This window comes from Mercenaria mercenaria, chromosome 5, assembly GCF_021730395.1.
Source record: "Mercenaria mercenaria strain notata chromosome 5, MADL_Memer_1, whole genome shotgun sequence".
Taxonomy (NCBI): Eukaryota; Metazoa; Mollusca; class Bivalvia; order Venerida; family Veneridae; genus Mercenaria; species Mercenaria mercenaria.
The window spans coordinates 37,535,156-37,587,656 of NC_069365.1; the positions used below are offsets into that span (position 1 = coordinate 37,535,156).

General features: G+C 34.4%; 2 protein-coding genes across 2 annotated transcripts; one reads left to right on the forward strand and one right to left on the reverse strand.

Moving 5' to 3' along the window:
• Window positions 1-1,301: 1,301 nt before the first annotated feature.
• LOC123556920 (uncharacterized) lies at window positions 1,302-30,754 on the forward strand. The gene is made up of 16 exons (XM_045348015.2): window positions 1,302-1,724; window positions 2,566-2,662; window positions 5,979-6,097; window positions 9,246-9,404; window positions 9,739-9,826; window positions 11,014-11,120; window positions 11,753-11,917; window positions 12,916-13,066; window positions 13,208-13,335; window positions 14,202-14,360; window positions 15,567-15,699; window positions 22,147-22,274; window positions 23,500-23,643; window positions 24,616-24,806; window positions 25,106-25,408; window positions 26,186-30,754. The coding sequence occupies exons 1-16, from the start codon at window positions 1,628-1,630 to the stop codon at window positions 28,547-28,549; spliced, it is 4,533 nt and encodes a 1,510-aa protein (XP_045203950.2). The 5' UTR covers window positions 1,302-1,627; the 3' UTR covers window positions 28,550-30,754.
• Window positions 30,755-33,915: 3,161 nt separating this feature from the next.
• LOC123558907 (uncharacterized) lies at window positions 33,916-41,377 on the reverse strand. The gene is made up of 4 exons (XM_045350749.2): window positions 41,263-41,377; window positions 40,534-40,716; window positions 37,348-37,504; window positions 33,916-33,985 (listed from the first exon to the last, which is right to left on the reverse strand). Exons 2-4 carry the CDS (start codon window positions 40,688-40,690, stop codon window positions 33,967-33,969), a joined length of 333 nt encoding a protein of 110 aa, XP_045206684.2. The 5' UTR covers window positions 40,691-40,716; window positions 41,263-41,377; the 3' UTR covers window positions 33,916-33,966.
• Window positions 41,378-52,501: the final 11,124 nt, after the last annotated feature.

Below are 52,501 nucleotides of genomic sequence, written 5' to 3' on the forward strand. Positions count from 1 at the left end.
GGAAACAATAATTCAGTGATGACATAAAGGAGCATCTGCGATTTTTTACAACTACTTTGATGATAAATTAATTCTTTTCAACCAATACGTTTATTAAAAAGTATAAGGAGACGAACTCGAACCAGTGATTTGTCAAATAGTCATCAAATGAACATCATGGCTTTATTTCATTTTGTCCCTTTGTATTTGTCCGTTCAAACATTTACCTTTTCATTTCAACAACCTGTCTGTGGAGATTCTTTGGAAGTTGTCTTAACTGATCTTTGATCCGTGAGACCGACTTGTTTATTCTAGTGCAGTTTTAATGATTGAAAGCAAGGGTCATAGAATGATATAAACAGTGTCCTGGAATATGTGATACGTGTGCAAAAGGTTCAAAAATAATCCTGGAATTCATTTTTCTACAAACAATAAGAAATGAAACCAAAGTAAAACAATATACACTAATAAGTCATATTAAGTCTTTAAACTTTTGCCCCCAGCTAGTGTGACAAGACCAGAAAGGAAAGTATCATTAATTGTCACATCCTACCCTAAAAGTATGGTCATAAAATGGGACAATGCAATGCCATTTTTCAGTGTATACGTTAAATTTGAAGATGAAGCTTTGCACATCCAAACATACACAAGACTTTTTTTCTCAAACGTACTTGTCGCAGACAAATTCTTTCGTATACGTTATTTTTCGGTACAAAGTACACTTCAAAACATTAAAACGAGACATTAGTGATTAAAATGGGCTTATATTCCAACCCCATTCACCACCCGCCCCCATTCCCTATCCCCCTCCCCACCCCACCTCCCCCGCATGTCTGAAACAATCGTCGTTAAGATCGTTTTACAATGTATTTTATTAAGCAACATACACTATTTTGTTGAGGATAAAGCTACACGTCAGTAATTCAATACACTTATTGAATCAGTATACAGTCCCACCTATGCTAAAACCTACCTCCGAATAATGCTCACTATTGCAAACCTGTTCTTAAGGCCACTTTTTTATAATAAATGGTGTAAATTTACCTATGCTGAACGACCATCTGTCAACAAATACCACGGTTTTATTCATTTCAAGCAAGTGATCTTTGCAGACAGATTTAACTAAAAACTAAAGAAAAAAACTACACTTGTTCTAAATATTGAAAGTTTAATGTAGCATGAAATTATGTTTTAGATCATGTGTCGGCTCAGTTTACTGACTAGGTCAACAAATGTTTTGTTTTCTATTTTTCAATTGATTATCTGAAACCATTTAATAGAAAACAATACTTGCGTTATCATTGCACTTCTTTTTAATTTATCTGTGATCTTAAGTTTTAACGAACAGAATAGCCGTATCGTTTGTAAAATTAATGTTTTAAATACCCGGCGGTGTTCTTTCTCTCCTTATCAGTTTGAGAAAAAAATACCCCAAAAGTTCAGTTCGTTTGCGTTTAATAAATATTAAAGTTGGGATAATTTCTATCGCCTAGTGTGATTTGTGATTTAAACTGTTTGTCAACAAATGGATATTCAAAATGCTTTTTTTCTAATTTAAACACTTTCTTCGAACGATAAACATTGCAGCTGTATGCGTTGTTACAAAGTGACACGAATGTCGGCATTCGTTGCATAGTCATCTTCGAAAATGTTATGTCGAAATAAATCCTTATTAACGGACATGACCACTCCGGGAAATTTATATACCATTTGTCTTTTATTAGGTTTCTTCTGGTTGCAAGAAGGTAGGTATTTTAATTCATTACCATCTATGTTATTTAAAAGACCTAAGTTTTTGATTCCATATATTTCTTTTATCTATAGGCATTGATGTCAACGTTTTGTTTGTAGAAGACAAAATAATAATTTTCTGAAGCATTGTACAGGCTACTTGTCATTGATGTGAGTTTTAAAAGAAAACAAAACAGGTTTCCTGATATATTATAGTTATATATTGCATTCATAAACGCTATTTTGTTGGATAAGTATTGTCATTTTGATTCGTTGTGATGTTTTGCCTCCCCCATCATAACTACAAAAGAAAATACATAACACACAAACAAAAGAATGAAACTTACCTATGATATTTTTATATTCATCATTCTTTTGTTCCGTCATTCTTTCACCGCCACCACAAAGACAGTATGATATAACCTTAATTTACATTTTTAAATATCATTTTTGTTATCTTCTTCTGTCGTCCACGGCACATCGACGGCATGTAAGCAAGTTTTACCCGTCTGTTCTGTCCCGATGCATTTCTCTTTCTGCTATTGGTAAGGACGACAGAACGAAACAACAGAACAAATTAAAACACAGCAAATTGCAGTTCATTCTTTTGAGCAGGAATGGGAATGGGACAACAAATAAAAATAATAAAAAACCGATATTTCCTTGATGCGCGAAGGTGACGGAACGACAAGACAAAATTATCAGAAAGCAGACAACATACATGTCAGTAACTAATAGCTGACGACTTATGTTGAATGTCTGAATTCTTGTGTGCTGCAAAGTTACCGAATTAGTATATCATACTTTTTTGCTAACATTATGTTGATATTTTTGTCTTCTTATCTAATTACATAGTGCAAAGTCAATGTAATGGCACAGGACCGCTATTATTATATGCTACAAGTTCGCCGCAGTATTTAACATCACCAAACTATCCCTCAAACTACCCTAGGTAAGTTATTTAATGCTATCAGATATGCTCTAACGTATGACACTGCAAAAAACTTGTGTTTTGTAAAAAAAAAAATGCAGAATTATCGGCCATTGAAGAAGTGCTAACAAAACAGGTTTTATACTTTGTTTGGATTTTAAAAATAATTCAAAGAAGCGGTCAAAACTAGTGACGTACCAAATTAAAGTTATCACAATATTTACAAATTTACAAATTTATACTGTCTAGCAAAATTTTTGTTTTTTCTTAAGGAGGTAGGTTACCTTGATATTTGTAAGTGCGCATGTCCAACCGGAAGCTAACGTGACGATTTACGACGACGTTTACGACAAACTAAATGTGTTTGTATATCCATTCTCCTGGAAAAAAAATCTTGAACCTGCCTCCGATCTTATGTTTAATGGTTTAATAATGCAGAAATAATGAATGAATTGCCGCAGAAACGCTTCAAAACATTGTCGCCTTAAAATGACGTCATTGACGTCATGACGTTACGTGTCAGTTACCGCGCAAAATTAATAGCTTTTATTTTGAAAGTACGTTATTTTGTACTTTTTCTTTATTTGAACTATTTTTAAACAGCCATTATTTGCTAAAATACTTTTTATTAGTCTTTCGCTCTGAAAAATGATCAATATTTTGCTTCTTTTATGTAATTATATTGAAATGTTATGCGGAATGTAAGAAAATGGATGATGGTAACTGATGTGATTGGGAATAAAGCTGGGTGAAAGGTAACTTATTACGGTCATTTACAAATAAAAATTGGACAGTTTGATTTGTTATACCTATTCCCCAGTTTCCGTTGATAATTTGTTACTTAAATACTAAAACTAAGCTCCAAAATTGTTCAAATTTCAGTATAAAATCGTGGTGTCTTGAATTAAATTGATGTTACCATGGAAACGAAGCCCGTGAGCTATATGTCTAATTGTAAAATTCAAAAGCGTTGACACTGGTCTATTTAAGGAACACAGCTTCGGCTTTTTTATTTTCATTTCAACAATATCCATGAGAATAATAGCAGCATGCAGAACGATTTTTCAATAAAAATGTTAGACGACGGGCACTGCTGTAAGTATTTGAAGCTGTGAAATTTGTTAAATTAACTGCGATTCATATGAAAATATTACTAACGTTAGAAATAAGATGTTTTAAAGCTACATTAACAAGAAAGATAATTTTATATAATATTTTTTTAGAAGAAATTACGGTAAAAAGCAACATATAAGCTATTTTAAACATCTCTGTTGCCATGGTTACTCTAAACTTTAAGAAAAACATAGTACCATGTAAAGTTCTTGGTATTTTGCTAATCATATTACCCAAATATTCCATGTTGGTCAATAACAGAATGGCACTGAAGCCATCGAAAAACCCGTTTTCATACATAATTGTTGAAAAATGAGAGAAAATGCGTTACCATGGAAACACGAGCCCCGCGACATATACATTTTAAGCTTATATTAGAAAGCTAACGTGCATACTAGTAAAATTATCAATTATGCAGACTTCTACGGATATCAATGAAACTAAAATACACTGAATAGTGTTAAATATCCGTATTTTCCTTCTTCTTTCAATATAAAATACCTTTGGAGGGTCATGTTCTTCAAACCTGGATAAAAACTGAACTTGAAGGGACAGAGACAAACGAAATTGAGATTGTAGCAGTTAAAACTTCATATTAGACGAAATACAAAAAAATGCTGCGGTTCAACTAATTTGAATTTACCCTGGTAACAAGGTAACCTACCTCCTTAAGATATTATAATTTTGTACATGTTCTTCGAATAAAAACACCTAACACTGGCATACACAGGCGCAATGAATAGCTTTAGGTGTAAAATATATATCGATTTAAATTTTCAAATCGAAAGTTCTTATTAAGTTGTTGTTGATTCAAACATATAAATTTAAAAATAAATATCGTTTTATATATTTATATTTTTATGTGATCATTTAAATCAGCTCACAGTATGCAAGTCGCATTTTATCAACAACTCGCGTAAATAATTAGTTTTTCACACTGCTAGTTATATATGATATTTAACATTTACTATCAATTTGGTAAGTTTTGTACAGATATTATTTTCTAAGTTGTTGAACAAAACATGATCGGTCACTTTTCATTTCTTGATGTGGAAGACCAAGAGTCCATTTTGCTTTATCATGAGTCCGACGCTCTACACATACACCACAAATGCACTGATATCAGTCAGCGAAGTGTTAATAAACAAAGGAATATCAATTAAACAATCGATTTGAAAAGATCTTTGTCGTAATAACAATAGCCTTTAATACAATACATTCAAGTAACGCTTCATAACAATATCGGTAGAGCGCTTTGTAACATATAAGTTATCAAGGAATTTACGTTAATTGAATACTGCACTGGTTTCAAATTCAAGACGATTGGCTGTGCGTGCGTGCGTGCGTGCGTGCGTGTGTGAGTTCGGGTTAAGCGTCTTTTTAACAATATTTCAGTCATATAAACGACAGTGCCTATTTGTGGCAGTGACCGCAATGTCCATATTGAAAGTGTTACCTGGCTGGCATATCAAACCGTAGACACGTGGTATGATATCTCACCAAGCCAAATTATACCGGCAATGTGCTGACAAATTTTGTACTATTCTCTTAATGCTGAATATCAAGCGAGGAGCTTACAAGTACCATTTTTCATGTCTTTGGTAAGACGTGGTTAAGGAGCGGACCTACGAACTCCCGCACTCGAAGCGGGCTCTATCACTAGGCTGTCGTGCTGGTTATAATCGTGAGAAGTTAATTTAAGTTGTGTAAAATTTATATACTGACATAGTGGGTGGACGGATAGCTCAGTGGTTTGCACACTGGCCTTCCAATCCTGAGGTCGGGGGTTCGATCCCCGGCAGTTACTCGGGAATTTTCAGAAACGCTTTTCAGTGTTTCCCACCCAACTAGAGGTGTACTGGTCAAGAACCCAGACAATCCTTGCGTGTATCAGTGCTATACACTGGGCACGTTAAAGAACCAGGCTGTCGCAACGAGCTAGGCTAAGTTAGCCGGACAAGCCTGTATCTGATTTCTGATCTCTCTGTCGTGGGGGCTTTGTCTCACTCTGTCCCTCTGGTCAGATCGCTCTGTGTCTGTACTAGCAGAGGATGAATTATGCGCCCTGTATGAAATTTGAACGTGAAATTGATCATGAAAATGGCGCTTTATAAATCTGGTGTAATAATAATAATAATAATAATAATAATAAATAATATATTTCAAGTTTTACCTTTCCATCAGCATAAAAAATGTAAACCGAACTATGTTTTTATCATTGTAGCAATTCAGACTGCTCTTGGCGCATCGAGGCCCCTAGTGTGGATGACAAAATTATAATCAACATTGAAGATTATGACTCTGAAAGCACGACTTCAGACTACATGGATTTGTATGATGGCTGTAAGACACTATTCTTTATGGGGGCAAGGGACAGTAAATTTGAAAACTCCACAACTCTGCGCTGATACAAGTGCGAAAAAAATCATTAAAAAATCCAATTTCGACAAATTCAAGGCAATTTTTGAGTTAATGTCTTGCATAGACATAGCACTTCATTATGTGACATTTTCAGTCTGCCGATTCTGTTGCTTCTGTGATAAAAACGAGTAAAACGCAGGTTTCAGGACACTAAATTTTGAGACAAAAATGGCCCAAAATGCACACCTTACGCGATCTGCACCGTATTATCTGCAAATGACTGACCTAAAACACGTGCATATTTTTAAAGCATGTGGCCAGACGAAAATAATGGTGGGAAGAAAAGTATCGCATAACCGTTTACTTTTTCCGCAAATTTGAGCCGAAGCTGGATGGATGGACGACCGTTTCCAATTCGTCTGACTTCCGTTACGTCCGGTAAAGTTTTAGACCCGGCCGTCTACATGGAGCTAGGAAAATCGATACATGCACATATTTATTTTACACAATAACCACTCGTACGCAGGAATCCTTAGTTCTATAAACATCATAAATAACCAGTTGAATATATATGCCTGTAAAGTACATATGTCTATTTTATTTAAAAAAACGTACCCGGACCAAATGCGAAACTGGCCCCTGCCACTTTAATAGGATAGTATATAGGAGAGATCGCCGTGACGTCGCGCATTAACATCTGGTGGTTGGCAAAATAAATGTTTTTACATCGTTTGTGTATGGAATCGGAATTTTTGATAACTTTTCGCTCATTTATGGATTTTCAAAATTCAAAAAGTTTTGAAATACTTACAAATTTCATATTTTCGTATTCAAATGTCTTTTTTAAATAAGTAACCATTTTAAATGACATATAATTTTAAAAGCGGGTAGTGATGTTCAAAACTTTTAGAAAAACACTGTAAGTTAACCGTTCATAATTAATCCATTTTATTTCAGAATACAAATTAAAAGTAATTAATAAATTGCTTGTTTTATAACCTTTTCATTGAGCAAAAAATTATTGATATAATTTGAGTTTTAAGAAAGTTTAGGCCGTTAGAAAAACATCACTGTCAGAAGGTCTTATAAGTTCTAAAAATAGAAAATACACCAGATTTTGTATACAAACACGATCTCTCCTATAAAGGAAGATATCCCCATTTAATTTATTGAATATGATAGAAAAAGAAGGTAACATCCATAAATCGACTGAACGTGATGTGCGTGTATAATTATGGGAAGTATTACTCTTCAGTTAATGAATTTTTAGTGCCAGTAAGGTAGGGGGAAGTTACTACTCTTTGATTAGTTAATTGAATATAATGTGCTGGACTCTGTTATTTAATTGATTGAATATTATGAGCCAATATGATAATCCTTTCAATTATTGAATATAATGTGCTGGTATATTAAGGAAAAGTTCTTTCCTTTATTTAATTGAATGTTTTGTGCCAGTATAGTAAGGGAATATACTACTCTTTAATCAGTTAATTGTATACAGTGTGTTAGTGCTCTGTCATTTCATTGATTAAATATAATGAGCCAGTTTAGTAAGGAATGATACTACCCTTTATTAACTGACTATAATGTGCTGGTATAGAACGCGAAGGTTCTACTCTTCAATTTACTGAAAATAATGTCCACTCAGCAACGGAGGCCCCCTTACTGAATACGAGGTGCTAGCATAGCGAAGGAAGGTATACCCTTTAATTAAATGAATATAATAAGCGGATGATAGGCAATGTTCGTTCCTGTCAAGCTACGGTTAAACAGATATTGTTGACATATCTTTAGTTAAAGAAAATGCCATCAAATATGTATATTTTAAAATATGATTAATACATAATACTGAAGTAACAATTTGTGAAATGTTAAATTACTGGATGTAATGAAAGGGCATGGCCAATTTCTTTAAAGTTTGGCACATTCAATGTTTGTAGTATAAAATTAATTCATTTGATAAAGACTTGAACAAATGAGTATCTAATTGGCGGTTTTATGTAACAGTTCATAAATCAGATTTTCTCGCTAGAATGTGTAACTCTAAAAAGTAAGATTAATTAATGACCAGCTTATTGAGTCGACTTCCTCAAGTACGCAGCAACGTCTATAATACAGGTTGCAAAATTGAACCTTTAAATCTGTAACATAAAGAGACAAAACGGTACCAGGTAAGACGTTTGTATAACCGCCAAAAGTATCACTTTTATTTCACGCTTCACTACTATCATTGTTTTCTGACGAAGAACCAGTAGTGTGTTTCATAACTGTACACATTTCGATCGTGAAGTTTGCCAATGTCATTTGAATGCTTATTCTGAATTCATGTAACACCGCCACTTAATACTGCATATGTATATGTTCGTGTTACATTAATTTGAAGTTTCTTCACATGTAATACATTTAGCCATTAAAACTTCCTATATCCTATAGAGATTTTAATGATTCCTTAAGACCATATTTACATTTTTGTTACTAAATCTTAGGTTCTGGATGGTTTATTATCTTTCTAATGATATATTCTTTTTTAAGTTTTAGATATTTCTTTACATAAACGTCTGTGCAGGCTGATTATGGTCTGCACTGTTCGCAACATTTTCCCTCTCATCGAAATTCCATCATAGTCTGATGACCAATCAGATCTAATTTTAACAAAGTAGACATTATTTTATAAAACACGAATAGCTTCAGTGGGTATTTCCTACATATGAACAAATCAAAACATAGGGTTAGGGTCTGATTACAAGCTAGGCGGTTAACTAATATCATTTTATTACATTCTCGTGAAGGCCACCCGGTTAGATAAAATTTATATTCAGAGGAAAGGATTTTAATTCAGGATGCCGCAGGTTTGAGTTATATTTGATAAGACGTTTCAGGAGGAATGTCCAGTGCTGCGCAATGTCACTATATGGGTGTGTGAATTAATTATAGCCGCCACCGGTAACACATATGGGTGACTTTTCCAGGAAACGGTAAGTAATGTTATTTTTAGCATAATGCAAGAAAAGAAAACGCTTCAGTCCCAAGAGCCCCCTGGTCCTTTAGAGTCCCTACACACATGTACATTCAAAAATGACTTGCTGTATTAAAATATTTATTAAGAATGTTTTTTTAATTGTTGATTTAGATAATTCATCGGCGACATTAGTTGTTCGCATGGCTATAACAAATCGGAAGACCGTGAATGCCTTCGTCAGCAGCGAAAATGTGTTATATATAACTTTCGTATCAGATCATGCTGTTCAATACTCGGGCTTCCAGATTCTTTACTTCTCGAACGATACAGGTACGTATCCACCTTCTTGCGCGGTCAGATAACTTTGGTCAAATACCATAAATTGAACTAACATGAATGTTTATAATGCATGGATGATGCGCATAGAATAATGAATAATATACGGTTGTATGATAAGTTATTTCGACAGCGTTGATGGGCAGTTGATTCGATGTCAGTGTCTAACTAACTGCCACGGTGGCTCCCAATGAACAGGAGCCAATTTATTCAAAGTTTTAAATCATGTAACAGTCATCTCTCACAACCCTCGCCCTCGCCCAACGTGTCATTTAGCAATGACACACTACTTGTCAACAATTTGTTCATTAATGGCAATTTCTTACAGCAAAACAAGCAGCATGTGATGAAATTTTAGATGTCACATCACAGGAACAAGTTTTGATGTCACCCAATTTACCTGGCCCGTATAACGAGTGAGTCATACTTACGTTATCCTTTTTTTCAAGTGGAGGTTTATCTTTCTTTCTTTCTTTGTGATTCAACTATCCAGAACTTTGACACAAACTGAAATATACTGTGCATATCACAAGAAACAGACTGCAACAACACTAAACTCAACTGAGCCAATTAACAGAATAAAAAACGAAAGGCGTTTCTTTCTAAAAGTTCTGAATGACTAAATATACGTACATTAGAGTTAAACAGTTACAAAAGTTTAAACCTTTTGGACCATCACAACCCGTATGTTGGTCTTAGACATATGGTGGCATATTTCCGAAGCGAGATAGCTATGCAGATATCAACAATGATATTGTAAACTTTCCAAGAAATTTTTTCTGTAAACCTGTCAGCCAGACATAATTTCTTCTAGATATTTTACTTATTTCCTAACAGTACTTTTAGTGCAAATTTTCACTTAAGTGCCTGAAACTGCAACGAGTACTTGGTAGCTATCACGATAATATTTTGAGTTTTCCAGAAGATTGTGCATTTTTTTCTGAAAACACTATCGCATCAATTATTGTTTTCAAAATTTGCTTGTTATATCTATCCAGGAAACTTTAAGCTATTGAGTTGAAGTTTTCAGATACACGCGGATGTCAAATAATGCGAAGTATCGATAACATCGTAATAAAGCAACTGTGGGAATTCGAAAAAAATATCGAATACTAATTATTTTGCAAGATATTTCCTAAATTCGACTGTTAGATTATTTCAGAAATCTCGTTGTCATAAACATTAAGTATAGGCATAGCACCTAGCTTCTCGTGGAGAATATGTTACCATAAAGACAAACGTTTATTCCAGTGCGATTGTAATCTGATCTAGTTTTGTTGCCTTACATTGCGCATCACTTTTGTTTCGAAATTTGGAGATTAGATGAACATTTTTTTTCATATAAAACTGTTTCAATGTGTAAATTATGCAGAAAAAACATCAGCGTTTATAAAAAAAGTTTTGGTAGAATGCATTTTTATACATTACAAAATGATTTTGTTTTCATTTCAAGCGTTATATATCAACTTCGTAGGAAGGACCGTTGCAGATGTTGAGAGAATTTATGGGTCAATTCTTGTGCACAAATGATTATTGTTGTAGATATTTGCAATAAAATATGTCTCAACTATTAGTAAACTTTCAACTTTTTTTCTTTCTTCAGATCACATTCTTGTTCATGGACATTTTCATCGACCACTGGTATCTTGTTTCAAATAAAATTTCTGGATATGAGAGCATGCGGCCAGAATCGTTTGATGTTCTATGACGGTATGTATATTTGTGTCCATGTATATAAATGCATTTTAGCTATATTACTTTAATCCAGATAATGTCTCAAATATGGGCAATGATCAGTAGATGTAAAATACTGATAAATATAGACGGATTTTCGACAATATTGGTTGCCCTATTGTTTAAACGAATGTTTAGATTACGTGTGGAAAAAAAGGCAAATCACTTATAGGTAAAACATTCATAAAATCATCACTTTATTCATTAGCTGTCACTAACAGCAAGTGTTATCTTGTATGGAGCAACCGGCTTTGAAAAATTAAAGCAAATGCAGGTCCGGTTTGCAATAAATTTCTAAGTGGCCGCGTTTGTAGATGTATGTCATATCCAGCGATAATTTCAGAGCACTGATAACCTTGCAACAGAGAAAAGCTACAAACATTTCAGTATTTATATTACTAATAGGATAAATCAAATCTTCTGTTGTTTTGCTTTATTTCATTCCGTTGAGTTAATGAAGTAATGATAAAGTAGAATTGAGTGAATAGAACTGGCATGTGGCATATTGTGCAGTCCAGTCTATTTTCAAAATAAAAAAAAAATGATCTGTGAAAACAAAGAATTATTAAAATGAAAACAAAAGGTCATTACGCACGCCATATCCGCAGGTAATTCCACGAATGACGATCAACTAGCCTATGAGTGTTCCTCGGCCCTAACATACGAGTTTGACGATATAACCACAACAGGTTTTATTGGCCATATTGCGTTAACAATTACCGAGCAGTCGTCGGACAGTTATGGTTTCATGCTAGTTTACAGGACAAACGTCGGTAATGTATTGCTTTTCGTTTTTGATATTTGTTACTTTCTTGCTATAACACCTGCAAAGAATAATTGAATTATTTTAATTACAACATTCTTCTGAAAATTTCATTTTTTTTTTTTGCATATACACTTACATTTTGAGATCTCAAATGTTTTAGAAAATCTCATTTTGTTTCAAAATTAAAGGAGCCGTTGCTATTTATTTACAATATCGAGATATTTAAGCTTTAAACATATTACGGTTTAAATGTGGTTAGTCATTAATGTTACATTATATGTACTTCACCTCCCTTTAAAGGATTATTGTAAAAAAAGTTGCGAAAACCTTCTGTTCGGTGGCCGTCTGTGGCTGTTACAGAAAGAAAATGAATCAATTACTTGAGACAAATGTTCTTAACAGTTGTTCATCCGGGATTGTACCACAAACGAGTGTGGGATTTTAAGTTCCAAAAAATAATGCGGGATTTATCAGTTCGGCATGAACTGAACATCGTCATACAGTATAGGCTGACTTCCTCCAAGTGGGGGTGTGGTATGGCCGTCTTCTGTATTTCAGATGAATTATCTCTCTTTAAGGGATTATTTAGAAAAGGGTTACAAAATACCTTCTGCTCTGCAGTCGTCTGAGGCTTTAACAGAGAGAAAAATGAAACAAGTTTTTTTGAGAGAAAGGTTTTCAACATTAATAGCCACTTAATAGCGTAGTATATGCAGATTTCGAACCCGTTGAAATGTCAGCCATCGTCAGGTCTCCTATGTATGTGGTGTTGAAACAGTGGTTTTTGAGGATGTGGATCCATCGTATTCAGAAGGTTATCGGCATGGCTGGCTTAGGCGAAGGTGCTTTATTCTCAGCTTTATGGAATGTGCATACACTGCACTCTGTTGCAGACAATTGCTTGTAAGGTAAGATTTATTATAAAAAGACAAATTTCAATGCTCATCTTCATTTAAGCATACAGAAGATGCATCTTGATTATTTATAAGCATTTTTTGTTTATAGTTACAACGACAACAACTACTGTTGCCACAACGACCTTGGCACCGGCAATATTTGACAACTGCACGGCTTCAGGGGCATACATGAATGCAACTATTTCGCCTAATTTTGATTACATATATTCCCCGGACTATGAGAGTGGACAATATCCAAGGTGAGTAAGAATGCAAAACCTTTTCCTGGTTGAAAATTAAAACAGAACCCATGTGTGAACTCAGCCAGTGCCATTGAATCCTATATTTGAAAATCATTTTTGTGATATTTAAAATTTTGTTTCATATCTTTTCTGTTTCAGTAATAAATACTGCAGATGGTATATCACAGCACCGGATGACTATGCAGTTGAAGCTTACTTTGACAACGAGACATTTGCAATTGAAAGAAACACATACTGTCGCTATGACTACGTCATCTTGTATGACGGTAAGGCTTTGAAACGGATACTAACTATTTTTCGAGGTCATCCGAATACTTGAAGCTCTAGGCCTTGAAAGAATCTCCTTTTACCGATATGGGACGAAATTTCGTGTAGGGTTTAGAATTGTTTTATGTCTGGAAGCCAAGAATGTAGGTGGGTCTAGCAAGTGATCGCTCGGTCATGCCTGAAATAATGTCGCGAGGGTCCTCTGTAAGCTTCCTCTACCATCAAAAGTCTGAAAAAGCCAATATACCACAACTAATTTGTCCGTGTAACGTTAATAGCACGATTCATTTCTTCTTAATTTCTGTATATTGTGCGTATCTGTTTTATTCTTTTGTTGTTGTTTTTGTTTTTGTTGTTGTTGTTGTTTATTTATTTATTTATTTTTTTGTGTTTGTTTTTCTTTTTCATTTGAATCGCTTCATGAGCATGTTTCGTTTAGTAAACTTTACATTTAACTACGTTTTACCAGTATGCGGTTAACATGCAAACACACAATTGAGAGTTCATAAAACCTGTAATGTTAAGAGGGAATGATTTCAGAAACAAATGTCTTCTATCAAATAACACGGAGTACAAATGCCTAGCATAGGGATCGAATACACTACACTGCTTTTCTGAGACCTGTTCTGTTCCTAATTAGCTAAGATGTTACAGTTTAATGCAACAGCAAAGCACAAACGCATGTATAATAAAGATATATACATTCTATACATACCAATTCGATATTCTGTTATTTTACTAAATGGGAGCGTAAACTTGTGACGCATTGCCTATTACGATTTAGTGTTTTAATATTACATCTTATAGCTTGAATTTCAACAAAGAGTACAATACAAACCTTTTTGTATATTATATTGTATTTCAGGAAACTCCACAAGTGATACAATGCTGAATAAGTTCTGTGGTTTTGACAGCCCGGACACTGCATACAGAAGTTCAAGCACTGAAATGCTGATAGTGTTTTCCTCTGACTATGTTTTAGAGTATGCAGGCTTCAGAATAAGAATAAAGGCGGTTGATAACAGTACGTTTATACTATATTAGTATTATCAAAATGTCCAAAAGAAATAAATTGCCGTTTCAAGTATCGACAGTCCTTTTGTTTAAATTCCTATCAGTTTGATTTTTTCATTTGCGTTGAACCAAGCTGGGAATGAGAGATGAACATATCTGAATCTGTAAATCGCATTCACTATTATTGTAAAAGATACAATTATCAGAAGTTACAAAGACAGTTTAGTGTCGTTCCAGTTTCTCAAAAACCTCCTTTATAGACGTTAACTTCATTTGTTGACTTTTACAATGTCATGTTGGTGAATGTCGCATGTTTTGTAATTTTGCTATAATAACAGTTTTAAAAAAAAAGGTACATTTGACAACCTAGGAAAAGATACAATTTGGCTGATATACTTCTACGTATCAATGAACCCCAGAGAGCTTTGGATTTATTGACCGTAGGTATTTCCAATGTCTGTCTTTTTTTTTTTTTTTTGGAACGTTTCCTTCGTTTCAAGAAAACCTTTATTCGTCACACTGTAAACCAGTGTTATGAGACCAAAGAAAATGTTTACGAAGGTCATTTACACATTTCTGATATTTTAATATGAAGTTTGGTCAGTCCTCAAAGTGTCAAAAAGTGTCAAGCACAATCACCTCTGATCTATTACTTATATTCGTGCAATCATGAATTTTCGAAAATAAGTACATTAATTAATCGGCTAGATACTCTGATAAATGTTCAAATTTTTAAATTGTTATTTGTCTGAGATTTTAGATATTATGCTGTGGAGTGATAAGTTGAGCGGCCTCTCGTAGTAACAAAACAAGTGCTTCTTTTTTCAAAACATCTGCTGTGAAATCATTAATATTCGTCGGAGACCAAATTTCGTGGATTTCGTGTGGTTGAGTCAATCCATGAAATATAATCCCAACGAACAAAAAAAAATCCCATTCATTTTATGTTCTAAAGCTGAAATCCACGTAATCGTATCCCTACGAAATTGCCGTTTTGAACAAAACCCCGAAATTGCATGTCCATGAAATTAAATGATTTTATAGTATTGTATCATCATAAGTTTGTTAACGTAAACGAAACAAAATAACTTTATTTTTTCTGGTAATTCAAGGCTTTTCATTTAACCAATCAATGCACAGTATAATGGCAATATTATCTGATAAGTATAACGCGGTCATGTATTTTGAATTAGTACATATTATTTATTTGTTTAAGCTTATCCTGGCTGTAAGGCGGACTATTCTTCGTACCCTGTGATGTACAACAGAGATGAAACATACATTTCTAACAACTTCACCTATATCAACAATATATCTACGCCAGGCTTTGGTACCTCGGACTATTCTATGTAAGTTTGCACGATTCAGCAGAACTTTTTGACGCTTAAATAAACTTTAATATTTCGCTTAATATAATGACCCGTTATGAATATCTTCATATCAAAAGTTTGCGTCTGCTGTCGAGTTATTCACACCGTAAGGCGTTAACCGTATTGGTCCGAGAGCTCACGGACTTTTATTGCAACAATTGAGGCCAAAAGAAGTCTATACTTTTTTGGAAACAGTATTTCACATCCTCCATGAAAACCCATTTCTTAAGTGTCAAAGCCGTGCCTATCTATATTTTGTTCACTTATATTTGTGATAGGGGAGGTAAAACTCACTTGTAAAAATATTAGGGGGTAGGATAAAGTTTACGTCTACAAGTCGCTTCACTGTTTAATTACAGTAACTATCTTATTGTCAGTAAATGTATAATTGTCAAACAATGACAGCAATAAGAAATTCATCAAAAAGGACTGAAGGCCAAACTGGATATTCAAGGTCAAAGGTCAGATTTATGTTAAAATCACAAAAATTGGCACATTTGAAATTTATTTTTATTCTTAAAAAATAGTTTGTTATCATAAGTCACTCATCTTTTTTTTTGTAATGTGTATATATCAGCCAAAATCAGAAATGCAAATTTTATTGCAAAAAGTCAAGGTCAGCCCTGAAAATTGAAGGTCAAAGTTCATTTTCATGCAAATATGTGAAAATTATTATCTTAACTTTTTTTAATCTGTTTAATATGTCTTCACATTATTAGCCACTGAAGTTAATTCGTTTTAATGTTTGTATGTCAGGCAAAGTAACTAGTGCAGATGTAACCCCAAAACTGCCAAGAGTAAAGCTAATATCAAAGGTCAAAGGTCAAATTTTTGTTAAAAATTGCACGAATAGCTTCCTGTTTGTAATATAACAGATATGTTTTCATCATTATAAGTAATTGCTCATGGTTTATTTTAATGTATATATGTGTCACAATGTCAATAAAGAAGATATCGTCTAAAGGCAGAAAAGTTCAAATGTAATATTAAGGGTCAAAGGTCATTTTCAAGTAAGAGAATGAAAAAATAGCTCTTTTACTTTTCTCTTTGTTGACAATATCCTGTCGATCTAGTCAATGATATCTGTTCATTTTAGTGTATAAATGTTAGGCGATGTCTGGTATGCACATATAATTTCAAAACATTCAAGTTCAACCATAATATGAAAGGTCAAAGGTCAAAAAGTGAGTAAAATGTTGCAATATTATCACCTATTTGTAATAATTTTTATTGTTTAAATGTATTTGTTTTGTCATTTCAGTAACTGATCGTTGTTCATTTTACTGTATATATCTCAGACGATGTTATGAAGTGAAAATAAGTCAAGGTCAAACCTGGTATTAAAGGTCGGGGGTCATTTTTGTGTAAAAGATCAAAATGTAGCATACTTACTCATTACTTTGTTCAAAAATAGCTTTTTGTTATAATTCACTGTTAGAAATTTATTTTAATGTATACATGTCAAGCAAGGTCAACAATGTAGGTTTTGTCCTAATAAGTCGAAGCCAGTCCTTTTTATCAAAGGTCAAAGGTCAAATTTGTGTGAAAATTCAGAAAAACAGCACTTTGCAATGATTTTTTCTTTATTGTTTTAGGGTATTTTTGTCAACACTAGTAACTGATCATTATTCATTTTAAAGCATATATAACAGGTGATCAACAATCTTCCTTAATTATAAAAAAATTAGTCAGTGTCAAACCTGACATTAAAGGTCAAAGGAGAGCGTCTTCAAGAAACTTGCCATTATGAAAAAATGGCTTGAACAAGTTGGGGAGCAAATGAAAAGATCCTACGGCAAGTCTACACAGGCACCGAACAGCCCATATCAGAGGTAGCATCCACCTCATGGGTAACTGCTTCCATAACCAGTAAAGATAAACTGGACAACGTTCAAAATTCAGGCCTGAGGATAAGTCTTTGAGCAATGTAAACAACTCCAATAAAGGAAATGAAAAAGACATCCAACCTTGAGCCATTAGAGACAAGACGAGAGTACAAAGCCCTTAGGCAGGCAGAGAAGGCAAAGAGACTACAATCACACCCACTCTATTCAAAAATCGAGAGCAGAACAGACTGAAACGACAAGAGTCTCAACCATATCGTCAAAGGACTGCAGAAAGGAAAAGCAGAAGCACTGGACACAGAGGCAGAGCCGCTTGTGTCCGGTGAATGGGTTCCTAGACAATGTGCTCCAAAGATCAGATTGGAGGTGCCAGGAGTAGAAGAAAGGGGAAAACAACATCAGGCTCTCCAACAATCGTTTACGCTAGAAATGATCAATGACCGCTATCCAGCATACTCTTGGATCCAAGCATATACCGATAGATCAGCGGAAAAAGCAGTTCAGAATGCTGGGATTGGTGCCTACATCAAAGTATCTCACACTCTGTCATCCGGTCGGCAAGAGATTCTCCAACTTTAGAGCCGAGACGCAAGCCCCCATTTCGGCCAAACCCCAACTGTATGAGCGAGGAGAAAAGGGACAAAATATTGTTTTCCTAACAGACTCCAAGTGAGCTCTTCAGGCTCTCTCCGTAGGTCCATCAGACATCTTAACGAGACAGCTGCTGGAAATGTGGGCATAGCCGAAAATGAAGCTGCGGACGAACTTTGCAAAGGAAGCAACCAATAAATACAGTCCCAAACCTCCACTTCATACAGAGAATCTCAGATTCTGCTAAATAATAGATTTGCGTCAGACTAGAAGAACATAAGTGATGGAGGCTACCTGCCCAATAATAACGGTCTGCACAAGCTAATCCGAGAAAGCCAAACAACTATCCTCCGTTAGCGCACTGGACACTGTGACCTGAGAAAACATGTGAAGAAGCGGGGTGTTGCAAAGACACCAAAATGCCAGTGCGTATCAGAGGAACAAATACCATTACACATCCTGCAGAGCGGTTTCTATCTGGAAGAAGTACGCCTGAAAGTTTGGCCCACAGACATCCCATATGAGACCAAGCTGTGGGGAGATGCCAGCGACCTGCAGAACCGGTGCAGTTCACTGCCGTATCTAGTGTCAAAGCCATACCTATCTATATTTTGTTCTGGAAATTTGATGTAGGCACCACTCCCAGCATTCTGAACTGCTTTTTCCACTGATCCATCTGTATATGCTTGGATCCAAGAGTGTGCTGGATAGCGGTCATCGATCATTTGTAGCGTAAGAGATTGTTGGTGAGCGTAGTGTTGTTTTCCCTTTTCTTCTACTCCTAGCATCACCAATTTGATCTTTGGAGCACATTGTCTAGGAACCCATTCAGCGGACACAAGCGGCTCTGCCTCTGCATCTAGTGCTGCTGCTTTTCCTTTCTGCAGTCCTTTGACGATATGGGTGAGACTCTGTCGTTTCAGTCTGTTCTTGGTTCTGCTGTCGAGTTTTGAGTGGAGTGGGTGTGATGGTAGTCTCTTTGCCTTCTCTGCCTGCACAAGGGCTTTGTACTCTCGTCTTATCTCTAATGGCTCAAGGTTGGCTGTCTTTTCCATTTCTTTTATTGGAGTTGTTTATCCTCAGGCCTAAAATTTGAACCTTGTCTAGTTTATCTTTACTGGTTTTGGAAGCAGTTACCCATGAGGTGGATGCGTGCTATGCTATGGGCCGTACGGTGCCTGTGTAGACTTACCGTAGGATCTTTTCATTTGCTCCCTAACTTGTTCAAGCCTTTTTTCATAATGGCGAGTTTCTTGAAGACCCTCTCCCTTGACCTTTAATGTCAGGTTTGACCTTGACTAATTTTTCATAATCAAGGAAGAATGATATCATCTGTTATATATACTTTAAAATGAATAATTATCAGTTACTAGTGTTGACAAAAATACCTAAAACAATAAAGAAAAATCTTTACAAACATGCTGTTTTTGCGAATTTTCACACAAATTTGACCTTTAACCTTTGATAAAAGGGTTGGCTTTGACCTTTTAGGGAAAACCTACATAGCTGTCCTTGCTTGAAATGTTTGTTTGTTTGTTTTTCAACAGTATTTCAGTCATATAACGGCGGGCAGTTAACCTAACCAGTGTTCCTGGATTCTGTACCAGTACAAACCTGTTCTCCGCAAGTAACTGCCAACTTCCCCACATGTATCAAAGGTGGAGGACTTATGATTTCAGACACAATGTCGTTTATCAAATAATCATGGGAACATATGCCCCGCCCGAGGATCGAACTCGCGACCCCGCCATCCGTAGACCAACGCTCTACCTACTGAGCTAAGCGGGCGGGTTGTATACATTAAAATAGATTGCTAAAAGTGAATTATAACAAGAAGCTATTTTTAAACAAAGAAATGAGTAAGTATGCTACATTTTGATCTTTTACACAAAAATGACCCCTGATCTTTAATACCAGGTTTGACCTTGACATACTTTCTCTTCCACGACATCGTCTGACATATATACAGTAAAATGAACAACGATCAGTTACTGAAATGACAAAACAAATACTTTTAAACAATAAAAATTGTTACAAATAGGTGATATTATTGCACCATTTTACTCACTTTTTGACCTTTGACCTTCCATATTATGGTTGAACTTGAATGTTTTGAAATTATTTGTGCATACCAGACATCGCCTTACATTTACATATTAAAATGAACAGATATCTTGGACTAATATCGACAAGATATTGTTAACAAAGAGAAAAATTAAAGAGCTTTTTTTTTCATTCTTTTACTTGAAAATGACCTTTGACCCTTAATATTACATTTGAACTTGTCTGATTTTAGACGATATCTTTATTACTGGCATTGTGAGACATATATACATTAAAATAAATCACGGGCAGTAATTTATAATGATTAAAACATATCTGTTATATTTCAAACAGGAAGCTATTCATGCCCTTTTTCACACAAATTTGACCTTTGTCCCTTGATATAAGCTTTACTCTTGGCATTTTGGGGGTTACATCTGCACTGGTGACTTTGCCTGACATACAAACATTAAAACGAGTTAACTTCATTGACTAATAATGTGAAAACATATTAAACTGATTAGAAAAAGTTAAGGCAATAATTTTCACATTTTTGCATGAAAATGATCTTTGACCTTCAATTATCAGGGTTGACCTTGACTTTTTGCAATAAAATTTGCATTTCTGATTTTGGCTGATATATACGCATTACATGAATAAAAATGAGTGACTTATGGTAACAAACTATTTTTTAAGAATAAAAATAAATTTCAAATGTGCCAAATTTTGTGATTTTAACATAAATCTGACCTTTGACCTTGAATATCCAGTTTTCCCTTCAGTCCTTTTAGATGAATTTCTTATTGCTGTCATTGTTGGTCATATATACATTTACTGACAATCAGATAATTACTATAATTAATCAGTGAAAAAACTTGTAGACGTAAACTTTACCCTACTCCCTAATATTTTTACAAGTGAGTTTTACCTCCCCTATCACAAGCATAAGTGAACAAAATATAGATAGGCACGGCTTTGACACTTAAGAAATGGGTTTTCATGGAGGATATGAAATATTGTTTCCAAAAATGTATAGACTTCTTTTGGCCTCAATTGTTGCAATAAAAGTCCGTGAGCTCTCGGACTATATCGATTGTGGTTGATTGTTTTAGTTTTTGTATCAATCTATAGTCCACGAATGAATGGTTACCGTTTCGGATGTATAATCTTTACAAGTGTATATTTCATAAAACACGCTAGGTTTATGAAGTTTGACAAACGTTATATAAATTTGTGTAACATTTTATGAAAAATGTCTTTTAAAATGAATTACCGGTACTACATCTACAGTACTTATTTTTAGCTTTCATTTCTGATCATGCACGATAATGAAAAAGAAATAAGACTAAAACATAAATCAGCTGTGCCAACTTCACTGTCCTAGATTCCGACCGAGATAATGCGACCAAGACATAACTGACGAGAACGACATGCATTTGAGTCGTTAATTATGACGTAGTTAATGCGGTAGCGATTTCCCATGTGCAGAATCTATTTCCGGTTAATGCAAACCGTAAACATTAATTCCTACTTTTCTCGAAGACATTTTTGCCCGCAGAATTAACCCGCTATACGATACATCTCTTACTTAGCTGAACAACCTGAGTTGAAAAGAATAAAGTGAGTAGCAGTTTATGGAAATATGTTACGTATAAATGATAACTTAAAGTTGAAATAGATATTATAACGAAAAAACACCTTTGTTTATAAAAACAGTCATGAAACAACACAGAATCACAAATCAAAGACAGTATTTTTTTATTGAAATATCTGTAAGTGCACCGCAAAATAACTTGAGCGGAAGTAATAGCATCATTAATGGAGGGTTTTATTTTATAGAGGACGCTTTCTAGGGACGGAAGAGAGAATTTAAATTCGATCTTTTGTCAATGTATCTGCTTTATTCTGATAAATCAACAGTTTCTCTTTTCTACATTTGTTTTTTCAGCAATTTGGATATGTTTTGGTTGTTCACAAGCACAAACACTACCCACTACAGAATTGTCCTAGACATTGTCAGTATAAGTATAGAGAGATCTCACGGTTGTATCTATGACAGACTTGTGCTGTACAATGGTAATGTTATATAGAATGTTTTATGTTTTACATAAACAAGCAATGGTTTACGAATTAATAAATCAAAGGACATTACTAGTACTCTACGGGTAGTTAAGCGCATTTATAATACATTATTTGATGCTAAAATTTGTTCATGAAACTGCTCTGTTTCTTATAATGCGGCATATTAATATTGCGATAGGTGTTATTTGAAAGACACGGAATGACGACACGTGTATATATTTTGCGCTTTGGATTAAAAGTATCATTCATTTATAAAATACGAGTTACTTTTTTACGTAGGGTTTCAAGACAGGTTAAAATGTATATTTGAGGGTTTCGCAGCTGAGTGGTCAAGGTCGGTGATTTCGGATCGTTTGCTCCTCACCGATGTCGGTTGTTCCTCCCAGATGACCGCCTATGTCTAAAACAATGTCTGAAGCGACATCTCGTGTCTACTTCCATCAACGAAGTTGCCATTTGACCAAAATGGTGTTCACGTGATTCTAAACCCAATGAGATATATAAGTTAATAAATTCTATTGTTCGATACAACAATGTAGAATTTTACTGTGGTGGCTGAATTGGGATATTTCACATTGTCGCTTTGGCGTGAGCATTGCTTTTGATGCACATTTCATTGTGTCGTCTTGGCGCGTGTTCCAATGAGAGACACCAAAACGCTTAATTCCGTCTTGATGCACGCGAACAACAATACTTTCAATATTTCGTTATGGTGCTTTGCCTGCGCACTCAAACGACACTTAAAGCTTTCAATATCTCCTTGTTGTGAATCCTGCTATATAAACGCTCGCATGCAATCGCGACCTAACGAAATGTCGTAAATGAACAAGAACGCATATAGTAATGACTACATGTTTGCTCTTTGTGGGAGTACGATTTTGTGTCTGCATAATTGTTTTCAAAAACTGAGAAAGTCTTTATTACGGGATAGCAAATGAGCGTAAAATTCAGAGGATTCAGAGTGATGTAATTATTGTAATTAAGGATAGGATATGAAGACGCATTTCCACAACTTAGCTAAGATTTGCAATCTATAGGTGGTATTTTTAGAATTTCGATTTTTACTTACCAACCTAAAGTTATCTTTAATCATCAACATCAACTTTTACAAATGGGTGTTATAAAAAGTGGGGCTACTGCGCTATAAAAATTTGCTAACATTACGATATATACCATAAGCACGTTTCATGAAACAATAAAATATCCTTACATTATGTAGGTCCATGTGTAAAGGATGGTGCGTTGGATACAGTCTGTGGCTACTGGGCTAAACAGTGGGATCTTAGCGGACCAGAATATCTTCTTCATTTCCACAGCGACTTTTACCTTACACAGTCTGGATTTTTATTAAATTACTATGCAGGTATGTTATATGTACGAATGTTGCTGTCCACAGGGTGTAACCAATTGTGCATCTAGAACGGAAGTTCGAACTTTTACCTATGCATCAACGTTCAAGTTGCAAGGTCGGAGTTTTCTGGCGAAGTTAGAAATTGTGATATATTGTTGAATCTAGATAAGAACTCGACTTTATTTGAATGTATTAATTAGTTATAAGCATCATAGGATTAACAAAGCAGCGTTGTTACGCTCAAACTCTTAAGCACTAATGGAATTTAAATGTATCTGTGTCAGAATTATGGAAACAAGCCTTCGAGCTCAGAGCCTTAAAAATTGTAACATGTAATTCATAGATCGCTTACATATTTTCACCAAGTGTAAGTCCGAAATCGATATACAGACTCCCAATATCTCAGATATGTTAATTGTTGAAAAAGTAGCACGATAACACTGACTCATGGGATGGGGAGACCTTTTAGCCGCTACAAGGCATTTAAAGATTGCTGTTATGACAAGTAATAATATCTGTAAAAAGATATTGAGACATTCCAGTTTTAATGCGGAGAAACCCCACGTTGTGCCCCTACACGCATTAAATATTTGCACTTGGTGGAACCAATATGCACGAGCCAGTTGAATGGCTTCCTCTCATGAACTTATTCTATATTCCAAGCGGAGTTTTGAACCTACATCGATAAGAAGCAGTGAAACCAAGTCAGAAACTATTTGGCCACAGAGGCCCGATTTAACTTTATGATATATATGTAACTATTCTTAAAACTATGTCTATAGCGTATAATGTTAATAACTATAAACTTACAAATATCATAAATATCATTAATCGCATATGCACATCTTGGATAGTGATCCGGATGAGGTTGTAAGAAATTAGCTATAAAGCGAATCACACTAATAAAAGTACCTTCTTTATCATTAAGAAAAAAAAATTTAGTCTTATCGTTCGAAACAAACACTTTTTTTTTCTTTTTCGTAGAGGAAATAGCTGTCCCAATCCCACTTATAACGTCAACTACAACGTTTGGACCACCTGTCGGGGCAGTAGTTGATACAGTGAAGGAAATGTTAGCAAATTATTCAAATGAGGACCTGCCAACAAGGGACCTAAGTGAAGCTATAAGAGCCTATGTCGATTTCTCTCTCGTCGGAATAAATGGATTAGATGAGGTTATTTCTCTAGTAATAGTGTCAGTGTTCTGGTCTATCAAACTCCAGAAACAAATGCATCATTGTATTTGGACAATTATAGTATTTTTGTCGTAAGCGTTTTCTTTCTTTCTTCTCATTTCTCACTTCTCATGATATATATCTCATTATAGTTTTGCTTTACTCTTACTCTTAATCGGACTTTTTCAAAGCATAAAAACATTACCAGAAAACTTTAACAAGGTTTGAACATTTATTTTCTCAAACTCTCTATATATATAGTAAATGATTTCAACACTTTAAATATTATCTCTGTTAAGGTTGAGCAAAAGCTGACATCCACCGGACAATTTGATGTAAGATGGGAAGACCCTAGTTTAACATGGGACCCTACGAAGCGACAAGGCGTTGTCCAAGTACTCTTACCACAGAATGATATCTGGAAACCCGATATTGCTTTGATAAATGGATTCTCTAAGATCACGGCTATGGGAGCTAAATTCATGTTTATAGATATCAATTACAATGGATCATGTATCTGGAAGCCATACCAGGTTATGGAATCCGTGTGTAAAGTGGACATGACTCACTATCCGTATGATAGGCAAATATGCGTTCTTAAGGTAAGGAGCTTTAAACGTATTTGTACCCCGCAAACATTGTAACATCTGACTAAGAGCGGCACAGCGATATATGTTTATGATATTGGCCTAACATTCAATATATGTCAAAATCAATATCTTACAGCTATAGAATGGAAACTATAACGAATCAATATTACGTCAACCATGCAAAACTAATGTCGGGTCAATGTTGGAAACCAGTACGGCCTCAAATCAGCCCACTATAAAAAGCTTGATTGGTATCGTCTGGACATTTCGAATTGTAGATCAAATGAAAGTTGATGTCATAAAAGCATTTTATATTTGTAGTTCATTTTATACATGATTACTTTTCTTTTTAAGTCATTTCTGTAAACCCGTATACAAGAGAAAGTCTTAAAGCAGTCATGTGGTAAAAATACATAAAAGTTCTCTCTTTATTAGATGGTCTGTATCAAAGGCTTGACTGTACAGTACAAAAATAAACAAATAAGAATCATTTAATAAGCTGACATGTAATTTAGGCTTCTTACTATTGATTTTCCATTTAATGTAATACTAGTAGAACCTTTAAATCAACTGAACACACAGTAAGAACTAGTAAATCGACTTAACAACAACAATCCTTCAATCAGCTGAATAAATAACATCACTTTAGGCAATTTAAGTAAATGACATGAATGTTTTTACAAAATTTATGTTATATATATTTTTTGCACATTGCTAAATTTAGACTTGTTATCCTCAATAAAATTCAGTTTTTGAGAAAGGTTATGATTGCTTTCTTTTATATCTTAGTTTGGTACATGGTCGACTGACGATAGTGAAGTAGTAACAGAACTTGGATCGCTTGGATTGCAGATTCATCCTAACTTCCAAGAGAACGCAGAATGGCGTCTTGTCTCTACGGAAACTAAACAAGACGATAGCAATCACCATAAAGTTGTAGAATTTCACCTGACATTAGAAAGGAACTCTCGATATGTGACCTATTATATGACAATCCCAATTGTTATGTTGGCTGTTATGAATGTGTTTGTATTTGTCGTTCCGTGTGAATCGGGAGAAAAAACTGGCTATAGTATAACACTATTTCTATCATTTGTCGTCCTTTTAATAATCAACAATAGCTCATTACCTGACAATTCAGACACGATATCATTATACGCTGCCTATGTTTTAACAATGACAATTTTGAGTGCACTGGCTCTTATCATAAGCGCTTTACAGGTTAGAGCAATGACGTTTGAAGAACGAATATACCCAATTTCAAAACGCGTAAAAAGTATGATAAATATGGTGAAAAAAGTTGAATTACTATTACCATGTGGGTATGCAGATACAGACTCTAAACAAAATCGTGATAAAATAGAAGATATAGAATTAACTCATACAAAGGTAAGCCAAAAAGACGAAGAGTTGAAACACAAAGCGACAGACAGTGGTAGCAGCGGTTATGGTAGTTCCATTTCGGAAAACAAAAAGACAGTTGCTTTTATGGTAGATAGTGAAGAAATCTTTGACAATTATGATTCTGAGGAAAATGAAAGATTTTTGTTTCCTCGTAAACGAAAAACCAGTCAAGTAGATTTTGTAAGAGAGACCACCCTTTTCGAAGAAAATGCGTTGATCAGACGTCCGCCTTCATTTGAAAATCATGCAGCTATAAATAGGAGTCCTGAGAGACCAAACTTATCAAATACCCATTCAATAACAGCTGAAGTAAAGATCGAAACTGATACAAATGCTAATCAAGAATCGGACCCATTGAGACACATGCCACAAGAGCTGGAATCAGACACTTATACATTGATCCAAAGAGAGCCACAAAATAACACTACCGATGTTGAAAATCAAATTGCAAATAATATCTGTTCAGATTCTGATCTATACGGATCTGATAATGTCAAAGGAACAGATGCTGCAAATGAAGGAAAACGTAAGCCATCTGATCATCACGTCGAGATAGAGATTGATCAAAACCAGTTAGTAAATGATAAACTGTCGGTCGCAAACGATACTCATTTATCTGTTATGGATGAGGATAAAGCTCCCATCAGTAGTTTGGGTAACTTTGTTTCCAATGCCCAGATGATAGATGACACTGGCTTAACTTCTAAGCATGGACGTAAGCCAAACGTCAATGAAGATGAGAATATTGATACATGTTTGCAAGTGGCAAATACAGTGCAGTCTAGTTCAAAAGAACTATTAAACGATAATGTGCCTAACAACAGAGAGAATAACTCTATCTCGAATGTACAGGTGCCAAAGGACACTGACACAACTAAGCTTGGAAGTCAGCCAAAGGTTAATGCAGATGAATATGTTGCTAAGCCTTTGCCAATTATAAATGATAATCAATATGAACAGCATCCGGCGCAGTCTGCTACAGAAGAACTATTTAATCCTTCAGATGAATATATATCTTCGAATAACATCTCCAAAGAGGTAGAAACAATGCAGACCGCCAATGAATTTATACGATATATTGATACTGACTCAAATCTTGGAGACCCTGTCAGACACGGTTCAACTCGTTTTTCCACTGCTGAAGAACTGAAAGTCCCGGATTCAACAGAAACTGATGTAAATCAAGTCAAAAGCATAAGGCAACAGTCGGGATCTTTAATTGACGACATTACGGAATTGCAACCGTCGTCGGCAAATGAGGTTAAAATGAATAGGCCAATATCTGCAACCGAAAGGCCCTTGTCAGTTAGCAGGACAGGATTTCGTGGATTTCCTTCAACCGGCCATGGCAGAGTATTGTCGGGCGCAACTAGTCGGTCTGTTTCAACTAGAGATAGTCGGGCTATTTCAGTTTTGAGCAAACGACCAATTTCCATCATAAGTCGGAGACAATCCACATCTGCAATGAGCCAAAATGACAACACAGACCTGTTGTTTGGTCCTGAGGAAACCGACAGAAAATCACCAACAACCGAAATAGACAATGACTCACATATCAGTGATGACCATTCTAACGAAAGTATTGAAAGTAGTAGTATCACGGAAAGCTGTGATGAGTCGGATGGTGATAATGACAATTCATGGCCTGATCTTGTGTCATGTACAGATGTGATGTTCTTCATTATCTATTTGTTTATTACAACACTCATGTCGTTATCAATCTTTATGACAATGATTAAAGCCTACTGATTGGTTATTTATTTAGTGTGTAATAGGCATATGTGTATCTACAATAATTTTTACATTGCGTTTATCTTGTATCTTTTATTCCAAAAGTGCGTGTATTATTAGTAACTCTCCTTGTTGGTGACAGGATATGGGATATACGCTGACGATGAAATCCATCTCGATCCTGATACGGATTTTCGAGACAGCTTATATTACATATCCTGTCATTAATAAACTGTGTAACGATTTTATCTTACCGATTACCCTTTACTTCCATGCTATAATCAACACATTTTGTAAATTAACAAAGCTATAGCTACTTACAGTGCAGACTGGAATCTTGCAATCATTTGTTTGGGTCACAATATTTTGTTTATAGTTAAATACCAGCGATAAAAGGCACAATGAACTGTATTTTGACTGAATAACAAAACACAAAAGCTCATTTATATAGTTAATGAACTGGTTTTGATCAGGAACAAAAAAGAATTTTGTTCCATCCTTTCGAAAATCATCAGATTTCACAATGTTAAAAATGTCCTGAAACTAAGGCTATCAACTCGTTTCCTGTTAAATCATCTATCTTGCACATAGATTAAATGATCCTATAACAATCTGTTTTATCAAATATGTTAATTATTATGCTTTACGATGATTTTAGTTAAACAGGATTTAACTGCCGTGTCTCCCATACAAAGTTATTGTTCTTCTGTTTCCGTATCTTATGGCTAACTTCACGAACCTAAACTAAGTAGGAGAATGGAACGGCAAGAAAACACTAAATTTACTCCCGGAAACGATTTCTATAGCTGGAGTTAATACTAAGACTTGATTCAATTCGCCGGCGATGCGGTAGCCATTTTGTTTTAATCAAAATTCATATCGGAAAATTACAAGCAGGATATGGAATATATCCTGTCTGCACGTGACGTCTATGGACCAAAAGAAATACTTGCTGAATTTCGCATGACTTTCGTTCGTGAACTTCGTAGTCGAACTAGTTATAGGAGTGGCAACGTCATTAAAGGATGACTTAATTGACGTGGATTGTTGAATGAATTTCACATTGCAAAAAGCTTAACTGAAGTGACGTTGGAGTTATTAAAAGCGTTGGTGCTATGTTGTCATACCTGTTATATGTCCTGTTGCAGTCTTTTCTGAATACCTCCTTCCGCAACACATTTGTACCTTGATATATGTTTGAAACGCTTCAACAATTGAGTTTGAAAATATATATGATACGCCTTCTTGTAACAAGAGTGAAAGTCGGCAAAAGTTTGCTAAACAATTAAGGACTTATTTTCAGAAATGTATTACATTCGAGCAATTTCAAAGGAAATGGCTGTTTGAGAGTTCGGTATTGATTGAATTAAAACATTTCTAACATTACTCAATATTTCGTAAATAAATACGAAAATTGAACGTTGTCTATTCTGCGATATACAGTGTTTGGCGCGTGGATCGTCGGAAAAAACATTATGGTAGCAATAATGACTTCAAACATGACGTTTGGTTCAATACTGTTTGGATCACTGAAATTCAGCATAGTTTTTATCATCATGTTTTAATCAACATGATATCTAGAATAAAAATAAACAAAACCATCTTGGGTTTTTTGCCTGATTTAAAACGGTTTATTGTTCTGATACTTGGATATTTAAGCAGTCGTGCTGACACTCTCGTAGTATAATTCCTGCTCATCTGAATTACGCGCCCTTGTTAATCAGAATTAATAAACAAACGCAAAGACCTTGATTAATTGATAAATAACAGATTGGTATTCATAAATGCATGCTGTAAAGCTTTTAGGAAATGAGTTAATGATCAAGCTTTACTTGTAAATATAACCATGGTCAGGTTCAAATTAATACAAAAGCAATCAATACATTATCAGGTTGCATCCGATCACTTGGCAGTCAAGAACTCAACAAATTTTGATTGGTTAAACCGTTCTCTTTCTTCACTAGTGTAAACGCATAAAATAATAAATGGCATCATAATATTTGCACAAAATATTTAAGAATGTATGATAAGTATAAGGTTTTTTTTTTTTAATTTTCTTCAGGCTGTATGCAGTAAAACCGTATTTTTGCATGCACCAGTAATTTGTTATCCATATTCATAATTTTTTGTACTAATATAAAGAAAACAAAATATTGAATTAGAAGCCATGTCAATTGAAAGCATGTTTATTAATGATAACGAATAAATGCATAAATACTTTTATGTATATTTGTTGTTGATCTTTTTAAATTTCATATCAGAAAAGAAAAAAGGGTAGGGACAATAGTGAAATTGGAAGTAGACGGGGATGATAGTTGAGCAATTAAATCATTATGGCCATAGTATATAACAGAACGGGAAAAACTAGCCAGGTCTTGTGAGGTGCGAGGGAATCTAATTAGCATTTTCTATATATGTGTACAAAACAATAAAAAGAAAAATTAACCAGGGTGGGGGAATAAATCAAATGGTTGGACTGAATAGTGTTGTTTTCACTTTTTGTATACCAAATGATACTGGGAGAGCGGCTAACTAGGGTAGAAAAACTGACCACATGGAGAAAAAAAACAATTGCTTAATATTTCTTCCTTTCTATGCATAAGAACAAACCTAAGGGTAAAAACTAATCAGTGGAGAAAGAAAGTAACCAGGTGAAGAGAAATACATCTGGTTAGTTCGGTACAAAACCTATAGGGTATAAAACTAAACAGGGGGTAAACAACCGGTGGAAATATGACTAGGCAGTTACAACTGTAAACACCTTATCTAACAGGGATTTATTGACCGAATCATTACATTTCAATTCACCTGGCCTGTAATTTATATTATCTGCCCGACAGTCTAGGGTTGCACTTGGAAAACAAAGATATTCGGAGTGAATTAGTTTATACTAATTTGCTTTAGCTCGATTGTGATGAAAGCTTCAAGCTTATTGTAACCACTCTCGAGTCCACTTCCTGGTAAAACCAGTACTGGTGTCATATGAGAAGTCATGGTCGTGACCCCAGTGGGGCTCGAATCCATGACCCCTGGATTGAGCGGCCGACACCTTATCCACTAGACCACCGCTCCCCTTGGAGTGAATTAACATTAGTTACGAGTCCTTCGAAATCATTGAGACAGTATAATATTCTCTTATAATAGAGCCGATGCTAAATGCACTTTTTATTACCTCAGTCAAATTTGGTATTTATTTATATGATTGTGATCAAAATTATCTTCTTGTAGATTAAAGGTATATTAGATCCAAAGTCCTTAATGAGAAACATGACCAATTACTTCATGTTGTTTATGTAAATATAAAAATAACACGTTTACGTGAATTAACAGTAATATGCATTAGGTCTAAAACTGTACACACTGTACACATGCATAGATAAAACACAGTATAAATGTGTTTTACCACTAAAAACTGGCCGTTGTTTTAACAATCAACTGTTACTGCCTTGAACAAACCTTCCTCGCTGTGTATACCTAACCTAAATAAACGTAAACATGTGTGCCCTGAATAGAACTGACCGCTGTGTATCTCTAACCTAAATATGCCTCAACATGCCTTGAATGTACTTCTCCGTCTCTGCGAATATGTCCATGCTTACCTAGAGACTTTTATATTTCTATATACTTTTATAAACCTAAATACTAGGTCTTATAAAAACAAATGATATTCATTTGAAAATGTACTTTTCATATTTGTTCTGTCAATATGCATTTTTGCACTAATTAATTATATGTAGCTGCTCTATCATTAGGCGCAACTCCTGGAAGACGGCAGTTATTTCAATAAGATTTATTACGTGGTGTGGCCTAGTAGATTTGGGTCATATGGGAAATGTCATAAGATTTCATGAGGAAAGTTCTGTAACACAGTTGTAGAACACTGTATAATAAAAGTTTTTCAAAAAGTACAATTTATTAAAACAAGGGAAAATATGTTATTATTCAAACAAACTTGTGCTGATCAATTTTCACCCAAAGTCACAGATCAAATATAATTTCTAGACAGCGCACATGAAACTATCAGATCTATCGAAGCAAGGTTTTTATAGTAATCTAAGGTAAGAAATATCGTTGAAATGCCCAACAAGTCGTGACGTAGCATGATGTGGGAGAAGCATCAAAAACAGCAAATGCATGAAACAAAACTGCATATACAACACTGTATAAGACATTGATTTTATTCTTAAAGATGTTTGAAGTCAAAAACATAATAGTCTAAGAAAGAATAGCTCACTAGCTTCTGGCAATGGATGATGTAAAGGAACACTTGCTTAATACACCTTTTGCTTATGTAAAGTGGTGCAGCTAAACCATGCTTCAATAACTTTAAAGCCCTTTTCCACAGAATTCGTCACATTGCATTAGGTCTTTTGACTATGATATAGTCAACATTACTGTCTAATCAGGCGTAATACAAATGTGATATTCGTTATTGTAGAATTACGAACTAAGAATGTACATTAGTTTGCGTTGCGTTATTGTTACTTCAGCTAAGGCCTAACTAAACTAAAGGAACCAGCGTGGGAGCCATCTGGTCTAGTCGCGTAATGGCTGCCAGGTATTTGAACACTAATTTTTCACTTGGCATGGCAACAGAGGTCTAAATTGAGGCTAGTTTTTGTTTAAATTTCATTGTGGATGTATTGTTGACATTTTGGTAGGAAAAGTGGGAGAGCAGGTTGTATTTGGTGTAGTCAAGCTCAATTTTAGTATGAGTAGTACTTCCAGGTCACAGCAGTGTGATTTTGATGTCAGTTTACAGTAAGTAAATGTGACCAGAGAAATCTCTCTTAGAAGATACATGATCCCTACTTTTCTCTTCATTTTATATCAGTTTTATCATAACTCTTTAAAATGAGGTAAGGATTTGTTCTCTGAAATGGGTCTAGCTATGTTTGGTAGCTCTTTGAAAAAGGTCAGTTTTATATAGAATATATAGGGAAAACTATTTAGGCTATTGTGACCTTAATCTGGCAGTATAAATATTTCTAAACTATTTCCATCTGATGTTGATTATATATATTAGCCTGCATCAACACGAGCTAATGTAAGCTAAAATAAATAATAGCTTTAAAGTACAGTGCAACCGCTGTAGAGCAACACCCTTTGGCAGATAGGGAGATACAAATATTGACTGTTACTTAGAGGTTGTTGTTCTGGAGAGGTAAATTCGATAGTATATTTCAGCTTAGGGAAATTTTGATGATGTTGTTACAGAGAGGTTTTTGCTTAAGAGAGGGCCGCTCTGGAGAGGTTGTACTGTACATCAACTTTATGGAATCGCCTAAAAGAATATTGAATCAATTTATAGAAGTACCTTTAAAATACATCAACTTTATGGAATTACTTTTATAGACCGTCAAAACACAACAAAAATCAAAAGATGTTTTATGTTTGAATTATTTTATTACTGCCGTCGTGCTCGTTCCATATTTTTAACCAGCAAGATTAATTCTGAAAGTAGAAAAAAAACATAAAGATTAATACATAAACTGTTCTAAATTTAATACTTTCCATCTCAGTAGTTCTTAAATTCGTAAAACAGAGACAGCTGTCGTAACAGTGTATAACTGTTACCTATTACTGTAACAGTTAAATTACAGAACGGTTTCTGATTACTGTGATAAGAGACTTTCAAAGACTTAACACCTTTACTGTGTGTGTGTTAAATCACACGATATTTAGGTCGACGAAAGTTAATACTGTGAACATTTTCTGTTACAAGCAACTACAACAACTATTGCAATAATAATAATAATAATAATAATAGTAATAATGATAAACACTTCATTGAACCTATGCCCTTCCAAACCATTATTTGAAAATGAGAACAGCAGGCATTCTTAACAAAAAAGAAGTAAGCTAGTCAGTTTAAACCGGATTCCATATGCCGTTGTGTTAAATAAAATACATCATATAAATATAGACAATGTTCTCTACATTAAAAAAATTAAAAGTGATCCATGTAACGGATTGTTAAATCAGACTATACCACTGATAATCATCATGATGTTTCAAATTAACTTGCCGGAAAAATCATATGATTTAATTAAATAAATGGCAATGTGGAAGGACAAAATGTTCTCCTAACACTTCTATATGCATTATCAAAAATGCATGATAGTGCATGTTTTAATTTCTTTTATCGAAGCAGCTAGTTTATTTGTCAATGTGTAGTTATCGTTTAAGGATTTCCTATATGCAGTCGTCTATAGAAAGGATCGCTTTTAAAATGATTAATACACACTTGATATATATTCTTGGTAATCTGGGACTGTATTTCTGTCGTGTATACTTTCTTTAGTTAGCACGCCTGGTAAAAAAACAGAGCTACCTATTTCAGAGGTATACGCTAAATCGCTTTGTCGCAACTTCCGAGCTAGTGCATGTCGCAATAAAAGAACGTCAACATAGGTGAGTGTCGTCATAGCTTTTGCATTTTTACAATCGTTGTATCGAATGTCAAAAAATCGGGGAATGGTAGGCGATGAAGATATGATTTATCTTTACAGAGAACTTAGAGTTTTCTAATCTATTCTTGATTTGTGGTCGTGGCGGTGTTTACCAGCAAGCTGATTTAGCAGTGAATTTGGCCGTTTTGTCATGAAAGCTATTTCATTGTCAAGTATTTGCATTTTAACTGATGTTAAGAAGCCAACCGAGTAGGCGTGAGATAGCTGTAAAGTATACAAAGTATTTGGAAATAAAATATGTACCGAAAATGGTTTGGGAGTAAAAATGTCCGCTTTTTATTGTGAGAGACAGCTCTGTCGTGAAGGAGACAGTCGTGTCGCTAAGGAGATAGCTCTGTGTTTCATTAACAGTTTTGAGCAGTTTTGAATGTAACAGGAAAGAAGTAGATACGTCCAGTTACGAGATAAAATTCAGTTATCACGTTTTTATATTTATACAGCATTTGTATAATAATATTGCTTTATATTTTCTTATATTTATTTTGCTTGTTTTGTATTTAGTGCCGTTTTAACCAGAACTTCTACATTCAGCACCAGTACTAACTTGTTTTCAGCAAGTGACTATCAACTTCTCCATTTCAATCATTGTGTCATTGATGGAAGACAAATGATTTCAGACACACTGTAAAATAGTCAGGGACATCAGACTCAAAGCCCATGATTAATAGATCAGCACTCTCACTATTGACCTAAGCGGGTGGGCTATATTTTCTTAGAATCGGCATGTGCCACTTTTTCTATAAAATAAATAAATTCGATTAGAGAAAATGTAATACGTGAAATTATCTTGTGAAAATCAAGTGTTACCTGAATTTTTTAAGTCACCAACTTTAGTGGCAGTGGCTCTGAAACTTGTTTACACTACGTATTACACTTGTAAAAAAATCTGAAAATAATGATGTCATAATTGCTTTTCGTTGAGGCCAGTTTGTTTGAACGTACATGTAAATAAAATGTACTTTGTACAAATATCACAGTCGTTGTGACTTCATCGTTGTACGAGCACGTTCAAATGCACTTTGAATATAAAATCTGAAGTTTTAAACAGTCATGCTGATTTACTAGCTAAATAAAATTTATAGGAAAACTTTACGCAGAAGCTAATATCATGCATTTCGTGTGTTGACAATGTACGCATTAAGTTAGCAACCTCAATTACACATAAAATAATTGACAAAATGACTAAAGTGATCGAATTCTAAATTAAGAAATTTTCTGTATAATTGGAATTCTATTTCCATTTCTATCAATCTACCTTTTATCTAAACCAATCAGATGCGTTTGACTGAAATCATTTAAATTCGCAAGCATGAAATTTGGCGCAAACGGCAAACAGACAGTTTCGTGCGGGCTTTAATTCGCGCATTTTCAATTTAAAAAGTTTTTTTTTTTTCATAAATCGCCAGCATCGCATGTGCCACTATTATGTACCGCCTATCAATAAAAACAATCCTGTTATGACCTTGTTAAAAAATTAATATGACAGTGCAACTGATAATTGGTGACCTAGCATGCACAAGCTCAGTGTTGACAGACAGACAGACAGACAGCTACAGACGACGGACGCCGGACAACAAGCCATCACAATAACTCACCTGAGCAAAAGTTAACAGAATGTACAACTGTTCAAAATTTACAATTATAGCCTTATGGAAAATCTGTATTAAAACAATACTTTGCAAGTTCATACATATGTATATCCGGTGGAACAGTGACTGCATATTATTTCGAAAGAGGACAACCCAACGTAAATATTGTAAACTTTTCAATATAACATTAAAATTATGAGCACAGAGCTCTCTTATGAAAACAGAGCTATCTCCTTCACGACGGAGGTGTCTCTCATAATAAAAAGTGAATATTTTTACTCCCAAACCATTTTCGGTACATATTTTATTTCCAAATGCATTGTATACTTTACAGCTTTCTCATGCCTACTCAGTTTGCTTCTTAATATCAGTTAAAATGAAAATATTTGACAATGAAAGTGCTTTTATGACAAAACGGCCAAATTCGCTGCTAAATCAGCTTGCTGGTAAACACCGCCACGACCACAAATCAAGAATAAACTAGAAAATTTTAAGTTCTCTGTAAAGTTAAATCATATCAACATCGCCTACCATTCCCCGATTTTTGATATTCGATACAATGATTGTATAAATGCAAAAACTATGATGACACTCATCTTTGTTGACGTTCTTTTATCGCGACATGCACTAGCTCGGAAGTTGCGACAGAGCGATTTGCCGTATACCTCTGAAAGAGGTAGCTCTGTTGTTTACCAGGCGTGGTTATGTAACGAGATGCAGGTAACTGTACCTAATTACTAATTGTTCTACTTACGCTTGACAACCTGCAGTGCATAAACCAGCAGATAGTCCAGCCGATGCTATTTCAAGAGGAAGACTTCCGGCTGCACAGGCAACATTACAGGCAGCGGCAGCTATGGGTAGTCCGTGTTCTTTTAACCAATTGACAACCACTTTCACTAGGGCATCGCCTTTATAATAAAGTGTAATAGAAGGAGAAAATTGAGTATCTTCTGCATTAATAGCTGCATTGCATTGACAATTTATTAGTTAATCACAAAAAGATACGTTAGGAGCGGGTAAATATGCTGCAAACGGAGTTATTTTCACTCAGATTTAATGTATATACTTAATGCACATATTTAATGTACGTATTTACACAGAACTCTTTCATATTTCTTATTCGCCCGATCTGATAAGAAACTTAACAAGATACACGATATCACATGACACAACATGTAGCGAATGTTATATGCATACAACGCGCACACTACACGCATGTAATTCACAAAAAGAAACAATTACGAGTGTACAGATTTCCGACTACTTATGTACTGACAGATAGGACTAACAATTTTTTAATTAAATTCAGAAAGCTTGAGAACTCCATTACAAGAAAGAATTCGACTTTTGTACAACTTACGATTTGAAGTAAGCGAATTTAATTCGGAACATTTAGCAGTTTTTAATCATTATTCTTTTCTCTTTCTTAATTGTAGCCTTTTTCAAGGCTTCATAAGTACAGCCTGTATGATAAGTCAGCGGAAACAAATGTTTATATCAAAGCAATAGTTACCTCGTTATTCTGATAAACTCACAATTATACAGTTATTTCCCTGATATTACAGCGTGCAAACTGCGACGATATTTCTAATCTGTAATTCTAATATACTTGTCTCTGTTAAAACATGCTTACGCTAGAATGACGTCACATTAACGTGCGGTGACGTCAATGTTTTTGTTGCGACCAAGAAAGAGCGCTACTATATTTTATCTACTTTTTTATATTAAGGCCATATAAGAATCGAAATAATTTGTAGCAAAAGAGTGTTTTGACACTATTTATACACTCGGAGGGTAATACGTCGTACAAATAATTTCACTCGGGCTGCGCCCGAGTGAAATTATTACACCCGATATATAACCGCCCATCGTGCATAAATTGTGTTAAAACACTCTTTTGCTATAAATTATTTCTTAAATTTATTAGAGAATGTAATTGTTCACAATATTACGCATTTGTTTAAAATGAATATGAAATCACTGAGCATCTCAAGACGGTGTTCCGTTTTGACAATCGTGACTTATTATTGAATCCTAAACCGCGATGTACGATGGTACGATGACGAAAACGCGATGGTGCGATGGCACGATGATGAAACAACGATGGTACGATGGTGAAAACGCGATGGCACGATGATGAAATCGCGATGATGCGATGGTACGATGGTGAAATATCGATGTAATATCGCGTTTTCATCATCGTACCATCGCGTTTTCACCATCGTATCATCGCGTATCATCATCGTACCATCGCGTTTTCACCATCGTGCCATCGCGTTTTCATCATCGTGCCATCGCGTTATCACCATCGTACCATCGCGTTTTCACCATCGTACCATTGCGTTTTCACCATCATGTCATCGCGTTTTCACCATCGTACCATCGCGTTATCACCATCGTACCATCGCATTTTCACCATCGTACCATCGCCTTCCGGTGGTCATGCGCAGTGGTACAGTATATATGTCAGTAAAATACAGGCTTGATACAATCTCATTTTCACATTCCACTATGTACCTTCTACATCCTAACAAGAATAAGCTGAGTTTGAATAATATCATGTGACTATTACACCCAACTTTTTATTTACTTTCATGCATACATAAAATACAAAGGATGTGGCCTTGAAGATTTTACATAGTTTTAATGAACTGAGCACTGAACATTTTGTAAAACATTTTGCAAAACAGCAGAATCTAAATGGTAAATTTCTTCTCATAAAATACATTGAGATACATTCATCTATTGTTGACAAAAATACAAGTGCACGGAACTACGCAATTCTAACCGGAAGGCGATGGTACGATGGTGAAAACGCAATGGTACGATGGTGAAAACGCGATGGTACGATGGTGAAACCGCGATGGTACGATGGTGATAACGCGATGGCACGATGGTGAAAACGCGACGGCACGATGGTGAAAACGCGATGGTACGATGGTGAAAACGCGATGGTACGATGATGAAAACGCGATGGCACGATGGTACGATGGTGAAAACGCGATGATACGATGATGAAAACGCGATATTACATCGACATTTTACCATCGTACCATCGCATCATCGCGATTTCGTCATCGTGCCATCGCGTTTTCACCATCGTACCATTGTTGTTTCATCATCGTGCCATCGCGCCATCGCATTTTCGTCATCGTACCATCGTGCATCGCGGTTTAGTATTAAATAAAAAGTCACGATTGTCCAAACGGAACACCGTAAGACGTGCTCATTTTCACTCGTGGTTATTTTACAACTATAGTATCGAGGGATCTCGCAGTGGCAGATACATTTAGTAAAATTATAGGTTGTTATGCCATACGGACGTACTAATTTGTTGTCGTGGTTAGGATGATTTGAACGGCGGTTGTGACGGGATACTAAGGCACAAGAAACTAAAAGTGATTTTTGGAGTGAGCAATGTGAATTGATGCGCTCTGTACATAGTATCATTACAACTACCCTCCTATATGTCAAGTTTGAAGTCAATACATTGAATGGTTGTTCACTTGTGCTCTTGATATATATGACAGACAGATCTGACCTTGTTTGGACACTGACCTTTGACCGTCTGATCCAGTTCAGGAGCTCTTCAGACTGCCTCATTGCCACCTAATTTTATGCAATGTTTGATGTCATTGTCTAGAATGGTTATTAAGTTACTCTTTGGGCAAGAAATATGACTGAAGCTTCAAAATTTGAGCTCCTATTCTGGCCTTTACCTTTTACCTACCGACTTGGGTTATACGTTTTGCACATTATCTCATCGCTAAATTTCAAGTTTAGAATAAATACCCTGAAAGACTATTTAGTTAAGGTCCGGGACGGACGGACGGACGCATGTTCGCACGCGATTTCACATAATACGTCCCGTTTTTTCAAAACGGGCGTATAGAAACAAACACAATGTGCGAGAGACTATTTGCTACTTTAAACTTACCGGGATACCAGTTCATGCAGTCGGGATGACGAGTTCCACAATGAAATCCGTTTAGGTCCACTCGTCGCTGAAGCTCAACAAAATCGAATTCTTTTTCTACCAATGGTTTTGCTATTATTAGTGGAAGAAGGGCAAGGAAAACTACTGCTGCTTTCATATTGTCTGGCTAGGTCTGCTAGATATCTAAAATAAGAAAGTTTTTGCTCTTCAAAACATGTTTTGCTATAATTAGTAGACAATCTAAGTTTGTTTTTTTAATCTGTCAGAACATTTCTTGATCTGATCGTAGAAAGTCCTGCACTATTTTACAAACGATATTGTTATTTCAGACGGCAGTGAATCTTCTAGTAGTTGCAAATATTTTGACTGGTTGATGATGGACTTTCGCAAATGAAAGGGTATCCCGTAATTAAAAAGAAGGTTATAAACTGACTTCCAAACGTTGTCCAGTACAGTAAAGCGTAGCAATCCAAAAATAGAAAATTTTGGCCTGTTTGTCTGAACTACTTCCATCGCATTTTAGATCTCAACAGTCGGTCAAAGTATTACATATACAGTATTTTAGGATATTTTGTTTATTTGACTAACAACTTGTTTAGTGTTTTGCCTTAAATGATTCTAAGTATGATCGGCTTTATTCTGGTGTAAAATATTCAAAAGCCGCTCATGTTATTGAAATTTGTTTTGTTTAATTTTAATTTATAAAATTATAGCAAACATTATACATACCAAGGATCTATGAAGAACTAATAGTCTAAGATTAGAACGCTGTGCAAAATAGTTGAATCTTATATAGTAGGTGGGATGCCTTCTTTGCCTTATCTACAGGTCACACGAAACTAAAACTCGGTCATAATCTTTAAGGTATTGCAAAATTCAAGGTTATAATTTCTTGTACTTTCATGATAGAATTCAGCTCTTTAGCAGTTGTTATGAAACAATATGTGAGACGGGATATGTTTCAGAAGATATGTTCCAAGTTTTTAGCATAGGATGATGACGATACATAAACTCAGTAATAATGTATGTCGCACCACGGTCACTTAACGAAAGAATCCCTCACAAAAGGCTTACACTTACACTCTTGCTACACTAGGGTATACCTTTTCTTTTTGTCCATTCTTGAAGCTCAATAAACTATGCAGGTAATAGTGGGGAAACTATATCAATTTTTTAGAGAACCCAATTATTTAAAATTTAACACAGAAAAATATAGTGTCACCATTTTATAGCAACATCTTAATGAATTTTATTTTATCTCTCATGAACAGACTAATTCAAACCGAGTCTGCTATTATTCTTCTCGGTTGCATTCTATGCTTCCAAGGGATATTTTTACAGATTTTATTATTAAAACTGACGTCACAATGGCAACTAACGTAGACCAACACTATGATAAAAATAATCACAACGCAATACCTAATATCGGAATGCGTGCTTAATTTTGAAAATTGTTTTTTAGCTCTGAAATTCGACGAAAAGGTAGGCTAATCTAAGAGCTTTTGCACTTACTCCGTCAGTTTACTGATAAGTTTTTATGTGCAGCAAGTATCTCAGTAACTGCTGTTGAGAATGGTTAAAACGTCACACACTTGTTTTACATGCAATACATAAACTCTATATAAGCCGACTTATGTTTATTTAACTTTTTCTATATAGATATATAATAAAATGTTGCAAACTCTCTATTAAACCTTTTGTATGTAAGCTGGTATATCAGTTGCTACTGGTTCCCGGAGTGAAACTTCTGCAGTGATCTAACGTGCATTGCACTAAGTCCATTTCAATGGTGTGTGTGTTTTTGTTTTTTTTTTTGCTTTCATACAAAGTAATGTTTTCTACCTGTCGATACCTCTCGGTTTTGTGTACAGGCGAAACATAAAAAGAAATCAGTATTCACATTTTTACAATATAATTCGAAGTCATCTAGGAAAGTATTCCTATAATGCTTTCTTTCGGTCTAGACGACAAGGTCTTGTGTACTTTTAGGCGAAAACAGGGTGTCGTATTAAGTAGCAGATATACAATGATAGTTGATCTGACGAATCAAAGTCGTCTCAAAAAAATATTCTGCATTTGAAATCATACATTGGCACACATTTGTTTTGTTTAATTTAATCTTAAAAATAAAACACATTACATATTCATGATGCATATACACATTTTAGCGTGCACATGTACTTGAAACGACGATTGACATACATTTTCATATCAACCAGTCAGAATATAATGTAGTCGTCTAGACCGGAAAGTCGATAGGGAAGGTTAACCGACATTTTTTCTGTAACTTTGACGAAAACATAAATTACGCGGAGTGTCTTTGCGAAAAGAAACATTTAGAAAATGTGACTGGTGCATGATCGACTGTTCAATATACAGAGTACCCATTTGCCGAATTGTGCGTTTTAGGTGAGAAATGGGTGACTGAAATTGGCTCGTATATTTTCCCTTTGGATACCATGACTTTTATAATATACATTGTACCTAGGATTGTGGTGAAACGATATTTTTTAAGCCTTGTGCCTAGGAACTTTAAAGTATGCAAGTCATAACTCTTTTCAAACAACTGAACTTGGTTTAACTTCAGATGTAAGCCTTGTTGGATTCATTTACAACGACTAAGTCCACACGTGTATATCGGGACAAGAATAACAAAAAAACAAGGACAAAAAAACGCAAAAAATATCCATGACTGCATTACACTGAAACATAGTCTAATTCAAACAAATAGGCATTCAGGGCAAGACAAAAACATAAAAGATCACATTGAGATACCGCTTGCAGGACATTCTGTGACAAATCACTACTGGGGAGCTGAATCGCAACTTTGTACTCCTAATTCCTACTAAGTTCTAAACTTATGGGATAGTATAAATATAAGTTATCTCCGCCAATTGAATCCTTTACATGATCATAGTAACAAATGACACGACATGAAAACAAGGTCTCGTGTACAATGTAATAATAAAAGAATTACATACAAAAATGTCGCGTTTCGTCGTAATCAACAGGTATTTAACTGAAAATTAAAAAAAAATGTCAAATAATATATTTGACATAGCTTACAACTTACAACATGAATATCATGTTTGTGCATATATTAAATAATATATTTGAAATAGCATAAAACTGACATTAGTCAACATGAACGTAATGTTTTTGCATATATTGAAAATTACATTTGACATAGCTTATGACTTACAACGTGAATGTCATGTTTGTGCATACATTAAATGATACATTTGACATAGCTTAAAACTTTCAACATGAATGTCATGTTTGTGCATATATTAAATAATTTATTTGACATAGTTTAAAACTTACAACATGAAAGTTATGTTTTAGCATATATTAAATGATATATTTAACATAGCTTACGACAAGAACGTTATGTTGTTGCATACATTAAATAATATATTTGACTTGGCTTAATAGTAACAACATGAATGTAATGTTTGTGCCTATAATAAATAATACATTTGATATAGCTAAAACCTACAACATAAAATTTATGTTTGTGCATGTACTATATTAATAAATACTAGTTACTTCACACTTACGCCTGAGTATACATAGCGTACAAGATGCTGTGGTCTATCTTATCTCGTCAAGTAAACCCATTCCATTGAGATAAACTGAAAACGTTATTAATTTGATCAAACTATGTAACAGGTAATTCAACGGATGATGACCAGTTAGCTACTAAATGTTCCAAGGCGTTAACATATGAGTTTGACGATGTAGAAACAACCGGATTCGTCGGCCATATTGCATGGAATATTAACAACCAGTCTTCGGATTATTATGGTTTTATGCTGGTTTACCGGGCAAATGGCGGTAATATGATTTTAAAGGTCATACTTTGTAGTGCTGATAGTATTATGCTTGAAATAAAATGTTTACTTATTACATGTTGATATGAGAAATTTTGCATAATTCTGATGAGCTATTTCAATATTTATTATATAAGTCTTGTGTGTTGGTAGTATTACTTCTCTTCAACTCCCTCCCCAGTTATTATGTCTTGCTCCAGTTTTACATTCCGTTCCCTTTTAACCCCGTCCAAATGTTTATAACAATAACACAATTAAAATATATCTTGTTTATCGATGTTTGAAGCACTCAATCTGTTACAACTTTCCTCTGCAATCTCAATATGAGGATGGCCTGCTTTACAATGGTTTACTGTGGCTGTAAGTATTGTTCTCATCGCTTCCAGAGTGTCTCCGTTACATTTATTTTGTAGCTTTTACCACAACCTTGTTTTAACATATACGGTAAAGCTGTAACAACTACCTTTCGATGTTACAGTAACGACAAATGTATAACATAACAGACTGCTGGTAAAGATAATAGGACAGTATTAAATAATAGATTGCTTTGCCACAATTTAGTTATCAAAAGAATACAGTGGTCCTTAGTCATCAGAGTTTGATTAAGCCCATGGTTGCTCTCGATCATCTTCTTGTTAGTGCAAAGACAAATGTAAAATCAAATTTTACATGTTCATTTATCTTTTTTGTGTAATTTGATACCATGTAAACTGCCAATGAATTCGGCTCGATACGTATCTAGAAAAGTTATAACCTTGTCTAGTTTGACAGAGGTTTAGGTAAAGTAAAGTTTTGGCCTCAGTACTGTTTATTTTTGGATCATGGAACTCATTTTGTTTTTTCTTTTTTCATAACACAGCACGGCTTCAGCCGGTTCTAGGCGACGTAAAAGTTGTTGCACATTTCAAAACCTTTCATAAATAGACAACAAAATCAAACAAAGCCTGCTATTATTTAGCTTGGTTCTCTGTATCAAATGGATCTTCTTATAGCTTTTATTATTCATTAAAAGCCCATTAATTCATCCGATTTCCAACTGACTTTCGCTTTCTATTTCAGTCTCAACAACAACAACAACAAAACTGCTACTACTACTACTACTACAACAACAACTACTACTACTACTACTACTACTACCACCACCAAACCTACTACTACTACTACTGCCAAACCTACTACTACTACAACCACCACAACCACACCTACTACTACTTTTACCACTACCACACCTACTACCATTGCCACTACCACTTCTACTACGACAACAATAGTTGATACAACGACCTTGACAACTGAATGTACCTAGCTACGATTGGGCATCTACCGTTCTTTTTGTAGTTTTGTAGCCTAATTTTGTTACCCACTATTCAGTGTGATTAATAGTACATTGTAATCAACCCATATTTCGTCACATGTATTCTGAAAGTGTATTGCTTTACACGTTCGTTGCTATGCATATAAACTGAAGATCTAAATTCGCGGCGCGATATAATGACAGTTTGGAGCACGCATGCCAAGTTTGATATTTGGGAGTTATTCCGTTTTTTATATTTAGTGTTTGTGTATGGGTGGATATTTTTTAGATTTGTATTTTAATCTTGACAAAGACTTCATTTTATCTCAGTATGTGACGGATCCCTAATTCAGTGAAAACAAATAAAATTTAGAAAATTTGGCAGTTAAGAAAGTTGGCCTGACTTCGTAATATGACATCAGATTTTTGGCTAAGTGTGATAAATTTGATATTATTAAGTACCTAAAGCTAATCGTTGAACTTGAAATTGAGTTGGATAGAATGTGACCAGCCCGAGAAAATATTTGTCTTTACAAAGTACTAACAATTTTGGGATGAGCTTTGCGCAAAGTAAATTAACAATGTGTATAAAAGGGGTCCGCACTGTTCTGCTGATAACAAATATTCAACTGACATTATTAGGTTTTTTTTATTTGTTTTATTACTACTAGGTGATTCCTGTGATAAAATATTTACCAATTAATAACAATTATGTTCTAGAAATATAATAAGTATGTAAATTGTTGTTTTGAATAAAGTTATATGAAGCTAAATTATTTCAAATATGCTTAAAAAAGTAAAGTTAAATGAAATAGAAAATAGGAAATATGGATTTTTTATTGTATTTAACAAAAATGTACAAGGAATCGCACCTTTATTTAATACGTATTCTTCAGCTAAAAGCATTACTAAATGCAAATTACAAATTTCATCATTATGGTATTGAAGGACTAATATTCAACAGATATTGTTATTGACTTTTATTTTATTTGGTTTATTTCCAGTAAGAATGGAAAGAGAATCTTTCTTGATGACCCTTAATGGGGAGAAAGCTTTACACACTGGTTGTTGTTAAATGGTCATTGGATGAACTTGTTTATTTGCAAAACATGTCAGAGATAATCATTCAAAAGCATTATTGTTATACGAATGTATAAACTTTATAACGGAAATATTTTTACATAAAACAGTCAGTTAAAACAGATGTATAAAATTAAAGAATGGTAACGAAATGTGAAGGGTTCGTTCGAAATGTAAATATGAATGGTTCGTTTTAAAAGCTAGATATCTGAAATGACAGGAAAACAATAAACAATCACATTTTTTACATGGATATCTCCTTATATTGCTAACTACAGTGGTGTAGGGGATGACGGCGGATAAAAAAGAGTATATTTCTTTGTCTATATTCTACCCACGCTAAAGTGAATTGATAAATCTGGTTCTGACCAGTGTTTGGCTGAACTAAATTCCAGATATTCCGTCATATTCCTGATGTGCAATCCCTCCGGGCACCTGTCATAAAATACGCTAAGCCTTACTGGAAGAGAAAACTCAACACACTTAAAGTTGTTAAATGGTCATGGGATGACCTTGTTTATGTGTAAGACATATCACAGATAATCATTTATGAACAATAATTTTAATACGAATGTATCAACATTAAAGCGGAAATAGTTTTATATAAAACAGTCAGTGAAAACAGATGTATAAAATTAACGAATGGTAACGGAATGCGAAAGGTTAATTCGAAATGGCCAAAAAGATAGATATTTGTTAAAATTCTATCTGCCATTTCCTTTTTTTCTCCTTTTCGAGCTTACTTTCTCCCTGTTCGAAATTTTTCATAACTTTAGGAGTTGTTTTTGTGGATGTAAAATAATTTCAAGTTACCGACTTATCTCCTAAGAAAAGATAACAAATAGAAACTACAAAAGACGGTAAAATTGGTGGTGAAATCCGTCAAGAAACTCACAATTGTGGAGAATAAAGAACAAAATATTTCGACAGATATACATGTACGTGTAATATCACTGATAGTTTGAAACTAAAAGTGCAACTTAAAATGGTGTTCCCAATACGTAATGGAAAAAGAAAACTGGATAAAATCAGTAATAATCTTGGACAGAACTATCGAAACTCTACAAAGACCTCTAAGATCGACTAAACAAAGAACAGAATATTCAAGACAAAATCTTGATAAATATTTAAGAAAATGATCCTGCATTACAAATAGGAATAATTTATAGTTCCAAAAGGCTCTTAATTTTATGTTAAAAATAGAAAATGGAGACTACACAACAGTGAATAGTTAGAAAAAAATGCTTCTTTCAATGTTACACGTGAAATTATGAAGTCAAAGTCACAAAGGGAGATAATCAAAACAGTGCATTTCATAGTAATTTCTATAAATGTTAGTCATTAAGTCAAACCTATGACAAATACATGAGAAAACAATTAACAAACATTGAATTTAACAAGAAAATAATATATTTCATATTCATAAAAAATATGTCAGCCACATTTTAATCAAAAGCATTATGACCCCTTAATAGAACCTAATAATTTGAAAATTATTTTATCTGAAATTGCATAAATATTAGTGAGAATGTATCTAAGTTACATTAGAGATTAAGCAGAAATTGCTTTTATCATATAAATATGCTATTGTTTAGCATTTTTTCAATGATACGTACTTATATAGGATGTTGTCAAACACGTGACAGTCCTGTTAAAACAATATTGCCTTAATCCAAGCTTTTTACGCATAAAGTACATGATTTATTGGCAAATAGTAAACAACAGATCCTGAGTCTAGAAAGAATAGTGATAGGTCTAAGAAACAAGATAACATATATAGCAATAATGCAGAAATGACATCAGATGATTAAGATAATATCGATCAGGGACTCGATATACAAAATGTGGAACTAAATTGATCTTTAACAATTTCTGTTTGAAAATATATCTCTTATAATATGATGAAGAGTGAAACCTGCCAGAAGAATGGTATATTTAATTACCGCTAGTCATCGGTATTTTGAGGGTGCATGGTAAATTGAAACTTAAATTAGAATTACAGGTAAATGTGCGTGTGTGTGTTCGGGTTTAACGTCATATAAACGACGGTGTCTACTTGTAGCAGTGAGCACAGGTAATGGAATGTAAAAGTTATGAATAAGGCCAATAAACCATTAATAAAAATTCTTTCGGAAATACACATATATCATTTGCAGACTTTGTTTAAGTTATAACGTAAGTATGAATAATAGAATGTTTTGATGAAATTATCATATTTTATATATATTTTCAGGTAAAATCTGGTGTACTGGTATAATGCATAAATGGTTCTAGAAGGAATTATATATCTATCTTATATTATTATAAAACATGCATGTTTTGCTTTATTATATATATTGATATATTAAGTGACAGTTTTTCCTATTTGTTATATATTTACAAATTTAATCTATGAAGTCCATGCTTATTATTTATCTTCGCCAATTGGTCGGTTATTATATACAGGCGATAAATATATTCAACACTGTTTCCTCAATCAATAGTTTTATGTATTTAACATTTGGTTTATATGTGTTAAATATTTTTAAATAAATAATATATTTAATATTACTGTCTTAATTGTAGATTATTTACTTATAGAAATATTTGGTTTTACATTTTATGTAACCACATATTCATACATTTGATGTTTAAGTATGTGACTCTTCTTCTGAATTAGTATGCATATGTTAACCTTACACTTGAACAAGAGGGCCGAAGTGACCATAAGTCGCTCACCTGAAACTATCCATTTGACCTTGAATATAGGTATGACGCACTGAATCATAAAAGCTAACAGCTGTGTTTAGTGTGTTTAGGTTTTTCTATTTTAAGCTTTTGTAGCCATTAATATATGTCAAACGGAACCATTTTGATAATGTGAAAAAGAATCTAATAAAGATGCTATGTGATGATCCATCGAGACGTGAGGAGGTCTTTTAAAGTTATTCCATTTTTACTTCTAGTGGTCCCTAAAATCACTCAAGCGTGACCGCTCGACAGGGTTGGTAAAAATCATCAAGCGGTTCATGAGAATTAATTGTTTAAAGGCGTTTTTTTTCTACATTAAGCTATTGCGGCCCCTAAAATTAGTCATACGGAACAAATTAAACAAATGAAGGAGAGGACCTTATAAGAATGCTACTTACCAACTTTGGTGTCAGTTCATCAAGCAGTTCTTTCCATTTTTTTCTATATTTAGCTCTGATTGGCCCTAAAATCAGTCAAGCGTAACCATTTAAATAAATCTGAGAGAGGACCTAACAAGAATACTGCAGACCAAGTTAAGTGATGATCCATCAAACAGTTCATTAGAATATGTACAAAAGTTTTACTATTTTTAGTTCAGGTGGCCCCAAAAATCAGTCAAGAGAAACTGTTTGGATATAAATGTTTCATGAGAAGAAAATGTTTATTATTTATCTAAAGATTTTACTATTTTTAGCTCTGGCAGCCTCTTGAAATCAGACGAACAAATTGAGGAGAGAACCTAAAAAGGATGCTACAGAAAAGTTAGGTGACATTCCATCGAGCAGTTCATGAAAAGGAGTCATCAAATTGTTTCTAGTTTTATGGCGGCCCGTAAAATCAGCTAAGCATGTATAAACATAGAAATCAATAATGATGTTAAGTGATTATTTCAAAGGAAGTTTAGAATCGCAACAAATATTATTAGTATAAGAAACTGTGCTTTATATCCAGCATCCTTTGAATCAGCAGTGAGATTCAAAGGAAAAATAGTTTAAGAGATAACCATATCGACTCCAGAATTTTCAGAGGATTCCGAGGTTAAAACTGTTCTGTTTTAAAAATAATATCAAAATCCAGACACATAATACCTATAAAAGACTAATTAAATAAAGACGGTATACATATATTGTAAATTTGCTTTAAATTCTATATCATAAATAGATAGACTCTAAAAATGAAATTTTCGAACTTTAGTTGTCTCAACCTGAAATTAATGAAACAGCTATTTTAACTTTTTGTTTGGGTTATCACGACTTACAGAGTTAATGTTTAGATTTATCCTAAATAAATTTCATTATGCTCAATTTGTTTTAAAATCTGTTTATGATATGCAGGTTGAAATCAATAATACACCATTGAATTATTTCACTGTTTGCAAGGACTTGCTGTTTTTTCTAAGTGCTACTAGATATGAAAAATTAGATACATTTTTCTATCATTGTCTCATCATACATTAGCGAAACTATTTGGATCGTCTCATTCTGACGAAAGTACTTGATCTTCTAAACGAAGATCTGAAAATGACCCATTCACATTCGTCTTCTGTATATTTTGGATTTCCGATACTGCTATTTTTATTTTCGCAAATCTCTTTTTATTTGAACCAGTCACGACTTGTTTCAACAAGCATTTGGCTGAACCATCAAAATAGCGTCGAATGTCAAAGGGTGAGAAAAATGTGCAATCTCTACGGGGCTCGAGTGCCCTACTGACTGAGCTAAACGGCTGTCTGACACCTTACGTGACCAAGTCCGCCGTACCATGACATATGATTTCTCTCAAAACACGAGGGCGTAGTCGCGATGTGGTCGTCATAAGAATTGTAAATATGAAAAACCCAGGCTAAATATAGATTTTTTAAACTTCTACTTTCACATACAAAATGTTGTAAGTAAGGCTCTGATTGCCGTCAGAACGAGGCTATAAATAGCACGTCTTCAGATTCAATGTGCATAGCGTTAATTGGATATGTACTTTAGTCAGATTGATGATCGTCTAGACGAAAAGTCAAATTTGGTGCAATTTAAGAATTTGAATATTGTTTTGTGTGTGCACTTCAAACATTTTAAAGGAAAACGTTTACTTAAATTTTATTCAAATGACATGTTGTTCACTATGTGTACATAAATGTTGTATGAATATCACTAATTGTCAGAAAACCTGTAAAGTTTGTGACGCTAAATTTAAAATAACTGATTAAATGAATAGGCATCCTATTTGTCCAGTTATCCTGCTTATATGCCTAATTAAAACAAGAGCATATTTGAAAAGGAATTTTATGGTTTGTTACTAAATCCAGAAGAAAAAAGAATGCATTTAGATATAAATACATTTATCGTATGACAGCAAATCGGACATTTATATGAAAATATATTTTGGAGGACAAACTGCCTTAAATGTCGACACAATAGTTTAAGGGCAGTTTGCTGTGGCGGAAAATTCTAGTCAACCGTTTGTCGAATCGTAATTTGTCCCCTAGTTTAAGATAAGTCTCGCTAACGAAGGGAGATCATTTAGGCAGTATTTATTCTTTTCGGGCTTGGATGGATTACTTCCCCTGATATTGGTTCACTAAGGTGAAGTAACCGGAGTGGGAAGAAATTCCATCTAGCATTTTCATATTCAATGGTAGCAATTAGAGGCCACGGTTCGCTCGATCAACTATGCTAGGAGGTAAACCCGTATATCCTCTAATGTTTGGCAGATGCGTTTATGGTTATTGCGATCATGTGCGTCTATGCTTAAAGCGATCACAGACATAGGCGTTTATTGTTTTTGCGATCATAAACAAATATTTGCAATGCTGCGCGTTTATGGCCTTTGCGACCATAAATATAATGAGTGTAAGGTATAGATGGGCATGACCTTTCGTTCTTTGGTTGGCTTTGAATTTTCATAAATCTTTACTCGGCAAAATCTGATAACCGAGAGAGATGTCTGCGATCAAATTTTTCCACATATATCTTTATTCGTTTATTTGAATCATATGTTCCGTTACAAAAATGTTTAATTCTTGTCATTTTGTATGAAA

Excerpts from the sequence above, each read along its gene's own strand:
- LOC123558907 (XM_045350749.2), bottom strand. The coding sequence starts at position 40,690 with ATGAAAGCAGCAGTAGTTTTCCTTGCCCTTCTTCCACTAATAATAGCA. Across the intron at positions 37,505-40,533 it reads CTGCATGAACTGGTATCCCG|GCGATGCCCTAGTGAAAGTG; the intron begins GTAAGTTTAAAG and ends TTTATTATAAAG.
- LOC123556920 (XM_045348015.2), top strand. The coding sequence starts at position 1,628 with ATGTTATGTCGAAATAAATCCTTATTAACGGACATGACCACTCCGGGA. Across the intron at positions 1,725-2,565 it reads TTTCTTCTGGTTGCAAGAAG|TGCAAAGTCAATGTAATGGC; the intron begins GTAGGTATTTTA and ends CTAATTACATAG. Across the intron at positions 22,275-23,499 it reads CAGACTTGTGCTGTACAATG|GTCCATGTGTAAAGGATGGT; the intron begins GTAATGTTATAT and ends TACATTATGTAG.